At 41.0% G+C, this 72,089-nt stretch overlaps 3 protein-coding genes across 3 annotated transcripts; 2 read left to right on the top strand and 1 right to left on the bottom strand.

Annotated features, from left to right (window-relative positions):
- Positions 1-20,668: 20,668 nt before the first annotated feature.
- Positions 20,669-23,306, top strand: LOC149276017 (prolactin-like). The gene is made up of 5 exons (XM_089504028.1): positions 20,669-20,699; positions 21,426-21,607; positions 22,036-22,143; positions 22,697-22,858; positions 23,118-23,306. Exons 1-5 carry the CDS (start codon positions 20,669-20,671, stop codon positions 23,304-23,306), a joined length of 672 nt encoding a protein of 223 aa, XP_089360154.1.
- A 1,356-nt stretch (positions 23,307-24,662) lies between these two features.
- Positions 24,663-34,904, bottom strand: LOC149276016 (PIH1 domain-containing protein 1-like). The gene is made up of 10 exons (XM_089504015.1): positions 34,824-34,904; positions 33,794-33,860; positions 31,802-31,987; positions 30,831-30,892; positions 30,604-30,685; positions 28,540-28,636; positions 27,646-27,693; positions 26,301-26,391; positions 25,342-25,485; positions 24,663-24,731 (listed from the first exon to the last, which is right to left on the bottom strand). Exons 1-10 carry the CDS (start codon positions 34,902-34,904, stop codon positions 24,696-24,698), a joined length of 894 nt encoding a protein of 297 aa, XP_089360141.1. The 3' UTR covers positions 24,663-24,695.
- Positions 34,905-36,417: 1,513 nt separating this feature from the next.
- Positions 36,418-50,764, top strand: LOC149276015 (aldehyde dehydrogenase family 16 member A1-like). Its single transcript, XM_089504008.1, has 17 exons — positions 36,418-36,513; positions 37,613-37,715; positions 38,435-38,561; positions 38,909-39,087; positions 39,192-39,269; positions 39,495-39,679; positions 40,134-40,286; positions 40,874-41,071; positions 41,377-41,475; positions 42,891-43,027; positions 43,385-43,490; positions 44,416-44,585; positions 45,724-45,891; positions 47,332-47,536; positions 48,033-48,218; positions 49,802-49,927; positions 50,591-50,764. The coding sequence occupies exons 1-17, from the start codon at positions 36,418-36,420 to the stop codon at positions 50,762-50,764; spliced, it is 2,490 nt and encodes an 829-aa protein (XP_089360134.1).
- Positions 50,765-72,089: the final 21,325 nt, after the last annotated feature.

The following is a 72,089-nucleotide window of genomic DNA, read 5'->3' as shown; positions in this document are numbered from 1 at the left end:
CTAAATGCAGAACAAGTGCAAGTGCTTCAAAAACAACCTTCGCTACCAAGATAACAGATGGCCGTCTGTGTTTGCTTCATTCTCTGCAGGATTATCAAACCAATGCACCGAAATTGAATTGAGTAGTGTCAAAGGGGTAAAATAAACACAATATATTGGCGCCTCTGATACTCTCTGATCTCGGCGTCATCTTGCGTTTTGTAAAGAAAAATTGTTTGCGGCTAGAGATCGGGTATTGACATTCTACACATGTCTTGGAGGAAAGGCAGGAATTCTATATTTCTTGCCACGTGATGACGGCTGGAAGATTATGAACGGCTATTTAAAAAAAAATCTCTCATTCTCTCGCTTTAAAAACGGCATTATGCTCTCACATATCTACAGCTGAAAGCTCTGATCTGTCCCTTGTGCGTTGATCATCCGATAGGCATGGTCCCAGGAGCCCAGGAGATCAGATGACAACGGATGATCACAGAGCAAGATATATATATGTTCAATGTTTCTTTTAACCATGTTGGTTCTGAACCATGTTGCCTGCAAAGCAGCCGTAGCGTATTCAACGGCACGGAATCAAACCAAGCAATTAAAAGAAGAATTACATACAGTCGAGTGGACCATTAATTTAAAAAATTTAAGACTATCCGAGACGTTGGGTTTAACGGCACGCAACGCTTCCAACAGCCTCAATAAATGGGGCTGAGATAGCCTAAAGCTGGGACATAATCCCTGATGTTAGGACTGTCCTACAGATTCTGGGACTGTTGGCATAGCAAGGATATTTCAAAAACATGAAAGGTGGAATCCATAGGTTTCAATAACCGCTAAACGTTGAGCTTCCATATAGTCATCTCAAACATTTTTATCACTCTAGAAGGAGCTGCCGAATTGACCATCTTGAGATTAAGCTGAAAGACACAAGAAAGACATTAAGGTAACATAATTGCTATTTTTATTGTGTAATGTCCTGACGCGCCTTTGTTTCCCCAGATACGCTGGCGTCATACCCCCAGAGGAGTCTCCATATATCTGGTTTCACTATATTACACTTCATCATTTTACAGCGATCAGCAGATATACGTCTGAGTTCCATCTCTACCCGCCCTGACCCCACAATCAGCAAATGGATCATCGTTCTCCATAATATGCCATGTGTTTAAATTCTATTCTATATATTATTGTGACATTAAATCGGGCTGAGGAACCCGGTGACATCCAGGAAAGATTCCGCGCCTCTCGAAAAATGAGGCATCGGGGGAAGAGGATGGAAGGATTTAAGGTCAAAAGAGGGCTTGTCCCACCTAAGGAAGGAGACTTGGAAGGTACGGTATAGGCTATGTAAAGGAGTGTACACAGAATCAGTATTGTGTCCATGGGAACAGTAACTATTAATATTATTTAGTTTTATCGAGACAATACTTAGTGTGTAGTGGTTGTGTAGGAGCTACATAGGGTACGGGAGTCTTAAGGGTTGCTAAAGTCTTGTTCTGAATTCTTAATGAACCCAGATCTAGCAATACCCCGTCTGCATCGACAATGGCAGATTCAGCATGTGTTCTTGAATCAAGAACAGTAAAGGCACAGAGCTATGTATTGAAAAAGCACTATGTTATTCCCGTGGTCCTTGTTATTCTCCTGCCCAAGGCCAAGTGCGAACCAGAACCCGCATCCAATTTAACCAACATGAACAAAAGAAGTTTCATTGCTATCTCACTGAGCGAGAATTACCAAGGTTCAACCAATAATGGCTGGACAGAATGTCCCCAATTCCAAAAACAATAAGGATCCTATATACATGGGCTTATACCCATCCCTAGCAGTGAAGGCACCAGAATTTTATTGTGTCAATCAAGACATCAACACTCAGAATGCTTCCAAATTTGGGATCAGGTACTTAATGTCAACCCCTAATGGTGCACCATGTAGTCTCTTTACTGCCCCTGATCAAAGATACAGCTCATCTATTGTGTTTCACATATTGTGATGGCCATGCCTTTAAAAAATAAACATTGATCATAGAACCAATAAAATAATAATAAGCACCCAAGCTGAAACGTCTACCTTATATACATAACTCAAAAAAAGAGGAAAAAAATATTCACATTGCAAGCTCAATCAAAAATACCACGCAGGCATATTGTAAAGGAATTTATTACGACATTAAATTAAAAATACGTGTGAATCGACAAATGTAAATATAAATTACACCCACGAAAGGTACAGCAAACCCGACATCAACTGTAGCAGAATAATAATTCTGGTAATATATCACAAAGCACAGTAAATACGAGAAGCCTTGGGGCGCCGTCGACTAATGACGATCATATATAATCCCCAAGCGTGCCACGTTTTTTCCGTTCTCCCTTCTTTCAATATTCTCAGGTTCTTCTTATTATTCATCGCATGAGCAATGCCTTCCATGGCAAACAGAGATAAGTTTAAGCTTTTATTGTATGAGCCGAGTATGGTTTCTAAGTAATTATCGTGACCAACAAACTGAAAGGTTCCTAAAGTCAACAAGGGTATTGGACATTGGAAGATCATCACGGATTGAAACAGAATGTGGGGAAGCTCTTGTTTCGCAGTCCTTGGGTGGAGGGGATTCATAAATTCCATAGTTTCTGCTCTACTCAAGCTGTTTCTTGGTCAATCTCCACTGATTTCAAAGGGGGCTTTCTACCACAGGTTGAGTTGTCAGGAGAGTTTTGGTTTTGACTCCCTCACTTGCAGGCATTATCAAGGGACACCACTGGCAAGTTTCTCAAGCAAGAGGGGCTGATCTTCCCTTGTATAATGTATAATTCAATGGGTGAAGAGACCTTAAGACATCTTGCTGATATGACTATACATTATACAAGGCAGCCAAGTCCTTCCTGTAGTAGAAGCTCACTATGGTTGACCCTCAATAACGTATGGGGCAAGGAGCAGAAAGACAACTTTACTGCAAGCTCTCCATTTAATTATTAGACCCTATTGTGGGTGGACTTCATAGGTTCCACTGGGACCATTAAAGTTGAGTCCATGAATTGTGAAAGATGGAGAAATACTCCCAGAAACAATCTGACAGCGGATGAGAACCATTAAGCCCATATGGCGTGCCCATTTTCCTGATGCAGGGACTCAGACCTTAAATAGTCTTTAGTCCTATCTTAGATTCAGGATAGCTTCATGCTTATCCCCTAAATGTTTAAATTCCCTCACTGTACCCAACTTCTGCTAGGAAGCCGTTTCATTCACCTACCACCCTTTTATCTCTACCACTCCATGCATGCCAATGAGACTCACAAGAGTCTGATCAGCTGAGAGACCCCAATGAGTTTCCCTGGCTAGAGAGATAATGTAAGGACATTTCACTTGACTGAGAGGGTTTCAGATAAGTCGACCAGCCTCCCAGCAGAAGTGGTAGAGGCTAATACTGTAGCTGAATTTAAACATGCACTGGATAGCCACATGGCTTCTAAATCTAATATTAGAAGGACTGATTAAGGACAGAGTCTTTACATCAGAGAAAAGGGCAGACTAGATGAGCCGGGTTGTTTTTATCTGCAGTTAAATTCCATGTTTCCATATTTAAAAATTCACGTCTCAAGGGTATTTTTGGGCCAACCCATTCCATAGTGAATTTCGACCATATGTGATCATCTTACACTCGCTATAATTTTACAAACATTTCCAGCAGTGGATTTTTAAAATGTAAAATGCTACCGAAACCAACGCCGCTCCTCTGGCTCTCAGAGGGTTAAGAGATAAAACGATAGATTATATACACCCACTTTGCACATAAAACCGAATGTTGAAGCCATAATAGCCATTAACGATGGAAATGTGACGGTAAACATACACATAACAAGATCAGCGATGGCCACGTTAAATAACCAAGTCTCTAGGGTCACCAACTGTCTGCAGATTTAGAAACAGTTGGCAAACGGGAAACTTGTCCTTTCCGTTGTCCCTCTTGGGGGTGCTACAGCCCCCAGCAAAAGCGGAGAAATCCCATAACAGAGACGCAGAGAACCGAACCCCAGCGGAGGACCCTGCATCTGTTCAACGCATTTACAGAAAATAAGACTTCTGGCAAATACTATTAAAAACAAGAAAAAAGAAGGGGGTTAAAAAAACAACATGAATATACAAAATGACACAAAATCCAATAAAGCCTGCTATACATTTAACCTTCGAGTGCCTGGAGTCCACACAGCGCACTTCACTTCCTAAGAGCACACAACGGGTTAAAACACTCCCATTGACTGCGGTCTGCTACTAATTGCCGTTTTTTTTTGTTTTTTTTTGCAGTGTACTAAAAAGACTAGAAACCTCTTTCTTTTAGACGCTATGATCATATTGTCGTCACAGTATATTTCACGTCACTTCGATGGATATATAAATATATATATTTATTTATTAAGGGTTTTTGTTAAAAGAATTTTTTTTTAACCCCTTCGTGACAAAGGCTGATTTTACTTTTTGTACCCTTCGTGACAATGGCCGTTTTAACATTTCTGCGCTGCTCGTGTTTAGCTGTAATTTTCTTCTTTCCCGTTTACTGAACCCACACACATTAGATATTGTTTTTTTCAGGACAAGAAGGGCTTTCTTTAGATGACATTGTTTTGATTGTATCATATTATTTACTATTAAAAAAAGTATAAAATATAGTGAAAAATTTAGAAAAAAATGACTGTTTCTAACTTTTAGTTGAAAAATCTTTTACTCATCTATAAAAGGTAATAAAAAAACCTGCTAAATAGATTCTACTATTTGTCCTGAGTTTAGAAATACCCAATGTTTTTATGTTTTTTTGCTTTTTTCTGCACGTTATGGAGCAATAAGTACAGGTACCGTTTTGCTATTTCAAAGCCATTTTTTCCAAATCTGGTAATTCTTCCCCCCATGTGCCATTTCGGGTATCTTTGAAGCCGGCCAATGCAATTTACCCCATCAAGTCATATATTTTTGAAAACTAGACAGCCCAGGGTATTCCAAATGCTGGTATTTTAACCCTTTCCAAGCACTTATTCTACCATCAGCCTTTGTCAAACTTTATGGTAGTAATTTTTTTTGCATTTGTTTTTTCACACACATTTTACTTTAGGTATGAATAAACAGGTTCTGGTATATGTCACTATCAAAAAACACCCCAATATGTGTTTAGCAACATCTCCTGAGTACAGCGATACCTCACATGAATGATTTTGCCTGGCTGTTTGGGGGCAAAAGGGCCACATTTGGGGCATGCACATTTTTCAATGTTGCACTTTGGCGTATTGGGGGATCCACTGCCCATGCCCTATTTGGTACATCTTTGAGCCGGGCCATTTCAGTGTGCCCAATAAAGCTATATATTTTTGAAAACTAGACACCCCAGGGTATTTCAAATGCTAGTATTTTAACTCTTTCCATGCACCATATCTACCACCAGTCTTTGTCAATCTTTGTGATAGTCATTTTTTTCCATTTGTTTTGTCACACACATTTTACTTCAGGTATGAATTAAAAAGTTCTCGTATATGTCACTATCACAAAACACCCCAATATGTGTTCAGCAACATCTCCTGAGCGCAGTGATACCCCACATGAATGATTTTGCCTGGCTGTTCGGGGGCAAAAGAGCCACATTTGGGGCATGCACATTTTTCAATGTTGAACTTTGGCATTTGGGGATCCACTGCCCGTGCCCTATTTGGTACATCTTTGAGCCGGGACATTTCAGTGTGCCCAACAAAACCATATATTTTTGAAAACTAGACACCCCAGGGTATTTTAAATGCTGGTATTTTAACTCTTTGCATGCACACATTTTACCACCAGCATTTTTTCAAAGTTTGCAGTAGTATTTTTGTGTGTGTATTTTTCCCACACACACCTACTTTATGTATGAATTTACAGCTCCTGGTATATGCCGCTATCACACGACACCCCAATATGTGTTCAGCAACATCTCCTGAGTACAGTGATACCCCACATGCATGGGTTTGTCATTTTTGGGGGGAACTAAAAGGCCACATTTGGTACGTGTGCATTTTTCTAATTGGAAATTAGATGTGTGGCCATCCTTCCCCCCGTGTTAATTGGGACCTTGTTGAACCCGGCCAATTCAATTTACCCCATCAAATCATACATTTTTTAAAAGTAGACACCCCATGGGCATTTAATATGCCAGTATTTTAACTCTTTCCATGCGAGAATTGTTTTAAGCTAATATGCTAATTTTAGGACTTGCTCACAAAAATATATTTTTTATATATATATATTTTTTTTTTGCCTTTTTTTAAATTTTTTTAACATTTTTTTTCAACTTGAAGGTTCCCCTGATAGTGAAATCAGTGGGAAATTATTTTTAAATTTTACTGTTTTTTTACTATTTTTTTTCTAATTATTATTAATTTTATTTTATTTTTAATTTATTTTTTCTAATCACACTGTGATTAGAAAGCTGAGCTCCATTGACTTGCATGGTTGAATGCAGTACCTATATTCAACCTGCAAGTGGAGCCAGAGTTCTCTAGAGGGTCTGGAGACCGTCTAGCGAACTTTTTAGACTTTATTGTTTCTTTATTGAATTTTCTTGCAGATGGCGAAGATCACCAGCAGCTGCGGCTGTGACCGCTCTCCGGAGCGGTCACAGCCCATCCAAAGGTAAGTGTTTGGTGTCGCTGGATGCCTCCTGATCGAGGCATTCCAGCGACACCATTTAAGTTTAGGAGGCGATCGTTGATCGCCTCCTAAACGCTTTTAAAACGGGCGTCCGCCGCCATACAAAGTATGGCGGATGTTGACGCCCCGGGGAGGGGCCAGAGATGGCCCCTTTGTGCCGATAATGGCGTTGCTGAATGCCTCGAGGTCGAGGCATTACAGCAACGCCGTTTCGGTGCAGAAAGCGAAAATAGATCGCTTTCTGCACCCGTTTAATGACGTGCCGGTCCTGGCACGTCATTTGTCGTTATCAACATGAATTTCCGTGACGTGCCCGGACCGGCAATTGTCATCAAGGGGTTAAATAAAAGATATTTGTAAAAAAAAAAAAAAAAGATAAGAAATAAATAAATAAAAATCTAGCTCCCTTTTAATCTTATCCCGGCTCAGGGAAAAACTGATTTATTCCGGATTCACAGACGTACAGACCGAGCTCCCATGTGTGGACGTGCATTAAAACGTGGGATTTGCATTCGGATTTGTAGGAACGTTCAAGCGATCGTTCCCAGAATTTTATATTTCCACGTTCTCGCCGCAAAATGGAACAATGGCTGTTTAAAAGATCAAAGTACATCAAACAGCCCAGGTGCGTTCTAAGACCTAATATATAATAAAGCCATTACTATCGGATTGATGTATGTCACTGATTTGTTTCTTCTTCGCTGGGACCTAGTATGTCCCGGGTGGGAGGGCCAGCCTTTTGTTTGGAAGTAAATCAGATGATGCAATTAACCGTAAGGGTTTCCATGGTCCAAGCAGCAGAGGCTAATAAACATTTGAAAATTCAATATCACATTGCAGATTGACACATGAAAGGCCTACGTTTTAACAAGTCGGCCGATGGAAACTAAAACCCGCTTAAATTATTTTTCATGTTGCTGACAGCCGTCCCTCTGAGACAGCCAGAGAGAACCCGACTAGTTATAAGCTGTATAGCTGACAGATGAGGGGGAATTTGCTGTCGGTATGGCATAAAGCTGTCGGTTGGCGACATAAATTTATTATATGGTGTCGAAGGTGAGACGAACACGACAATTACTCATCAATGAAGGGTGACTGTATTGGGGTGATGTAAAACGGGGACAAGGTGGCACATTGTAGCCTGAGGAAAAGCCTGGTGAAATGGTGTCATAAATGGGATAATTACCATAGACAATACCCCACATTCAATACAAATAAAGCAAAGAAACGGCCCAGAAGACATAGGTGGAAACGGTGCCTCCTGTGGTCATATGCGGAATTGCAGAAAAAGGCATTCTCTCTTTTGCTGGGTTTACTGACCCAAATTATTCGTAAGAACGACTTTAATTTTATTTTTAATAATGGATATGAAAAGAAAAAACTAGCAGGCTTAACCATGTATATTGAGATTTTAGTCATAATATATAATCTGAGGTTTTCCTATCTTGTTATTATAAAAGGCCTGGGCTGCCTAGTGACCGAGGGCACTGAAAAAAACCCAGAGGGGTTTCAAATACAGCTAAATGAGCCAGTTAGGAAAATAAATGTTGTAAAAGACACACAGCTCCTGGGTATGATGTCATATGATGGGTATGATGTCATGTAGAAACCAAAAAAAACTGCGGGACATACACACTGATGCTGTAAGCAGCAAATTCAAGATGTATTGATTTTTTTGAAACATATAGATTGCATTATAAATGTGTGCACTCCAACTACGATTGTAGACTACCACAGGCTGCATACTGATTTCAAATTGTGGTGATCACCCTTCCAGCACTCAGTGGGTTACATTTCTTAATCGAATAGTGAATATAGATTTTTTCTCTTAAAAGCAATTCTAGAAAACCAAAGACTAGGTTCCAATCATCACTCCAATACCCCTGATAATCATCCTGGAAATCATTTTCAGACATACGGTAAGTGCCGGTGTCACAGGATATGTATTAACTTTGATCCTGCAACATACATGACAGATATCATGAGAACAGAGGTAATGACTTTGGGATTTAGTAACAGAGGGCTCCATTGGTCCAGGAATTCTTATTTCCAGTGCCAGAATAAATAACAAGAATTCCTTGGGGAATTAATTAAAATGTTAAAAGGTCAGAATGCGTCAAGGCTCGTTGAATGTTTTTGTATGTCAACTGTGCCTTATATAATTGGTCATTTCCTAAAAAATAAAATTACTAAAAAAAAATTGTAGATAGGGCAAGGATGAGAAAATGGAGTGAACGTAAGCAGAAAGGTACATAATTGGATGGTGCTGTCTATGGAGAAAGCTCATTGATTAAGTTGGGTTCTAGGTTCAGCTAGGGTTCCAGGTTACTAAAGAATTAATAGTTGAGGAGACCAAAAATAACCTCTTAGGTACTTAGATTATAGTGAAACAGATCAACACGCATGGAGGTGAAATGGAAAAAACAGCAGAAAAGCAAAAATACATTTTTAGTGTGTCAGTTGTAACTCACTCCATTGGTTCAAAAAGGAAAAATGTCCTCAAAGACCAAAATGATAGCCTTGAACCGAAGATGATTGCACTCAATAGTTCAGCCAACCTCCGCTACCTAACGTTTCCTTACCTTCTCACATAAGAAGAAAATGTCACATTTCGACCAGACCTTCTGAGAATTCCATGGCCAGAGCTTCAGCCTCTCCAAAATATTTATTCTATACCTTATGTATGTGCAATTATTTCATACATTTTGAATTGTCCAGCTAACACAGACACCATACAATCTCACATTAGCTTAGTAGCCCACTGGGTATCTGCTGTGGGACACCTAAAGGCAGTTCATACAATTATGAACCATCAGAGGACCATTCATGGTTTTCAGAGATTACAACAAAATACGTAGTTAGTTATGAATGAATGAGGAATGTATGTATGACTGAAAAAGAGACTAAGGAATGAACATAATTTTTTAATTGACTGTCCCTCCGCCAAAGTAGATTGCAGGGTGTGGAAAAAAGTGAAACTAGATAAGATAGAAATGGGCAGCAAGTAAGTCACCTGCCTATATTTCCCAACCTTTACCCACGGCAAATCGGTGCATCCGGGCCAGAGCTTGGATGGTAGTATGTCACTCAACTGGTAGCAAGACTGAAATCGGGACCGTGGGATTGCGATACCGAATCCTGCTGTCCCACCAAGCTCTACCTCTGTAGCAGGACAGTTGGGAGGCATGCCTGCCTTATGGTGAATCGCCGATCAAGAGAGTCTTGGGTTTTAGCTAACCTCTGTCATTACAGAGAAAGAAAATCTCCATCAGCATCAGACCAGTCCCACTCACAAGACCAGTATAGGATCGAATGTATTCTTCAAGCGGTAACCAACAACCCCAGACGTTCCAGCCTCTCCTGGGCCTCGTCTGTGAGGTGTGGTTGGAATCTCTCTAGGCACTGAGATGACAGACCCGTATTTTAGCTTTTAAACAGAGACGGTATTAGAGAATGTAGCCCACCCCCATTTGCTCACACATTCCCTTTCTCTGTAAATGAAAGCTCGGAGATACATTAATATTTTATTATTTTTAACATGTGAAAGGTCCATTAAGGTCTCTAGGCTCTGGTGCTTTGCACCTGCTACAGCGTAGTATTTATCCCACGTCGCTGAACATACTGCAGTGCCATAAAAAAACCGAGACTCACGCATTGACTTTATTGTGAAGGACCTTCCAACTGCAACAATAACAATATATTAAATTATTGATTTAACTTTTGCAACTACAGTAACAAGCTAACTGTGGCTAATATTCTAGAACTGCTTTTAATAGATATATTACAGGAACAATTGCAGATTGCTCCTCCTGTGAAAGCCAACTGTATGGTCCAAGTTCACCTATTATCAGAGCACAATGTGTCATCGCGTTGCTTTCCAATACTGATCTTGTCCTTGGAGCTCCATCTACTGTTGAATGAGAGAATATTCCCATGTCAATCGGATAATCTGGGAGCACTGGTATGAGTTATACAGTTATTCTTCCAATAATGTACCTATAGGCACCGAAGATGGATAGCATAAACAGCCATGGGTTCCTTCAGAAGAATGTTCTCACCAATGTTTTCACTTCTCATGCAACTCACATGTTCACATTACACTGGTTCTTTTTCTCCCTCTCTTTGATGCCCGTCAAGGCCAGTCCTACAATATTGGATGTAATCTACTTGGATTTTGCCAATGCGTTTGATACGGTGCCACACAATAGATTAGAAATTGGTTTAAATGAAAATTCTTGTTCTTGGGTAGAACATTGGCTTAATGATAGAGTACAGAGAGTTGTCATAAACGATAAATTTTCAAGCTGGACAAAAAGTGGTAAGTGGTTTCCCTCAGGGTTCTGTTCTGGGACCAAGTTTATTCAACATATTTATTAATGATCTTTAAATAGGCGTTAAAACTCATGGTTCCGTGTTTGCAGATGACACTAAACTCTAAAGTAATACAATGTGAGCTGGATATTACTGTACTGCAGAGGGATCTAGATAGACTGGGGGACTGGGCACACAAATGGCAGATGAAATTTAATGTAGATAAATGTAAAGTTATGCACTTCGGGGTAAGGAATGCACAAGCAACCTACACCCTAAACGGTAGTGAATTAGGGATAACGACAAATGAGAAGGATTTGGGAATTGTTATAGACAACAAACTAGGCAACAATGTGCAATGTCAGTCAGCAGTTGCTAAGGACAGTAAGGTATTGCCATGTACAAAAAGGGGCATCGATTCAAAAAAATATATAATTTTGCCTCTGTATAAATCAATGGTAAGGCCGCACCTTGAAGATGCTGTGCAATTTTAGGAATTTGTTCTAAAGAAGGATATTATAGCGCTAGAAAAAATGCAGAGGTGGGCTACAAAATTAATAAAAGGAATGGAACAATTTAGTTATGAAGAAAGGTTAACAAATTTAAATGTTTTTAAAATATGGGAAAATAGCTTATTGATCCAAGGAGAGATCTGACTGCTATTCTGGGGTCAAAGAAGGTATTTTTTCTTCCTAGTTTGTTGCAAAATTGGAAAGAGCTACAAACTGGATTTTTTTTGTCTTCTTATGGATCAACAGCAACTAACAGATATGGGAAAGCCTGAACTTGTCATTTTTCAGCCTATGTAACTATGTAGCAATTTAGGTAGTTTCCTAGGGCATTGAGCTGCTAGGGGATGTTGAGTCCAGGATTTCTTCTAAGTTAGCAAGTGAGTGTCTGCTTTAGGGCCGGAGACACAAAGTATGCTAAATCCCTAGGGCTGGCGCTGTCTCTGCTGCCAAAAACCTGTCCCCCTTCTACCCTTTGAGCAGCTACTTTATGTTATCAAACAGGTAAGCCGCGATCAGGATCAGGCTTGATATCATGCAGGCAGGAACCACAATAATCTGGCAATGGGAAGCTGCTTTTATAGGCTGAGAGTGAGACACCTGACCAGACACAGCTGAGGAGAGTTGGCAATTATAACAAGGCTTGTAGGTCCATGGTTACCAGAACTGAAAGCCAGAACTGAAAGCCAGAACTGTGAAAGACAGGCTGGTGAACCGGTAGAGAAGAGAGCCAGTAACACAGAACTCTGGGTTCAAGTCCCGGTGAAGTCAGTTCCCGATGCATACTTTTAAATGAACTTGGTAGGAACAATGACCTGTATGCATAGACCGTCATGGATTGCAGTCCCAGGAAATGCAGTCAGAGGCTCCAAGAATATTAGCATCCGTTCTTTTCGGGCAAATATTTGTATATGTTCTTCGTGTTCGTTTTTTTTCGCAGTTTTTTTGCAGTTTTTTTTTAGCAGGGGTTAATACGGGGGTTAACACGGTAACAATACGCAGCAGCTTTGGCACCATGATTTTAAAGGTCCGTAAGAGCGACTCTATTGGTCGCCGGCAGGCTGCAGCTGCTCTTCATTGGTTAATGCCAGTTAGGAGATATTAACAAAGATAAACACGAAGATTCTTTGTGTGGTGCTTCTTCATCTTCGTGTACATTTACCCGCTGCCATATTAGTTTCTTCGGTATTCGGTTTGAACAACGAAACGCAGGCCAAAATGAAACAGTCTTTTTATAAAGTAATATTAGAGAATTTGAAAATGAGTCCTCAGGAAATAGTGTCTTAAGATGAGATGCAAATCCATTCATTACACAAGTGACACAAATGCAGACCTGTGGCGAGGATTTAATAAAATGTTAAACAGGGCTTGACCTTCCTTTAACACTCTTAGTTAAGTCTCTCTCTTAACATATGTAGTTAAGTATAGCGGGGAGACCCGCCAATTACTTCCTGAATGGTATAAGAGTCAGCCCTGACATTAATGTTTAACCGCTTAAGGATTTTGTATCATTTTTTTTTATTATTTCCAGGGATCTAAAATGTGTTTCCGTACATAGAGTTTGCGCAGATACAGTTTCTTGGAGCCGCTCAAGCCTGGTATGAAGAATCACAGCAAGATTCAGTTCTCAAACACAGATGCTGGGGCATATTCTAGCCTAGGGCCACCGGTCCAGGAACCGGCAGTCCCTCTGAATCAAAACAGGGAGCCAGTCTTCCTAGTGTGCACAAAGGGCCAGTTAAAAAGAGAGTACACTGATCTCCCCTCACGGCTAATTAACAAAATGGAGGACCGCAACAGCCTCCATATGATGCATTAAATGTCGCTGGACACTTTTAAGACACAGAAGCACAACGTATCCGGGTATTCGGAAGAAGGACATGGTGTCCTTTCCAGGCCTTGGCCTATGGCAGCGCAGAAAATAAATACATGACTGTACAGACATCAGTGAAAGGCATTAGGACTATGGCATTTACTCTCGCCTGGCCTTAAGTTAGGATAATTCATTAAACCCGTGACTAGGGTTAAATTTATAATGGCTGACAAGTGAGTTTAGTTAATATAGGCAGAAATTAGCTGGCATAGGTGCGACTTTGGAGGCTCTGAAGGAAGATGGGTGGGAAAGAGCCAGTCAGCTTTGTGAACATGGAGAAAATCAGGGAGAGAGAACGTGGGCTTTTTTAACATAAAGGTCATCTTGGGGGGGGGATTAAAATGATGGTGGGGCATTGGCTAAAGACGATAATGGGGTTAAAGTTTTCCGATGTGGTAATAAAAGTGCCGCACGCAAAATATGCTTTCATCACTCCATCCAGCCAATACTTGTTTGCTAATTTAGGAAATAATCTCATAGCTAAACTCTGTAAAAATGAAATATGACCATATAGGGCTATATGAAAATATATGGCCTATATGGTCCTTGTAAGGCCTTTTCCTATACAATAAAGCGATTAGTCACCTTACTTTTCAGTTTCTGTCTTATGTTTTTTTCATAGCACGTCTTTCCAATTCAAGTTTTCAACTGAAATTCTGGTTGTTTTGTCTTCGGATAATAAATTGACTTGTTTACTAAGCTTGCGATCATTTTTAAGATGATTAAAAAAAAAGAAAAAGCAATTATACAATAAAATATAGAACTGTGTTGGTGCTCAGCCCGTAGATTTTCTTTTGACTGTAAACACCAGTTGCCTCCGGGGTTCCTCTATTAGAAAAGATTGCCGCAGAGATACGAGTCTCGATTTTTCCTTCTTTACTAACCAAAGCACATTTCACTGCAGCAGCCACCTCTTCTTCATGCACTATGCATGTTCTGGGTTAGTTGGCGTTATGCGTTTTATTTAACCTCTTTCTCCAACAAATTGATTGCACTTGATTTCGGTTCATTATAATATTTGCATTCAGTCCAGCATTTGTTTTATCTGGCAGGAAAAAAAAAAAGATCAGAATTTTACTGAGGCTCAAGAGATTATAGTCATGGGTATTATTCACAGAGAGGGCTGGAATTCTTCACAGCAATTCTGAGACCCTATAGACGGTCCGAAAAAAAACCGAAGAGAGTTAATTAGTCCTTGGTATTCAGTCATTAATAGTTAACTATCTGGCTCATGTCTATCATGTTATGGGCACTTGAGTAATTGGCCATTCTGTCTTTAGGGCCAAGTTGTCCATCAGTAATTATGCATATGGTTAGGGAGAACTCGAAAGCTAATCCATCTCTAGACTTTTTTCCTTAAATTTTTGTGGTAATATAATTTCTATTAGCATATAAGATCCCATTAAGACAGATTTAGACCCTTTCTTTATGAAGTCAATGACCTTGAAGGAGCACATGTGTTGAGATGGGGGTTTGCTATGATGGCATAAACCCACGTTGTAGAGGCAAAGATTCCTGAAGAACATTAAAGCCATTTAGTCGTTGAATTACATTTTCCGCCTTCCAACCAGAGTCAACCAGGCTTTGAGCCCCAAGGTCTGTGAGGGCTCAGGACTTGAGATGATCGACAAACCAATATTGAGAGGAAACATAGTAGGATATGACTAGAATACCTTACAGTGGACAGAACATAATCCAGGTCATGGTCTTCATGTTGGGGCAAGCATCTTAGCGTACTAGTCCAGCACACAGCCCATTAATAAAGACCACCATCTTGGTTAAAACACACAAGGCCAGTAACAGAGAAGTGAGAGGTGAGAATATCCAAATTTCAAAAATTTATGTTTATTTGGCCAAATCACATGAAACAAAATAAAACCATGGACAAGCCAAAAGTGTTTAGTAGGAGACCACGTGTCCAACATAAAGAGATGGCTATTTCTCTTCTTGCATATGTTCTTCAAAATTAAATGTCTCCAGCCCAAACACATATACCCAACATCGGCATTCATTTCTATTTAAAAATGTCAGCGGCAGAGAATTCAAAGTTTAATCTGGCAATACGTAGAAAGAATAATTACGCTCCCACACCATAACATTCAATTACATCCTTAAACCAGCATATTGCTGTCATTTCACCCCACAATATAATTTCATTGAATGCCCTGTAGCCCAACTCTTTAGGAAGTCAATTTTTTTTTACTCATCTGAAATAATGCCTCTATAATCTCTATGGTCCTCATTTCTAATCTTCATAGGACACATTAAACGTATTACTCACATATATAACGCATAGAATAAAATCAATTAGAGAAAGATAACGGCTAATATAAGGAGATTAAATTCAGAATAGATCGAAATGTAAGATTTGCTGCAGAGGTTTAACTGTTAGCGTGCGGCATATTGTATATTAATACCTGGTACCTGGATGGGAAGCAGAAGGTTCATTTATAACAGTTTAGCATTATGGTAGTTGTAGCAACTGGATATACTAAGGTTAATGTATTAATGTCTAATCTATAGAAAATGTATAATGTATTAATGTCTAAACCATTATAGTCACTATTTCTATATTTTTGATGGTATCATCATCTGTTCTCTTGGCTGGGGTATAGAGGAGAAGGCTACCATCTTGGGTCAACTGGTGACCGTTCGGTATAGTCCACTTCCAAATGGCCACTGGACTATATGCCTTTTACTGAGATGAGGGTGGCAGGACCTTGATGACCTCAGTTTTACGTGAAACACCCGCGTCCCATGAGTGGCTCAGCACAGAGACCATAGACATTCAAAAATTGATGGGTACAAGCAGATATCTTAATGTATGTGCAATTCCAAATTGATAAACAGTGGGTAAAACATATATTCTCCAAAACCAATGTAAAGAAATATTATTTGTTAATTAATAGGGGATTAATGCAAGTAAACTATATATTGTACAATGCTGTGGAATATGATGGCGTTTTATAAATCAATAAATAATAATAATATACATTATTTGGATGCCCCCTTGTAATAATGTCTTCATTCAAGTGTTAAATTCGATTGATATTTTAGTTTCTTTAAAACCCTTTTCTAGGTTATAGATTACACATCAGGTCTCACACTTTCTGCACCCCACATGGCTTTTAAATTACCCCCAATAACTTGGGTTTACCACATAGTATATTTAGTACATTGAATATTTAGTATATTTAGTATATATATCTAGTGTATTTTATATTTAGTATATTTACTATATATTTATCATATTTACTATATATTTAGTATATTGTATATTTTAGTATATTGTATATTTTAGTATATGTACTATATATTTAGCATATTGTGTATTTAGTAAATTTAGTCTAAATTTAGTATATTGTACATTTAGTATATTTAGTATATATTTAGTATAGTGTATATTTAGTATATTTACTATATATATTTAGTATATATTTAGTATATTTACTATATATTTAGTGTATTGTATATTTTAGTATATTTACTATATATTTAGTATATATTTAGTAGATTGTACATTTAGTATATATTTAGTATATTGTATATTTAGTATATTAAGTATATATTTAGTATATAGTATATTAAGTATATTTAGTATATTGATTCCAAAATTAATCAATAACTAAGGCAATTAGCTTTGGATGGTCAATCACATGAGTACTTCATATTTTTTTTTTTTTAAATTAAAATTCATGATCAACTCCTTTTCTTAATTAATCCCATTCTTGGCATGTAACAAGATCTCATGAGCAGATAAAGCCCTTAAGGCTGGATACAAATATTCATAGATTCACTATGCGGCTCTTACCCAACGCTGCATATCTCATTATCAGCCGGCAACAGGTTTTGTATTAATAATGAGTTGCCTGTTTAGATGACTGCTAAATCCCTACAATTAAATTTCCACTCTAACTCAGGTATCACAATTATCACTATATTTTACGTGTCTGTTAATCACGAGTATAAATCATTAAAGTCATATTTTTATTGCAAGGAAACTATCATTCATTAGAAACGGCACATTAAGTCACTTAATAGCCAAAACTAAGCCAGTAGACGAGGGTTAGTTTTCTTAATATTTTTTGCCCTGAACCGGCATAAGATAAATATTAAAATGTCTTCTGTTCAGAAAAAATAAATAATATTTTTCACTTTTTTTTTTGCCTAACTTAGAAATAAAACTCTTTATCGCTGATTTTAAGATCCCAGCAATGGACAAATTTGATCTAATTTCTTTTTTTAAAACTAATATAAAATAAGAAGTAGCATTTTATTTAACTTTTGTTTTTGTTCTTTTAGGAGAAACTCACTGAAGCTAACAGGGAGACCGGGAAATATATATGCTTACAGGAACCACTAGGAACCAGTAAAGGATCCACTCTACAGACTCCACAGTAATTTCAAATATGTTTTTAAATATTTAATAGAAAAATATTTGAAATCACATATAATAATATAATCTAATCTATAAAACGTTATTGCCCCTTCCCAATATCTCCTATTTTTGCTTAATTATCATCTCCATCACCGCGCTTGACTGTTGGTATGATGTTCTTATTGTGGGAAGCTGCGTTAGCTTTATGTCAGATGTAAAAAAATTATCAGTCTACAGAATATTATCTCAAAAATATTTTGGGTCATCAAGATGTCTTTTGGACATCCTGGGTCGATATGCTCTTGGAGGAAATTTGGATACTCCTGGGAAATCTCACCGCTGTTCCACGTTTTCTCTATTTGTAGATAATGGCTCTGACTGTGGTTCGCTGATGTCAGTCCCATTCTGATAGATATTAATGACTTTGTCATCTTTTCTTGCATTTCACTAGATTGCGGCATCATGGGCTGCGTTTTGAGACTTTTTTGCCTACTTCAGTTTGCAAGGTTTTATTTAATTGATGTTTACATCCAACAGGACTAGTAGTAATTAGACTTGTGCATTCTTATTCGGGAGAACATAAAAACGAACATGAATGGTGCATTTTGGTTGTTCAAACCGAATAAACTAATATGGCAGCAGATAAAAGTCAGACTCAGACAACAGCTCTGAGCAACTTGGCCTGGGAGGAACAGAGATTTTTAGTCTCCCTGGCAAAGGACAGGGCAAGGTAGACCTCGGAGCAACTTGGCCTGGGGAGACCAATGGCTTCAGCGCCAGGAGTTAAGGGTCTGTAAGAGCTTATTGGTAGCAGCTTCCCTTCACTGGTTGATGCCAGAGGAGCCCCCTGCCGGCAACCAATAGAGCCGCTCTTACAGACCTTTAAAATCCTGGCGCCAAAGCGGCTGCTAACTGTTAATCCCTGCTAGAAAACCGGCAGAAAACAAAAAGAAAAGTGAATATGAAGAATGTATACGAATTTTCCAGGACTGGCCCCGACTGGAAAACGAACACGAAGCTGGTGCCCAAATCAAGTAGAAGTCATGCCTGGGTGTGTTTAGTAAAATTGAACCCAATTATCAATTGAATTTGGTTCATTGTTTCATTTAACTAAGGGGGCATTTACTTGTTTACATAGGGTCTGGTAGGGTTGAATACCTTTTTTCCTTCTATACGTGAAAAACTGTATTTTACATTTACTGGTTATCTTAGTCTAATATTAAATTTAGTTTGATGATCTGAAGAGTTAAAGTCGGACAAATATGGAAAATAGAAATAATTGAGAAGGGGCAAATACATTTTTCACAGCACTGTAAACCCCAGGTTAAGTAAGGCATTTAGAAAAAAGTATATACCGTATTGGCTCGGATATAGGCCGCACCCGCATATAGGCCGCACCCTAAAAGTTAGGTGCTTTTTTTAATGAAAAAGGTTTCTGCCCCCCCGAGATATACTGCCACTCTGTCCCGAAGATGTACCCCCCCGAGATATGCTGCCACTCTATCCCCCCCGAGATATGCTGCCACTCTATCCCCCCCAGATATGCTGCCACTCTGTCCCCAAGATGTCCCCCCCTCCCACCAGACTTACCGGTGCAGACTCCACGGGGTCTTGCGGGGCCGGCGGGGGACATCTACACATAACACTTCAACTTCCGGTGCCGGCACTTCCGCCGTGGGAAGTACCGGCATGGAAGATTGTTCACGCAGACGTTCACCGGCAGCGGCGATGCGAGCAGAAACAACCTCCGCTGCCGGCACGTCTGCAAGATGTGCTTTAAAAATCTCCCTTGCCGGGACTCCCCCCGTGGGAATTCCCGGCAAGGGAGATTGTTAAAGCACATTGAGCAGACGTGCCGGCAGCGGAGGTCGTTCACGCTCATCGCCGCTGCCGGTGAACGTCTGCGCGATGCGCTTGGACAATCTCCCGTGCCGGCACCCCCCCCCGTGGAAAGTGCTGGCAGGGGAGGCTGTCTGAGCGTATCGGAGAGTAGGATGCAGGTCCCCTGCACCGCTGCGGGGGATCTGTATCCCAACCCCGCTGCCTGCCCGGCGCCCGGGACTGCATGTCGGGCGCTAGACCCCGAATATAGGCCGCACCCCCACTTTAAAGACTTAAAGTGGGGGGAAAAAGTGCGGCCTATATTCGAGCCAATAGGGTATTTTACGGCATTAGAAGGACGCAGGCCTTAAAGTGCCAGGGTCGCCTTGTTATCCCCAGCTCGGCCCTGCTATCCCTCATAGACAGAGACTCTAGGTATTAATGTCTAGGTGGGACATTTGGGCCTGTTCACTCTTGACCCATCGCCACCCCATCTGCTCATTCTTCTCCCAATTTTGCCCTGTTCCTGCCCCCTTTTCTATCTGTAAGGAGCAGGAGAGGGAAAGCTCTTGGGGGCCAGTCCTGGAAAATGTTCAGGTATATAGATACTAACGACTGGCAAGGTAAAGCTCTGAAACGCAAACTTCTGCTCCACTTTGTTTTGATGGAGAAAGGTGAGAAAGAGGTCTTCTTCTCCTAGGCCGACCTCACCACTTCATCAAATGGAAAACTAACTTGTCCACAATTTAACAACAGTCTACTGCAACCATTTCCGAGTTATACAGATTGAAACGATATTAATGAATGTAAAGTAAATGCAATACTTTACTAACTCAATGTTCATCCATTATATATTTTCCAAATTGGGATGAAGAGTGACATTTGAGTAAAGCTCTTATGCTTAGGAAAGAAATAATTAAACAACCGTATAGAAAAGGTGATACCTGTAAGTGCAGAAGGGACCCCAACCTATGAATATTGGGATTCGATGTTTCTGATTAACAGAGTGGGGGGGGGGTAAAAAACCTGATATAGTCTACATGGTGAAGGGTATAAAGCGGACGCCGTCCTGGAGAGAAAATATTGCAGCCAAATAAGATTTTAGATAACAAGGACGCTTAAACCATGGCCAACACAAGAGGAACGTCTTACGCTGGTATGTAAAATACTTGATACATATCTTAATATATAGTTATTGAATGCATGGAATATAAGCAGTAAGGATTGTTGTAAATTAAAAGGTACCAGGTCGTCACGTTCCAGGGTAGAGGAGCCTCTGCTCCCCGTCTGTCACAGATGTCCCATGCAGGCTGAGGGTACTCCAATACTCAAAAAGAAGGACTATGATGTCCTTAAATTGGATTCCAAGACTAGAATTACACTTGTTTTGTATTAAATATTTAGCGACAGATTTAGTTAAAATATTTAGGGGCATCTCAATTATAAAAAAAAATTCAATTGTAGAAAAATAATTAGACAAAAGCTAAGAAATGCAAAACTATCATCTGAAGTATATATATATATATATATATATATATATATATATACTGTGTAATATAAATGTAATATTTATTATATAATCTAATATATATATATATACTGTGTAATATATATGTAATATATATTATATAATCTAATATTCTATCTAATAATCTAATACTATGTAATATATATATGCTTCATCTATTATTGCAATACAGATATTTACATTTTGTGGTCACATTTTTTTCACATTATATATAACATTCATTTATTGCACAGTTATCCATCATGATAAATGCCCCTATGATTCAAAGGCTCAAATTGTAGAACACTTACAAGTTTGGTTTTATTTAATATATACAATATTTCATATGTTACTTGTGTTGTTTGTTCTATGCAGGTGTGATATTGTTAGCACTTCTAGTATCCGACACATTTGTCATGAGAAAGATGGTGTCCTCCTACCCTATCTGCTCTCCAGGAAGTTTCCAGTGCCAAGTTCTTCTCAGTGATCTCTTTGACAGGGCAGTCAAACTCTCCCATTATATCCAGTCTCTCTCCACTGACCTGTTTGAGGACTTTGTGAGTATTATTAACCTTTATTAATGATAAGAACGTCAATAATATTTGGGTCAGATAGACCTGTTGACAGCTTTTTGACCGGTTCTACCATTTTGTAAGCACATAAAACCCATTTACAAAGGAAATATATACAATTTAGGGTTTTCGTGTTTACTGGTCAAAGTAGGCAGATGGAAAGTGTCCGGTCTTCACGGTACCTCCAACGTATATAGACCATTAAGTGGGGTCTTCCATGAGAGGTATCCACATTTAGGTGAGGAGCTCAAGCGTGTTTTTGGTTGCAGACAGAAACATAGAATTTCACAGCACGTGAGAACCATCTGATACAAAAAAGTTATAAATGTCTCATTTCAAAAGTCACATTTAAGCTAAAATACTACATTTTTAAAAACCTATCTGAAACAAGCCAACCAAATGTGTGGTTACAGGATCAACAATATTCTCAAGGCCGTCGACTCATAGCAAAGGCCATGAACAACTGTCATACGTCTTCACTGAATACACCAGAGGACAAAGACCAAGCTTTGCAGCTCCAGGTATGTATAGCACGTCTTATTACACCATATTTATCTTGTATTAGGATGTAGGTGAGGAGCTGGGAACCAAAACATGTCATCTAACCTTACGTATGTGTTATGGAGGCCAACCACAATTCCATTTGGTCAACAGTATGACTTTAAACTTCTATTAGGTTTAGCCAGATTGCAAAAGGTAAAACTGTTTGTGTGATTTCTGGGTCTTCAGAAACATTTTGCTAGTGATATGGGAAATTTTGGATTCTATGGAACTCACACCAAAGCTCTCGCCATACATTTTATTACATGGAGTCAAGCTCTTAAATATCTAGAAGATATTTGTTCTGCTGGTTCAATGTGTGTTCATTCACTCACATAAAGTCGTCTTCATATCCACTTCTATCTATCTATCTAATGCATTGTCCATATTCAGGTATCTAATATGCTTTGCTGGTTAAAGCCAAAGTCCCTGGTGGCGCAGCCAAATCATTCTCATGTCTGGTAACGAGGTGGTAAGGTGATTATTTCCCTTCGACAATGTAGACATCCACTCTTTTTATTTTTAATGTATCAGCATGATGACCTGATGAGCATCGTGCAATCGTTACTCCGTTCCTGGAACGAGCCACTTCAGCATTTGGCCTTAGAGGCCCCAGAGAGCATTGGAAGAAAGGTGAAAGAAGCTGAAGAACAAACAAGGACCCTTCAAGGAGGAATAGACAGAATAGCCGGGAGAGTAAGTATTATTCTCAATGCAATCTAGAAATGTTAGACTTAGATCAGCATAAGTGAAATTATTAATTAAGATTTAAATTACCGGAGAGCCAGAGACCATGGCTCCACTAAACTACAAGATGGAAGCGGCAACAGCTTAAATGATTCTATTGACTGAGACCACTGGAGCGTGGAACTCATGCTCACTCATGAACGTTCACAACGCTGCTTCAAAACCCAAAGCATTCATATTGAAAATTTTGGTTATTTTATTCTTTCAGATGCAGACCAATCTGGAAGCGGACTTTTACCCTCAGTGGTCGGGGCCCGTGAAAGCCGCCGTACCAAACGGGGAGTCGCACCTGTTTTCAGTCTACCACCTGCTGCACTGCTTCCGACGAGACTCTAACAAAATCGACAATTACTTGAAGATCCTACAGTGCCGCGTGATTCACGCAAATAACTGTTAGACTGGCGCCATCGTTTCCCAGATTTAGATCTGGAAGTCAAAAGATTGAAACTAAATGTAGAACAGTTTATCTCCCACGCTATCCCATAGCTGTCCGAGGGACAACAAGTGACCTAAGCTGATGTATGTTGTTTTTCAGTTGTACCGATCATACCCTTTAACTGGGATTTATCCTCCAAGACATCAAACCCACCTCTCGGTATTTATACAGATTCCTAGCAATGACTATGAATAAACGATATGGTCTTGATGGTCTTGGTTAAATGCCAGGAGAGCCACAAGCACGTTCACAAAAGGTCCAAATCAGGATCCAAATTTGAAGGGACCGAGCTCAAAAAAGACCCCACACGAGCGGGAGTCCGATGTGAAGTCACTTGTCAGAAGCAATAAACTATATGCATTAAACCTCGTATTTTTTCTGCTCTTTTTTATCTTTATGCTCGTTATTGTATTTCACTATTCTTGATAACGGTTTCAAATAGGAATTAAATGGCATCCATGGTACATCCGTCATGCCAGCTGCGTACATAGAACCACACTCAGTGTCAACATATCATGGACTGTTACAATATGTCTACGGAAGCCACATACAGGGGGTGATTTTGGAAAAAAAATAGACCTCGGACCTTATGTTTTTGTTAAAAAAAAAAAAAAAATAAAAAAATGCTGAAACTCAATCATTCCTCCAGCAAATAACATCTCAGTTAAAAGGAGTGGTCACAGAACCATCTACCATCCTGGGGAACATAAAAAACAATATAACAAAGAAAAAGAGTTATCCAGTTCCATTGACAATGTGAACTTTCACTTAACCGACATTACCTGGGTTTATTCAGTATATTAAACTACAGAAAAGTATAGTTTAAACGATACCATTTATCATTTTAGTATATTAAACTATAAATTGAAGTTTTAGGGCTTACAGGAAAGTGAAATCAAATATAGCACAGGACACGTGTTTTTTTTTTTATCGCTAAAACGTAACATTTGCCCCAAAATTAAGGTTGAGAGAACATTATGCCTTCATAGAAACTTTGTTTTGTAAAATTGTAAATTAGTGTTTTTTTTATTTGGAATCCTTTGAAGACGCGGTTTTAATTACCTATAGAAGCGTTGTGTTTGAGAATTGAATTAAAAGAAAAGTGCGTCCAAAAAAGGTGATAAAAGACACTAATGGGTTTTGGGCGAAAGATAACCAAAAAACCGAAGCAAAATTAATTCAAGAAGCATGTTTATTATACAGGTTTATGCGCCTGACGCCTCCTTTGAACTGAATTTACGCCATTTCAAGGGCTAGCGGAACTTTTTAGAAAAGTGATCTGAGTTTTTGGATCCACTGGATCAATATGTAGGCATAGGGTCAGAAGCTAGATCTCCCCAAGTGATCTTCTTAGACTGGTTGAACTGGCATTGTGATTGTCAGCACCTGGAGTGAGAAAAAGATAGTAACTTAGTTAACAAGTTAGAAGAAACTTTTTGTTCCAATAGAAAGAAAAAAATCCATGCTAAAAAAGCTGCGATAGGAAAGCTTGGTGTGTAGATGATGTCATCAAACATTAATGATGCAATAGATTTTTCCAGGTTTCAATATATTTGGGGTGCTGGGATAGCAGTCAACATGGGTAGGCTAGAATGTCAATTTCTGGCAACTTCCGTATTCAGAGGGGCTGAGCACCGGCTCTGCGTGTGATTTATATGACCAAATGTTTTAAAGCAGAAACTAAAAAAATCATAGTTTTGAAAACTTTATTAAACTTGCCTTTTTAGTTATTACATTTTCAACTTGATTTGTTATTCAATAATACTTAAATATTCAATCAATAGTAATTGATCTAATTTTCTTAAACAATTAAAATAATAAATACAAAATAAAGTACTAACGGTTGCACCGCGATACCGTGAGATTATAAAAGTCCCAATTTGATTTGTACGTCAGGGCCATTTAAATATTTTGACGATCACAGACATCTAATTTTGAAAAAAATGAGCAAAGTGTGAGTTTCATTAAAATCCTCCGTTGTATGAGATTATTTTACCTTATTGGCTTTATTGAACTGGGCGCCACACTCCTCTTGGACAACGTTATAAGGGATAAAGATATCCAAATGGTACAAGTCAGGTCTGCCCCATAATACTATCCTATCTTCTCCGAGGTCGAGAACCAGAGATCTGGCAGAGGCCTGCAAGGACAAACAGCACGACGGATTATGGAAGCTCATGTCTCGGCTCAATGGATTCTACTGATGGAAGAAAACTCAGAGCTAACAGATAGTTTATTTCTCAAGTCAATGTTATGAGAAGAAAAACATACATAATAAATAATACACATAAATAATCTAAAAAATATAAAATAAATATTATTATTATTATATAGTAAAAATAATTTATAGACAAATAATATAAAAAATAAATATTATAGTATAATAAAAATGATTTATAGGTATAATTTAAAAAAATAAATATATTGTAATAGAAAATAATTCATAGACATAAATAATATATAAAAATAAAATATATTATAATAAAATAATTTAGACATAAATAATATAAAAAAAAATAAAAAAAAATAAATATATATATATATATATTTTGTAGTATAATAAAAATGATTTATAGAGATACATTTTATACAAACATCCTGATGAGAGGCCCATTAGCAAAGAAGGATGTATAGTACTTTGGAAATGTTGCTAGCAACCAAGACAGGTTATTCATATTTAATGATAAAGTCCGCTACTAGAAGATGTTAAAAGCCGCGTGAGTGAATGGCCCTTCGATCGCAGGGTGGAGAGCAATCAACATAGATCGTAATATAAAAATGGTATGGAGGAGAAGGGAGGGAAGCAAGCAGGGAAGAGAACAAGAAACGGGTCAAAAGACAAGAATGCATAGTTTTCACTAGCCAGCGTATTCTATAAGTCTATGATTAAAGATATAAAGACATAGAATCGACCATGGATCTCATCGAGGGACACGAGAATGGCACGGAATTTACCACTTTGGGCAAGGAGATCTCTGCCACGATAAAGCTTGGGTGACCTTCAGGTGGTTCTGCCACGAGCGTGTACTCAGGAACAACTGCTGAACTATGGAGGGAAGAGAAAAGAAAGGCAATTCACATATTACATTCCCAGGAGCATTTCACCTCGTTGCAAGGAGTCCGGCTACTCGGGTCCATCAGCCAGAAGCTTCCAAATCTATTAGGAAGGGAAATCATCACCACTATTATTAGCTTGTGTTCTGCCGATTCAGCAGAAACCATGATTTTTTTTTAATGAATGTTGGGGTTACCAACCCAAGATCTCTTCCTCGAGTTAATGGAACACAAACGGCATAATCAGTTACAATCGTGGTTTACCTTTAATTATAAGCATAATAAGTCAAGCAGGGCATCGCCAGGTGTCTGTTTTGTAGTTTCCTATGAGCTCACTCCCACAGGACGCAGGCGGCATATCAGTGGCAACGGGGTGTAATGGGGGGGGGTTTAGGCATGTCCTTTTAATAGATAATATATAATATTTTATATATCATCACTTGCGATAAATTATTGAGCATGAGGATACCTTCTGTTGCAAAAGTAGACTGTAGTCTGCAATGATGCTACCGGGGTTTGTGTCTAAGCTTTTTAAAATCAGCATGGGGAGAAGTACAAATAACAAAATGTTGGTTACCGTTGGAACACAGGAGTGATGGGAGTGATAAAGGGCCATTGGAATACAGGAGTGATGGGAGTGATAAAGGGCCATTGGAACACAGGAGTGATGGGAGTGATAAAGGGGCCATTGGAACACAGGAGTGATGGGAGTGATAAAGGGTAACTGGGACACAGGAGTGATGGGAGTGATAAAGAGCCATTGGAACACAGGAGTGATGGGGGTGATAAAGGGCCATTGGAGCACAGGAGTGATGGGAGTGATAAAGGGTCATTGGGACACAGGAGTGATGGGAGTGATAAAGAGCCATTGGAACACAGGAGTGATGGGGGTGATAAAGGGCCATTGGGACACAGGAGTGATGGGAGTGATAAAGGGCCTCTGTACGCCTATAGGGAGATTCCATTAAAAATCAGCTGTTTCCACCTACAATAGTCATTTACAACATTAACCCCGTCCGTGCTGGATTTCTCATCCATTTCATGTTATTTTAAGGGACTAAATTTGCTTTTCTTTCAAAAAGGACATTTTTAAGTGACCCCAAACTTTTGAACGGTAGTGTATGTTGACAATGCAGGTTTTTTTAGTAGGCTTATTCATATTAAATGCTAATAGTCTTAATAATAAAACAAAAGAGTAAACAAGGGCACTTAAATGCTTTCCACAGAGAGAGAATAGAAAACCTACCTCTGAATTTCGGAAATCAGCGTCTTAGGCTGAGAATTCTGTGCATTACTGCAAAACAGCAAAAAAAAAAAAAAAATGCTTACACCTTCCAAACCTCGGCAGGTCCGTCCGTAATCAGGTTATAAGTGTCAAGCACGGCAACGGAACGTAATAATCAGATTATTTCCAGACTATATTATATCGGAGGCTACTGAAGAAACCACTTGAATGGCAAGGACTTGGGCAAATCATATTAGGAAATCATTTAAGGACAAAAAAGGACACTAATTATCTTCAAGATCAACACAACTAAAAATATAATAAACATAATAAGAAATAACCACATATTTTACTTTTTGGGCATTTCAGAATTAGGAGTCACATCCCAGTACCCTCTATGTTAATGATTGAAACTGTAATATACTTAAATGAACTTAATAAAATACACAAGGGAAGTAGAAACGTTACAACAAGAGGTCATAACCTAAAACTAGAGGGTCAGAGGCATAGATGGTATGTCAGGAGGTTTTACTCTACAGAGAGGGTGGAGGATAAGTGGAACAGCCTCCAAGCAGAAGTGGTAGAGGCTAATACGGCAAGGGAGTTTAAACATGCATGGGACAGGCATACGGCTCCTGAATCTAAGACGAGAGCAACGACTGATTAAGGAAAAACCAGTAGACTAGATGGCTCCGGTGTTTAAGAGATTGGCAGAGAATATGTAGCGAGGACATGCAGGGACTGCTATGAGAGTCCACTGCACCCGGTTCACCGACGCCAACCCAATGGTATTAAATGACTTCACACCCGGCCAGCGCGGTCCGGCAACTACACCGAACTCACGTCAGCCGCTCTACAACCCAATGCGCTGGAAAGGACTGCATCCAACTTATATTACAGCACAGGCGTCAGTACCTTGGGTTCATTTCTTGGATAATGGGCTTGGATTGGGTTCTGATGTTTTGCTCGAAGACGGATCCCATGAACTTGCGATTCTTCAGCATCCTCCACTCTGTAGGAGCGAAGAAAAACATTTCTTCAAACGCCTTGCAGCACCTAACACCTTGTGCAACGTTATTCTCCATGCCTATTGATTTCAGGACAACCATAATACGTGATGTGTCTTACAACCCGCTTTTCTGATGTGTATTCTCTGCCTTTTGATAGATATATATATATATATATATATATATAAACACATAAAAATGAAAGAATTAGGCAAAATAAGACTACTAGAAGAGGCTATTTCACTTCCCTAACAGATAAATAGCAGCCCAAAGGGCTCTTCAACCCCTTTGTCAGTGTCTCATCAGTGACTGGGGTGACGGCTCCTAAATAAACATGGAATATCTTCATAGGCGTACAGAGGCCCTTTATCACTCCCATCACTCCTGTGTTCCAACGGCACGTTGTGTTCGCTGATCCATGTTTAAGTTTAAAAGGCTGATTAATGGTTAAAAAACCTTTTGCAATTATGTGACAGCCAGAAATGTCCTTCTTTTCCATACCGAGGAACGGCAGCTCAGTTATTATTAAACGCAGGCACCTATCGTTAACGTTTTGTTGTACGGTGGACATGTGACTGGCGCCATCTGGTGGGCATTCCGGTAATTTACCAACTTAAACAAATTCTCCCTTAAAAGCAGAAAATATGTGATTTCCACAGAAATGAATCACAATTTGAGATTACATTGTGGGGCGCACTAAATGACAAAAGGGGGCAAATTAACTTGTGTGCTAATCTGCCACCAACCCACCAGAGAGACCGGCTAATCTACTCAATTGTCTCCAATAAATAATAAATTAATGAAATACAAAACATCCTTACTGTCTAATATGCCATTTGCCCCCAAATATTCTCAAATTAGCTCTCAAAATTGTTAATGAAAGCTCATTGACAGATCATTTGGCACAAACTAATTCTTTAATCACATAAAATTTGGGCTTGTTCATACTTTTTGCCCGGGATACTTAATTGTCACGTGACACAAAAGCAGACGCCGATAGGCTGATGCCGTACAAATGGAAATAAAACTTCTTGAAAGTTTCTTGTTTTATGCGATAAGGGTAAGAATAGGATTGCAGATCTGCAAGGATTTAATGGTTTAGCATGCTGGTGAGATTAACATTTTGTTTGCCAAAGCACATTTAATCAAATGCGACTCATTAAGGGAAAATATGAAGACCCCCTTTGTCTACAGAGTAACAGAAAGGGAGCAGAGGACCACCCTGAGACACGTGGCAAATGTTTCAGGTTAATATATATATATTTTCACTCAGGACAGGCAGACAGCTTAGGAGCTCATGTGCCCGATAAGCCACAAACCAGGAGAGAATCAGAGAAGGAAGAAAACTTTCTTGAAGTAATCAATTTGAGATTTAAGCAAAGAAAAATACGCCAGAAACAAGTCAGCTGCTTCTCAATGAGTCACGGGCTTCAAAACGTTCCACGCAATCTGTTATTTGGCAATTTACATGCAAACGGAACAGTTTCCCAGCAAGAAAGTAACCGTAACTTAACCCTTTCGAGTGCCGGGGGGGATGAACCATGCTACAAAACCATAGAGGTCTTAGTAAGAGAATTAGTAAGATGATCCTGTTGTTTTTTTTACAATGACCATTTAGGGGGCCACGATGGACACCAGACCCCCAATCTTGTTCTCTTTCATGTGCAATAATGCTCCGTATGAAGCAGCGGCCTTTTAGGCTGGCGCGATAACAATTTTATGTACCGCCTAAAAGGCTGGGGCAGCGGCATGCCGAGAAGGGACCAAAGGGTGCCGACCCAAAAGTGTCTTGTGTGGCCCACACACTCAAACTCAGAGTGACACTTGGCCTGGCGATAATGATACTTTATCCATTCTCACCATTAGTCTGAAGCATGTAGATGAAAATAGGACGGCAGGGTAAAGTGGTATAATGTATTCTATATGCCCTGTAACGATATTAGCATCTCCTCTTAAACCCGACTGATTTTACCTCTAGAGAGCTCCAGCTCGTACTTGTTTTCCAGACCTTCCATTGCCACCGTGATGAAGAATTCCCTGAACAGCTCGTTACCCTGGTGAGTAGACGACAGATCAAGGGATGGGAAGAAACAGAGGACGTTTAGAAAATGCGCGCATGGATACGGCCTAAAAAGGTACAGTGCGTATGGTATGTAGGTCTCATTCTCCCCTGCCGAGGAGTATGAAGTTAGCTGGTACCTTGATCTTGTCGAAGAAGGAATTATTTATAACGATGTCGTAGGCTGTGCATCCGCCGCCACCTGCATCCAAAGGCAAAGAAGGATCCCTGAGGGTTGTTCTTGCAAACAAGTTTATACATAATACACAGTAATGTAGTTTAGCAGTGATAGATAAAATGTATCATCATTAACTAATGACTCCAAAAGCCAAAATAATTATTTCATGGGATAAAATTTGCCATTTTCATAATTTTGAAATTAACGCATTTGTGTCATGTGACACAAAAGCAGGCAACTCACAGGTTTGTTGCCATTTCAACTACTGTGTTGCTTTTATCTAATTAAACCTTCCTACAATATCATAAAATGACAGATCTGCTTTGGAAATCACCGTGGAAGCCCCCCGGGGAGGCCTGGTTAACGTAGCAGATAGCGGCGAGAATTGGACAAAGGAAGACGACAGAGGAACAACAGGCAAGAGAAGGAGCGGAATCGGTCGGTGGAGAAGGAAGGGAGACACTGAGAGGGCCCAAGAGAGAGAGAATGAGAGGGCTCAAGAGAGAGAGAATGAGAGGGATCAAGAGAGAGCGAATGAGAGGGCCCAAGAGAGAGAGAGAATGAGAGGGCCCAAGAGAGAGAGAGAGAATGAGAGGGCCCAAGAGAGAGAATGAGAGCGCGCAAGAAAGAGAATGAGAGCGCGCAAGAAAGAGAATGAGAGCGCGCAAGAAAGAGAATGAGAGCGCGCAAGAGAGAGAATGAGAGCGCGCAAGAGAGAGAATGAGAGCGTGAATGAGCCCGAGAGGATGTGAATGAGAGTGCGAGAGAGTGACAACAAATTTTGTTTCCAAATGGAAAAAGCCCTCTGATTTCATCTGAACCGAAAGGGATGGAAACAAAATTTGTTGTCTAAAAATAAACAGAGTAAATCCGCTTGCACAAGTCAAAAAGCCAGCTGCTCCGTTTTTAATCAGCGATCAAAGTTTTACGTACTGTTGTCCACTTCTACGTGCGGCTCTCCAATGCTCATGGGAACCCTATAACCAGACGGATCATCAGACTCCAAAATCGTCACCAGTTCCCTCTCGCTGAGATCCGGAGGTGCTGGGATGTGACTCGACTTGCAGATGTTGATGAAAATCTTTGTGTCTTTAGATGTCTTGGTCTTAATACAGAACCCTGGTATATGATGAAAAAATTAGGGACATTAGCATAGGTCACCTTGATCCAGGAGAATCAGGATTGCTTTTGGAATTTAGATCTTCTAAACCCATTCCCATAATTGTTATTTTTTTCTTGTTCTTCTGGAACGAAAATAAGATTCATTTGTAAAGGGTCAACTATTACTTCTTTCAACCTCATTAACAAAGCAACTATTCCAGCTTTTTTTTTTTCTAGTTAAATATTTTATAGCGGAATGATTTTTCTGTGTTCTTTCCCTGAGCTTTGAAGTGATATAATGGCAGTTTCTGTCCAGGACTCGCTTTGCTAAAGCCACAGACGCGAACCCTAAAACGGTGAGAATATACGGCTCTATTAAAGCACTCGCTGAAACGTCTACTGCACTTCCTTACAAAGAGGAGGAAAAAAAAAAAAAAAAGAACACGAGAGAGGTTATGGATACAAGGCTATCTGGAATCTGCGTCCACAAATTCAATGTGACAAGCTGAGCGCACAATGCACGCGCGTATCACAGCTCTGCTGGCGACTCAAGCGCAGAGCGTTAGCAGATAAAGCTCTCCTGCCGTCAAAAAGCTGACAGCTGCTCGTTGGGTAAGGAGACATGCTGGGTGCTGCCACGTGCGCTTGGATCACAAAGAACGATAGCTGAAAAGGTAACATAGAAAGGATTTCTTCTGTTAGAGACACATTATCCTCTAGACCAACACCATGCATCTTATTTATCAAAATATATATATATAAATACAGTATAAATAAATATTTAAAATATATATGTATATCCATATAAATATAATAAAATATAATATATATATATGTAATAAAATATATATGTATAGCTATATATATTTAATATATATACATAATAAAATATAAATATAAAAAATAAAAATAATAAAATAAAAAATATAAATAAAATTAAATAATATATAAATAGAGATCTCAATATGTACGGCTTTGAGGGGCGAAAAGGAATGTGATGGAAACATTTAAATCAATAAAGGAATGTTACAAGATACAGGAGGGATGTTTATTTCAGAGGAGAAATGTTAGAACAAGAGGATCAGGGGTTTAGACGGAAAATGTTGCTTTACTGGGGAGCGGTAGATAGGTGGAACAGCCTCCTAACAGAAGTGGTAGAGGCTAATGCAGTAAGGAAATTTCAACATGCATTGACACGACTGATTAAGGTCTGAGTCTTTACAGGAGGAAAATGGACGACTAGACGGGCCGTATGGTTCTTATCGAGAAATTCGAGTTTGCTGTAAATAAAATTCCATTTACAGACACAGCTAGTTATTTTCTGTTTTTACATTCAATGCACTATTCTGCAGGGGCTTCAATTCCATCTCCTATCTCATTTGGTGCCATCTGGCGCTGGCCTTTGTAAGGGGGATAAAATGAAGCCAGGAAATCTTTATGCCAATTTTGCAAACGTTGTCTTGGGGGGGGGGCCCCCTCGGCCATCGGTGCACCCGCCGCTGCTGGGTCCTATCCAATTCAGCTGGTTATCCCATTTGGGAGAGCTGGCCCTGTCCATACCACAGTGTGGCTGCCATTCAGTACGTTAAAGGAGATGGGAAGATCTCGTTCAGATTCGGGGTGTACCTTATGAAAGCCCAATAGATTGCGAGCCCGCAAGAGCAGGACGCTCTTCTCCTTCCCCTATTGCAGCAGCGCTACAGAGTATGCTGGCGCTATACACATAAAAGTACTCAATGCATAGAGGGACCAATTATGCCCCAGCAACGGCAATAAAAAAAAATAGCACTGACCCTGGAATGTTTTCAATGACAGAAAATTTACCTGGCTGCGGTCGTATCTGTTTAGACTCTGGAACACTTGGTATTCGGCGCTCTATTTCTTCTTTTGCCTAAAAGAAGAATCCAAAAAGATTGGTCACATTGGCACTTTAAATTAATCGGGAGACTACTGTTAAAAAGTTTGGAAAAATTTCTGGCTGTAACATAATTGCAAAGGGGCTTCCTAACGATCAATTAGCTTTCTAAACAAACTTGGATCAGCGAACACAGTGTGCCCAGGCGTGATGGGAGTGCTAATGGACCATTGAAACACAGGAGTGATGGGAGTGCTAAAGGGCCATTGGAACACAGGAGTGATGGGAGTGATTAAGGGCCATTGGAACACAGGAGTGATGGGAGTGATAAAGGGCCATTGGAACACAGGAGTGATGGGAGTGATAAAGGGCCATTGGAACACAGGAGTGATGGGAGTGATAAAGGGCCATTGGAACACAGGAGTGATGGGAGTGATAAAGAGCCATTGGAACACAGGAGTGATGGGAGTGATAAAGGGCCATTGGAACACAGGAGTGATGGGAGTGATAAAGGGCCATTGGAACACAGGAGTGATGGGAGTGATAAAGGGCCATTGGAACACAGGAGTGATGGGAGTGATAAAGGGCCATTGAAACACAGGAGTGATGGGAGTGATAAAGGGCCATTGGAACACAGGAGTGATGGGAGTGATAAAGGGCCATTGGAACCCAGGAGCGATGGGAGTGATAAAGGGCCAATGGAACACAGGAGCGATGGGAGTGATAAACGGCCTCTGTACGCCTCTGAAGATATTCCATTCAAAATCAGTTGTTTCCATCTACAATAGTCATTTACAACATTAACCCCGTCTGCGCTTGATTTCTGATCCATTTCATGTTATTTTACTAGTCAAAATTTCCTTTTCTTTGAAAAACAAGTATATTATACACACACACACACAGTGTATATATATATATATATATATATATATATATATATATATAAATATATATAAGACACACATACAGTATATTTACAGATAAGACCTTTCAATGTACCTTCAACAGCATCTGTTCATATAAAGCATCTTCCATTTCAGTATTATGCCCCGCAGATAGTAGGGATTTGTCAGACTCCATCTTGGTGCCCAGACCGATGAGTCCTGATCGCTGATGTCGTATGCCAGATCTGTGTATTGCGCCAAGGAGCTAGCTGGGGCGCTCTGTGGAATAAAAGCACACGCATGTATTATATCGGGTTTATTTCATCTCTGAACATAATCAAACATAATTCATATTAAAGCGACATCAAATTATCTTGGTTGCACCTCAAACAGATTTACAAAAATATGGCAGCCACATCCTATAGCACGCCTCGACAGCTGTCAGGGATGACGGATGTCGGATGCCTTGGTACCTGGCAATTTAAAGATTTTCATTTCCTTTGGGTTCACACGTTAGGTTGGTGGCACAACAGATATAAATGTCATATAAAAACATCATATAAAACATATAAAAAGTGCTGCGCCTGCTACAGCTGCAATATAGAAGACGGTATATATTATACAAAGAAAAAAAAATATATTTATAAAAAAATAAATATATATTTATAAGAAAAATCTGAAACAATTTTGATTTTTAAAAAAATATACATAGAAAAAAAAAAAATCTCACCAATTGACAGGTGAATGTTATGTATTATAGCAATGCGGAATCTGCATTTTACATATAATACAAGAAATAGGAATAATAATTGTCTTATATATTTTATACACCTATTGTATCGGTTTGTCTTAGTGTTGTTATACCCCTTGAAGATATCTATGGCAAGAAGTGCTGCGTAAATTGTTGGCGCAATATAAACGATTAATAATAATAATAATATTAATAATTATTATTAATTAAATAATAATATTAATTTATGTAAGGTTGGTGTTAATTCCCCTCACCTCTACACATCTAAAAATGCCTGTTTTGTGTTTTCTCACAATATTCGGTTTCATCTGTTTATTGGTCACTGTAAAATGTCGGTTGGATGGATAGAAACATATAAATCCATAAAGCATTGTTAGAAAAAGATGCCACAATTTAAAACTAGAGGATCGGAGGCTTAGATGAAATGTAAGGAAGTTTATTACTGGCAGAGTGGTAGATAGGTGGAACAGCCTCCGAGCAGAAGTGGTAGAGGCTAATACAGTAAGACCAGAACTCAATATTTAAGTATGGGCGGATAGGAGTAACTAAAAGTCCTAAATTATAGGCATAAAACAAAAACACACACACGAGTCCATTAAACAGCAACAGCATCACTCACCTAAGCAACAGTAACTGACTGCAGGTCCAGGCACTTGCAGCAACTTCCGGGTAGTACAGGCGTTTCCGGTTGACCTTCTTCTGGTGTGTTGTTTTTATTCCACTACTTCTAGTTTTCGTTACTTTTGCCACAGACTTGTAATTTATATCAGTTAATGTGAATTCTACATCTGGATATTGCGTTGACGAGAAAAAAAATTCCGCCACCGTCACGTCAGACTAGATTCAGTTTTGACCTTCTTCCGCCGGAAGCGAGGTGTCGCTGTTGTGATTGGAACGCCCCCTCCCTCCGGTGTCTGACAGCACTTTGGCAGCTTGTCACAAGTTTCAGTGCGAAGCGATGGCTGCCTCCACCGGGGTCGAGAAGCCCACAGTGAGAGACATCTTCACCGCGATGCGGTACGGACCGGCTCCCGAGGCTGCTAACATTGCTCAGGTGAGAGTAGGCCTGCATACCTCCCGAGTGTCCCTCTTCTGTGGGGACAGTCCCTCCTTGGGACCCTAATCCCTCTGTCACTCTTACCACACTGTCCTGCAGCCTTAAAGACACAAGAATGGGTATAGAGACAGAAGAAAATGTGCTTATAAGCTAAGGTGTGTAAATAAAATACTTAAAAAAAATCCTATCTCAATAGGTGAAAAACTAATTATTTATTCTTTTATATAGCGCCATCATATTCCGTGGCGATGTACGCAATCCTCCGATGATTTGTGAAACACTACAAAGAAAGTTGCGAAAAAAAATAGCGCGAAATCTTAAATATTTTCTATTTCCGATCATAAAATGTATTTTTACCGCTTGACTTCTAATATACATTGAAGTTTAAATCCCCCTTTGCTGTGTGACCCTCTACCACCTCTGCTGGGAGGCTGATTCAGGTATCTCCCACCATTTCATTAAAGTCTAACTTCCTTCCATCCCACCTAAGCCTGTGACCCTCCAGTTTTAGAAGATGACCTCTTGTTCTAACATCTCTCCTCCTTCGTCATAAACATTGGGATCATATCGCAGTATGGCCAGTCGTGGTCATTAATGTATAGATTTCTCCACTTTCCAGCATCCTGTCCCTTTAAACAGATGTTTTTGGGGGGGCATTTCGCGGTGCTTTTACGGCTGCCGTGATTGGTGGAGAGGCTGTGGCAAGGTCTCCGCCTCATTGGGAGCTGCCGGGGAGGAACGCTGAGATATTTGGCTCAGTCCAAAGGTTCCTTTGATGTTCGTGCCACCGGGTACATTTTAACCGACTCCATGCTGTATCCAGCAGCCGCACTTAACCCTTTGTCCTCCTTTTGGGATTCCACGTCTGCTATTGATTGTCAGGAAAGCGCCGCGGATGCCTCTTGCCTTCCGTGGCTTCGTTGGAAGACTTCTGTTCTTTCTCGGGGTCAGCAACCAACGGCGTCTGATGTCATGACTTGAGATACCTAGAAAGCCTAGAACCCCCTGTACCACGCGAGGCCGCTGTGTATTCCTCACATGTGCGTGTTCCAATCTTTGTATTATTTAAGAATGGTCGCTTCCCGCCCTGTTCTAGGCTTGGCTCGATTCTCACGACCGGAGCTTTGGGCATTTTGTTGACGGCAAGTGGCTAAAGCCCGATGGCAGACAGACCTACACCACCCGGAACCCTGCAACCGGTAAGTGCTCCTCGCTGGGTGATGTGCGGTATTAGAACGTCGGACCAAGGACGGAGCCCCAGCAGATGGATAAAAGCATATGATAGCCAGATGTTCTCCCAGATGTTTGGCTGGCAGCAGATACAGTTGCCTGAACACATCTTTTGCCACGCTCAATGACGGCCAGCTCCAGTGTTGGCTGCAAGCGTTCCATGGGGTCAAATGAGACCCACTCCCCAACGCGCACGCCTGGAAAGTGCACCAGGCGATTGCAGTAGCAGCGTATTGATTGGTTGCTTGAAGCAACTAGAACTGGACCATGGAGGCGGGGAGAGGGAAGAATTCTGCAGCGCTGAAGCTGCAGCTTCTACAGTTAAGTGCAGAAGGGCACTGGAGTGTCACTTTCACTGGGATATTTACCCAAGAGGTAGTGCGGCCGTGGAATGTATTATCCGCTTGTGTCAAGGTCAGATCAAGGTCACGTGCCCCTGCTCAACACATTCACCTGTAGGTGGGAGCTAAGCTGGAACCCCTCAACCTGCTGGACTTCTGTCCTTGATCCGTCGCTTAGTTGTTGTCACCACGCTCAGCAGCCTTAAACCAACCCTCAAGGAAAAACCCTTAGAGATATCGCTGCTTGAGCACAGGTTAGTTAACCAGAGTTTGTTGACCTTATTCTTGTCAATAGGCGCATCTGATGAAACATTTGGGTTAAATTATCTTTATTTTCGTTGCTGTAGGGGAGTCCTTGGCCAGCACGATCCAAGGAAACGAGGAAGACGTGGAGGCCGCCGTCGGGGCCGCGCGGAAAGCGTTTGACAGCTGGAGCAAGCTGCCTTGTCACATCCGCGCCCGTTACCTTTACAGGTCGGAGATTTCTTCCAGAAGCCAGAATCGAGTAACTAGGGGTGTATTCACTAAATGTAGAGGTCGCTGCGTCCAACGTGTCTGCTCGCAGGCAACGACGGGCCAACCCCAGAGAGCTTTTCCTGCAAGAGTAATGAGTAGCTTAACATTGAGCATCACAAGGCCGGGGCTGTGAAAATAGTGTACAGCGCCTCTATGGGACGAGAGCGGTACTGCGACCTGGATAAAATTGTGCAAAGGCAATAGTCTCCGATGATGACTTGTGAATGACAGATCAGCAGGACGTGGTCTGCCATTGGAACGTTCTCATTTTAATGATAAATAAACCTGCCTTTTTTGCTCCGTAGCATCGCCCGCACTGTACAGAAACACCAACGGTTGCTCAGCGTCGTGGAGAGCATGGATAACGGGAAGCCCATCCGCGAGTCGCGAGACTGCGATGTCCCTCTCGTGGTCCGTCACTTCTATCATCACGCCGGCTGGGCCCAGCTAAGAGATACCGAAATGAAAGGCTGGAAGCCTCTCGGTGAGTAGTAGGTGGCCGCCGTGGCCTGACCCGAACAATATTCCACAGCAGACGTTTAAAGAATCATTTTTAACATGTTGTTCTTCTGTTTTTGTTTGTTTTAGGTGTCGTTGCTGCTATCGTTCCCTGGAATTTCCCTCTGATGTTGCTTACCTGGAAAATATGTCCCGCACTTGCGATGGGTATTATTATTTTACTTCTCCTTTGACTTGAACACGTTGCGTTTTGTTATCGGTGTCTGGATCAGATTTGAAAGTGAAAACATAGAAAATGAATAATAATTTAAAAATGTATGATAACGTGGCTCCAGGGGCAGCCTGGCAAGGGTTGCATTTGGAGTACAACACTGTGTTTCTTCTGTTGAAGTAGATCCATGTAACCAACTAAGCCCTGTTCTTCCTTTTCAGGGAACACTGTGGTGCTGAAACCAGCCACGTACACACGGCTGACGGCCCTCCTACTGGCAGAGATATGTGCTGAAGCCGGCCTGCCGCCGGGGGTCTTCAATGTGGTCACCGGCAACGGAGCCTTCGGCGAAAAGCTGGCTCTCCATCCAGATGTCGATAAAGTAGCGTTTACCGGCTCTACCGAGGTAACGGATGTTCGGGTTTATTCTGAAATATCGTATTTCACGTCACCTCTCATATGGTGGTTTTCCGATTTCTGCCCGGCCGGTTCAGCCGTAAGCTGTATGTACGATACCCTCCATGTGGCTATAGGCTCAAAAACAGTCTGGGCGGACAACACACTCAATGTAAAAAGGTCATACTTGGACCGATAAAAATGTATAGTAACATAAAACCACGTTTTTATAGCAATGGGAGGGCTGTAACTTAAGTGCGTGCGATTTTATTTTTTATTATTATTATTATTGATTTTATTTATTTTTTATTATTATTATTATTATTGATTTTATTTTTTGTATTATTATTCATTTTAGTTTTTTAATTCTTTTTCCTGATTGATGTGAAGGTTTTTCTTTTTTCTTTCTTGTTACACTGCACCGGGTATAATCACATTTTTTTTTTATTTTTTTTTATATATAGGTTGGACGTACTCTACGGAGGGCAACTGCTGGGACCGGGAAGAAGTTATCTCTAGAGCTGGGGGGCAAGTCTCCGTTTATTGTGTTTGACACGGCTGACCTAGACGGTGCTGTTGAGGGTCTCGTGGACGCCATCTGGTTCAATCAGGGCCAGGTAACTAAACCGATAACATTAGAAACATACGTTATAGTTCCGTTAAATGCCCAACTCCCTCATAATTTGTGCCAAGGACACCTAATTGTCATGTGGTACAAAAGCAGGTAGTGCTGGATTGTTGCTATAGAAACTAAAAAAAAACTTCTTAATTTTTGTTTCATGTAATTGAAGCTTCAAAGATAAAAATAAAATGATAGCTCTGCCAAGGTTCGTTAGCTTAACGTACTGCAGAGTGCGGTTAATGTTTGGTGGAACAGCACCTTTAATGTATTACTGATTACGGACGCAGCCGACAGATCGCTCTCCAGCTTTTGCTGGATTACAGGATCAGTTGTCCCTATGCGGCGTTTCGGATGTGCAAACTAAGGATAATGGGAGTTTTAGTCCAGCGGCAACTGGAAAGGTGCCTGCTGTCCACTCCTGATCTGAAGAGTTATTGTATGGGCTCTGGATGCCGATACTCATACATTAACCGATTTGCCCAAAAGACTTTTTTATTATTTTATCTAAAAGTTATCATTCATTTGACCTCCCGAGCATAATGATCCTAACCGGGGGTAAATCCCAACGTGGCCGTGTTGTAGGTTTGCAGCGCCGGCTCCCGGCTTCTCGCGCAAGAGTCCGTCGCAAAAGATCTGATCCGGAGGCTAAAGCAGAGAATGTCACACCTGAGGCTGGGCGACAGCCTCGACAAAACCATCGATGTCGGAGCCTTGGTGGACGAAACGCAGAAGAAAACCATCACCGAGTTTGTGGAAGAGGCAAGGGCGGAAGGGGCAGAGGTAAGTAGCCTAGAAGGCCAAATGGGGCTGATCTGCCGTCACATTCTATGTATTGGCAATATATATATTATTGATTTTAGACTATATTGCAGAGGATTAATGATGTATTGAATTTTTTTTCAATAAAGCTTTATAGACATGCCTCTTTCTTTTGTCCCCTGGCGTTTGAGTATCAGTGTTAAAACACGTGTATACTATACATGTCCGTGCGCTTCTTCCCATTGCATACTATGTTTTGAAAGTTGACAATTGCCGAGTAAATTGCCGAGAAGTAAAGTGCTAATTATTTGTCTGCCCTCTAACAGATTTTTCAAGCATCTAGTCCTGTCCCTAAGAAAGGTTTGTTTTACCCTCCTACCCTGATCACTGGCGTTGACACCACATCGCGCTGCGTCCGAGAGGAGGTAAGGCTTTGCTCACGTGGATGCGTAATGGCACTGTGGTTCCACTTTTGGTATGGCGGATTAGAAATGCGTTTACAGAAATACTGTGCCATTTTCTTTTTAAACTGTCCTAGTTTTTGCATAATACAGAGCTCGACAAACCCCAGGTCGCCATGGTGACTAGAAACCACATAATGACGCCCAGAGTTTTGCAGGGCTGCCACCTACAGTATGGTGCTGGAGTCGGTGTGTGTGGGTAGATGTATGGTGCTGGAGTCGGTGTGTGTGGGTAGATGTATGGTGCTGGAGTCGGTGTGTGTGGGTAGATGTATGGTGCTGGAGTCGGTGTGTATGTGGGTAGATGTATGGTGCTGGAGTCGGTGTGTGTGGGTAGATGTATGGTGCTGGAGTCGGTGTGTGTGGGTAGATGTATGGTGCTGGAGTCGGTGTGTATGTGGGTAGATGTATGGTGCTGGAGTCGGTGTGTGTGGGTAGATGTATGGTGCTGGAGTCGGTGTGTGTGGGTAGATGTTTGGTGCTGGAGTCGGTGTGTGTGGGTAGATGTATGGTGCTGGAGTCGGTGTGTGTGGGTAGATGTATGGTGCTGGAGTCGGTGTGTATGTGGGTAGATGTATGGTGCTGGAGTCGGTGTGTATGTGGGTAGATGTATGGTGCTGGAGTCGGTGTGTATGTAGGTAGATGTATGGTGCTGGAGTCGGTGTGTATGTGGGTAGATGTATGGGGCTGGAGTCGGTGTGTATGTAGGTAGATGTATGGGGCTGGAGTCGGTGTGTATGTAGGTAGATGTATGGGGCTGGAGTCGGTGTGTCTGTGGGTAGTTGTATGGGGCTGGAGTCGGTGTGTCTGTGGGTAGTTGTATGGGGCTGGAGTCGGTGTGTATGTGGGTAGATGTATGGTGCTGGAGTCGGTGTGTATGTGGGTAGATGTATGGGGCTGGTGTCTGTGGGTAGATGTATGGTGCTGGAGTCGGTGTGTATGTGGGTAGATGTATGGGGCTGGTGTCTGTGGGTAGATGTATGGTGCTGGAGTCGGTGTGTCTGTGGGTAGATGTATGGGGCTGGAGTCGGTGTGTATGTAGGTAGATGTATGGGGCTGGAGTCGGTGTGTATGTAGGTAGATGTATGGGGCTGGAGTCGGTGTGTATGTAGGTAGATGTATGGGGCTGGAGTCGGTGTGTCTGTGGGTAGTTGTATGGGGCTGGAGTCGGTGTGTGTGTGTATAGTGACTTTAAGCTGTTTCATTATTTTGATATTAAGTTAATGACTTTCACCAGTAGATGTAGTGCTGCTACAGATTTGGATGCAGATACAGCGCATTCACCATTTTTGCTCTTCTTCGAACTGGATTAAAAGCATTTGTTGTCACCATGCCCTGCATATTGTATGCATGTTGGTTAAAATGTGCTGTCTGCTCAGATCTTTGGACCTGTTTTGGTTGCAATGAGCTTTCGGACCGCTAAAGAAGCAATCGCCTTGGCCAACAATACACCGTATGGATTGGCTGCTAGCGTCTGGACAGAAAACCTTCCTCTAGCGCTGGAAGTAGCTTTAAGGTAAGTGCCGAGGATCATTCTATGTTGCTTGTGCCGATAATTACTAGTTTTGTGAGTTAATACATCTCAGAGACCCGTCACTGCAGCATTGTGTAAGGGAAAACAAGTCATAGTCCTGTTGGACCTCTATCGAGTTCTGCATCACAGGATTTTCTATACATTAAATTATTAAAGCTGTTGTTCCATTTGTGTAACCGCTTTGGAGATCCGGCCATCTGATATTGTTAGGTTACGGGTTGTTGCTGGGTTCATTGTGCTAAAAGATGTCATTAAGCATTAAAACAGACAAGCAATAATCATTGTAATTGACCGTCTATGTTGAATGCATTTTAAATGCGATATTCTTTTTGTATTTAGCATAAAGGCGGGCACAGTATGGGTTAACGGGCACAATATGTTCGACGCAGCAGCCGGATTTGGTGGCTATAAAGAGAGTGGATTTGGTCGCGACGGAGGCAAAGAGGTGAGGGCTTTGCGGTATTATGCATTTATCGAGCGGCCAAATAATATGTGAGAACTACTTTTTTGCAATTTCTTCAAAGATAGAGATAAGCGCAAGCGATGGCCGAGTGACTGCACCTCTTGTACCCACCTTGCTCTAGAATTACGGTTTTTTATGTAAAAACAAAACGTCTGCTACGCGTAATGCTGCATTAGCCCACTAGGTGGCAGTGTTTGTATTTGCCATCTGTGTACTGATAACATGTATAGTATTATTATTATTTATTATTGTTTATATGCCATCAATGTACACAAAGCTTCTTACAGTTCATACATTCAAAGGGTCTGACGAAACTAGATCTGACCGACTAAGAGGAGATTTTTTTTTCCTTTTAATTGCTTCTAATTCATGAATACAAATTATGAACAAGGTGCTCCAAAGTGTAGGGCCTCAGTAGGTATCGGGTCATCGATCATCACCTTCCCCGCCACGGGGAGACGTGCAGCCCCTTCCAAAGTCATAGGAGAGCTGGATCTGGAGAGGGACCCATGGAAGTTACCAAGGGGGATGGAAAAATCTATTCAAAACCACACGTGCCGAGTGAAGTGTGTGCGGTGCCAGTCCTGGCAACAGATACAGATACATTCAGTGAGGAGGGCTCTGTCGCAAGCTTACAATTTCGCATTTTTATCCCGTAGAGCGCCATAAGATTCTGTAGAACTGTTACAATAGAGGAGCGTGGCAATTAGCATTAAATTAATTATGATCTATGAAGCAGTCTTCACTAATTGGCAGCTTTTTATTCAAAGATCTGCAAGTTAGTGCAATATACAGTATATTTTTACCCCGTGCAAACTGCCTCCACACCATGGTTTAAAAGCCCTTTCAATCAATACTTCCCATTAATCAATTAAACACGTAACCCCCCGAAACGCTCTTTCTCCAGGGCCTGTACGAATACGTAAGACCATCCTGGGAAAACCGACCCCGTCCAAATCCAGGCGACGTGAGCTACAAAACATTTTCCGCCACGTACGGCGCCGACCTCCCACCGGTCCCTGGACAGAAGGACGTCGCTCCTGCCGTCATCCAAGTCAAAGACACTGAGATTCCCAGGTAAATCCATACCTCTGCTCTGTGTCAATGTCTGGACGTCGCTAGCATTACTTTTATATCATCTGCTTTAATCACGCAGCCCCGTGTTACCGACGTCCGTGTGAAATAAAATGCCGATGTTATGTATTATTTGCCATATTTATTAATGCGGGATCTCCCCATGGCGTGTGTGGCCCCAGACAAGGATTGGGGACCCGGTGCTCATCGTGGCCCTTCGAAGGCAATAAGATGACGTTCCACTTCCTTCACCAACCGCAGCAAAGCATGACGACTTTGAACTTCCGAGAAAGAATAGAAAGAAAATCTGTATTAAGGTTACCTTGAAATCTACTGTTCAATCGCTCCGTTTCCAAGGGATTAGGTGTCGCGGATCACCAATACTCTATAGACAGTATCTTAGCAATCCTCTATAATAATTTTAACCTTTTCATACCCTACCTGTCCCTTTAATTCATTTTTCCTATGCTTATGGCGTGCGGAGAAGCGACTCCTACTGTGTAGAACCCGCGCATTTTCTGTGGTTGGAATCTGTGACTTTCTCCACTAGCGTAGATACCACAGAGATATTTTATCTGTCACACATAGGCATATAAATATTTATATTTAACCCACACTGTGTTAAAGGGGCCCTACCTGCACTTCTGGGCTTCCCCACTAACATCTGAATACAAAGCAAGTCCAGAGAAAGTGCTCATTTACAGTATTTTTGGGATATTACTTTTTACCATATTCCCTGTCTGTTATACACAGCATGGTAGATGGGGGGGACAGGTGGCCGTGGTGTGGCATGGGTTAATTTTTTTTAATTTAATTTAAATTAAATTATTATTCACTGTTAAACATTTCTTAACATTAATTTCATATTGCCCAAGTGTTTTCATTTTGTGCATTATTTAACTGCACGTTATTACGGATATAACCCAAATGTTACCCTTTGCTTTCAAATTGTAATAGTAGTCTAGATTGTAGGATCCTGTGCGCCTGGCCCTCCTTACCTGTTGTTTCTGGAAGTCTAATTTTTATGTCATAAACTACTTGTCATGTCCTGTTTACCCATTGTACAGCGCTATGGAATATGATGGCGCTATATAAAACAATACGAATTTTATGCATTGTCTTCTGTGTTTTTTTTTTCCAGTGTAGACAGGACTTACAAGCTATATTACGCTGGCGCACAAAAACGTCCGGATGGCATGTACTCGCGCCCCATCTATGGGCCGAACGGAGCTGTCGTATCATATGTTGCAGATGGTAACAGAAAAGATATACGCAATGCAGTGGAAGCCGCCCACAAAGCAGCCCCTGGGTGAGTATGATGAAGAACATATTCTGCACAAGGGCTTCTTTTAAGGTGCCTAAAGAAACGACCTAAATACCGTACCTGATACAAGAATTTAAACACACATGGACCATTGTGCCCTTCAAAAGCCTTCAAGCCTTTTCTTAGAACTTGACTTTTATCTTCACAAAAATTCTCGCATGAAAGAGTTAAATTACTGGCATGTTAAATGCCCATGGGGTGTCTAGTTTTCAAAAATATATGGTTTGGTGGGGTAAACTGCATTGGCCGGCTTTAAAGATGTCCCAAATAGCACATGGGGTCAGAATTACCAGATATAGAAAAAAATGCTTCCTTGTAATTATAACCCCATAACGTACAGAAAAAAAGCAAAAAAACAAAAACATTGGGTATTTCTAAACTCAGGACAATTAGTAGAATCTATTTAGCAGGTTTTTTCATTAGCTTTTATAGATGAGTAAAAGATTTTTCAATTAAAATCCATTTTTCCCCATATTTGATACTTTGTATCATATCATTTACTATAAAAAAAACACCAAAATAATGATATTTTAAGGAAAGCCCTTGTCCTAAAACCAGCTATTGTCACGAAGGGGTTAATGATCACAGACAACCTTAAACAGAAAGTGAAACCGTGGAGCTTAATCATTGTTTGAAAACCATCTCATGGGACAAAGTCGGAAACTCCTCCAGGTTTCCAGGGATCCTGCAGATACAAAACTCACAAATAAAAGCCATATGTTTACACAAAAAAGGTGACGTAAGGAGACACTCCGGTGCCGCAGGTACTTTGATATGCATTCATTAACCTTTAAAAAAGTAGTTCATTTTAGGAGAAACTCGAGCTGCAACAGAACCCCTCCTCTGTTGTGCGATGTTTTGTGCCAATCAGTGTGTGGGGGGCGGGGGGTTGTGCATATACTCTTTATTCTGAGCCAGCGCTGGAGCCGACTGGCGTTAAGTATATCAAGTGGCAGGAGATATGTTCGAAAAAAGAAACTGTAAGGTGGCCAATTTGAAAAAAAAAAGACAGATTTAAAATATAAAATAATAAAATACCAAGCAATACAAAAATAGCGCACAATCACCCGTTAACACAATACAACCGAAAATCCGATGAGCCCTGTGCAAATCCGTGAAGACAAGCAAAACTATTTACTAACAAAAACCATGTCTCAAAAGTGACCACAAGGAGAAGAACAAATAGTCAAACAAAGACATAAATGCTATCAGCAGAGAGTGAATGGTTAAACTCTCATCCAGCTGCCCCCAGCGCTCATCCAACTGCCCCCAGCGCCATGGTCTGGGTGTATAAATTGAAAAGGCTTATTAGGCGTGACTTATTTTATAATATAATCCAAGTGCAAGTAAATCCTGTTTGTATGTGTATGGAAGCTTGAAGAATAAAGAAGAATCCGAAATAATTGTTAATATTCCCTGCTGCAGATGGGGCAAGAGAGCGGCTCATAACCGAGCGCAGATCGTCTACTACATGGCAGAAAACCTCGAGCTGCGCCGTAGCGAGGTGGCTCACCGGTTAAGCGTCCTCACCGGTCAGTCTGAGGAGGACGCCTACAAGGAGGTGGACCTGAGCATTCAAAGGCTTTTCTACTGGGGAGCTTATTGCGATAAATATGGAGGCACGGTCCAGGTAGGGTTCTTCTCATGGAGAGAACTGTGAAGCTCTACGCCCTTTCTGCGTATCGTAACCTGCAACCGGTTGATAAGGGATGGATTAAGACGAGGAGTGTGGTGGGACAACAGAGCCGGAGGGTCTCCGATAATTATATTTAGGTATATCCTAAAGGTATAATTGAATGCTGCTGTATGCAAGATGTATGATGGGTGTCCTGCGCCTCAGCCAACTTGTCCTGGTCATAGTTAGGTCATGCCTATCGAGAAGGTCCAGTTCCCCTGATCACTTTGTGGATCTTTATGCATATTGAACCTATAGAACATATAGAACCATATGCATGAAGTTCTAAACTGGGAGAAACCATCATAGCAGCTAACTGGAAGCCACAGTCCATCAGCATGTAGCGCGTTGACTTGAGAATAGCTCTATATAAACCAAAATTTGCCCACAGACCACATCTTCCTGCCGTGTCCTTGATACCGTCTATATAATGTTTCTTCATCTTCCAAAGGAAACCTTGCTCTATGGAGCCACCGTGTTGATTCGGGAGCCCATGGGCGTAGTCGGGATCGCGTGTCCGGATGAAAGCCCCCTCCTCGGCTTTGTCAGCCTCTTTGCTCCCGCCATCGTCCGCGGCAATGTCGTGGTTGTGATACCAAGCGAGAAGTACCCTCTACCAGCTCTTGACTTCTACCAGGTAACGTCATCGCCTTTGTAAAGCTTGGTGAATTCACCATTACCTGTTACCTTATAGTCTGTGATATGCTTTAATGACCAACACAGGTCCTTCTATACATCTCAGAAGATCGGAGGGAAGGTAAATCCATTGCTGAATGCTTCCGCTTTTGCTGTCGAGCAGAACATGCAGAATCGAGCAATTAAAGCCCGTCCATACTTTTGCTTTTCACGAAAATGGGAACTAGAAGGAGTTCCTTCGTGATTCATTCCCTAAGCAACCCAAAAGTAGGCGCGCATGTACATATGTGGAAAGAAAAAATAAACAAAAATAGTGCAAATAATGTGGGATTCAAAGTGCTATGTATGCGTGTAGTGTATACACTCACAAAAATATAGATGATCAAGGCTCTTCAGAATAAAATTCTTTCTTTATTTCTTCTTATAACTAAAAGATTGATAAAAAAAGGAGAACGGCCAATAGTGCAATATATTTCTGTAGTTCTTATAGGGAGGACTACCCACGAGGACTATCTATTGATTTTGGACTTTATTATTCTGAACTTCGGACTTACAGTTGAAGTGCCTGAAAATATCGATCATCTTGTAAGTGCATTTTTATTTCCCTATAAGAACTACAGAAATATATTGCACTATTGGCCGTTCTCCTTTTTTTATCAATCTTTTAGTTATAAGAAGAAATAAAGAAAGAATTTTATTCTGAAGAGCCTTGATCATCTATATTTTTGTGAGTGTATACACTACACGCATACATAGCACTTTGAATCCCACATTATTTGCACTATTTTTGTTTATTTTTTATTTTTTCTTTCCACATATGTACATGCGCGCCTACTTTTGGGTTGCTTGTGGTTGAACACTAAGAGGAGTGTTATTGCGGGCTGCGGCAGTACAGTGAGGAAGTACTTTTTTAATATTTTATTTCCACGTTCACTATCTGGTGTTTATTTCTTTTCCTTTTGATTCATTCCCTTCAAGCTCCCCTTCCTTAATCTATAGACAATGAAAAACGGAAAGCATAACTACTACGTCTAATACGTGTGATCATCAAATGTCGCTTAATGGGTTAAACTGTTGAAACAATGTAACTGTGCCGGCTTAGCCAAGTGCATGTAAAAAAAGGAAGCGATGGATTGCTCAACATCAGAACGGAAGATCGACGTCGGTCTCTTTTGTACCTTATCTTTGGAAATGCATTTTATGGACCCGGAAAACTTTCGATTTTACTGGAGTTCTTTGTGAATTCCAAAAATCTAGCTGTGGGTCGTTTAGAAGAACTAGAGGTCCGTTATTTATAGTTTTTAGTGATCAGATCCCCCTTCCGCAGCGATGCCGGATCAATGAGTCCCCTTTTTTAAAAATACGTTCGTTGGTCTTGGATCATGAAATGGGAAACATAATGCAGCTGGGAAGCTTTTCACTGCTGGCCGTCTACCCCCAAGCTGGGGATCGTCTTTATCGGCGGTCTCGTACGGGTATTTTGAATGCACCACTGCCCCGAGACATCCATAGTAGATTCGCAGTTGTAGTAGTAGATGGATATAGCCGCTATATCTCATTTATGTGTCTGCTTTGCGTTTAAAGGTATTTGACACGTCGGATCTGCCTGGGGGAGTCGTGAATATACTCACGGGGGGACGCGACCACCTAACCAAGTGTCTGGTGGAGCACCAAGACGTGCAGTCGGTGTGGTACTTTGGTTCTGAACAGGTAGCTATGCCATAGCGTCTGAATTAGTTGGCATACAAAGTATAATGGGGCAATTGGTGAAGTTTGTTGGGGGAGGGGGGTGCTTGCTTCACTGAACGTGAATGCATGAAATTGAAGGTACGGCTGTTGATTTCAGCGATGGCTTCATGCATTCTTCTATAGTGGGGCTGCCAGGGACATTTAACTGTCCCTTTTAAGACGCAATCTGTTCTCGAAATCATGTGTTCGTCGCATGTGGTTTATTTCCCCGAAGCACATTTCCCATCAATGTGAATGGGATATTTTGAGAAGGAAAGTGAAAATAGGCAGCTCAAGGGGGACTTGTCTGGCAGACAATGTGGGAATTCTAAAAATGTCTCCAATGCAGAAATTGCGTTACATTTTCAGTTTTATTTGGCAAACATTAAGTGGAACGAATAGTAAGCGGTTCTAAAACCTAAAGCCGACATTAACCGATGATAAAAAGACTGTTCTGTGTTACGATACGTGAAGGAATGACGTATTCATTCTCCTCTGCTGAGACGGGGATGTATGCCGCCGTGCGTCTGCCCTGCTCTTCCTCCTTAGCTGCTGATTTAATAGATTTTAGTAGAAATACCGTTTTCTACTCTCTCTCCACTCCGCTACTACAGGTTTCTTAATATTCTGCCTTAAATCTAACAGGGCTGTAAATTTGTCGAGTGGTCTTCGGCCGAGAACTGTAAGCGCACGTGGGTCGGTTACGGGCTTCCCAGGGACTGGGAAGACGCTGCGCAGGGAGAAGGGGAAGAATTCCTGTACCAGGCCACACAGTGTAAAAACATCTGGATACCCATGGGAGAGATATTCGCCAACTGATGATATCCACACTTCATTATTTCCGAGTAGACATCTGGACTACCTCAAAACACCGACTTTATACTGTGAGAAATAGTTCAAGACGTTCAATAAAGTCCAGTATTTCATAGTTTTTGTTTCGGAACCTTCACTTTTAACTATTATTAGCGGTAAAAATTAATGGATCATCTGAAACTATATATATATATATATATATATATATATATATATATATATGTGTTGTCTTTAAAGTCATTCAATTCATATGTAAACGACCTCTGAAGCAGGAACTGTAGTAATGAACGTATAACAGCGATGCCCCCAAAGTCAACCGGGTTATTGGTTTTGAAATTAACGTATCTGTGTGAATTGTCAATATTATTGGTTTTATATAGCGCTATTGCTTTCCACAGCGCTGTACAATGAGTAAACGAAATATAACCAGTAGTGAGTGGCGTAATAATTTGGAAACAGAAGGGCGAGAAGGTCCCTGGTAAAGAGGTTACAGTCCAGAGAAGATGGGGGGTATACTGCAAGAGGGGAAAGTACAAACATTTCAGACAGATTATATACATACTCACTGGCCACTTCATTAGGTACACCTTGCTAGTACCGGGTTGGACCCCCTTTTGCCTTTATTCTTCGTGATGTACTTTCTACAAGGTGCTGGAAACATTTTGGTCCATATGGACATGATGGCATCACGCAGGGTCTGTGGAGGCCGTTGGGGTTCAGTGAACTCATTGTCATGTTCAAGAAACCAGTTTGCGATGATGTGAGATTTGTGGCACGGTGCATTATCCTTCTGGAAGTAGCCATCAGAAGATGGGTACACTGTGATCATAAAGGGATGGATATGGTCAGCAACAATACTCAGGTAGGCTGTCGCATTCAAACGATGCTCAAGGGGCCCAAAGTGTGCCAAGAAAATGTCCCCCACACCATGACATCGCCAGTCTGAACCGTTGATACAAGGCAGGATGGATCCATGCTTTCATGTTGTTTACACCAAAGTCTGACCCGGCCATCTGAATGTCGCAGCTGGAATCGAGACTCACCAGACCAGGCAACGTTCTTCCAGTTCTTGGCTGACAGGAGCGGCACCCGGTGGGGTCTTCTGCTGCTGTAGGCCATCTGCTTCTAGGTTTGATGTGTTGTGCGTTCAGAGAAGGTATTCTGCATACCTTGGTTGTAACGAGCGGTTATTTGAGTTACTGTTGTCTTTCTCTCATCTCGAACCAGTCTGCCCGTTCTCCTCTGACATCAACAACATTTCCGTCACACAGCTGCCGCTCGCTTTCTCTTTTTCGGACCGTTCGCTGTAAACCCTAGAGACGGTTTGGGTGAAAATCCCAGCAGATCAGCAGTTTCTGAAAGACCAGCCCGTCTGGCACCAACAACCACCATGCCGCGTTCAAAGTCACTTAAATCCCCTTTCTTCCCCATTCTGATGCTCGGTTTGAACTTCAGCAAGTTGTCTTGACCACGTCCACATGCCTAAATGCATTGGGTTGCTGCCCTGTGATTGGCTGATTAGCTATTTGTGTTAACAAGCAATTGAACAGGTGTACCTAATAAAGCGGCCAGCGAGTGTAATATATATTTATATATATATTGAAATTCATAAAATAATATGTGATGCTCATGCGTTATTATTACTATATAATATTTACAGGTTCAGGCAATATAAGGAATGCGAGAGATGGGAGAAAAGTTTATCAAAAGGACAGAAGTTAAACATACAAAAAGATTTTGGCAAAGCTTCTCGTATAAATCCCTGTTTTATTCAATTTGTTTCATTAAACTGCCTATAGTTTGCGGTTTTCGCCTGTCAATCTGTGAAATGATCCGGGATATTTAGATTAAACATTAACCTTATGGAAGCTGATATCTGGTGGACAGGGTAGCATCATCTTATCAATAGCAACATTTGCAATTTTAAGGCAAAAATGTTGCTGTTTTAATTAAAAACTGATATAGTTACGTAGTCAATAAGATTCCACAAACCCAAATTAGTTGATCCAGAAAAGAAAATCACTGAGACGTTAATGTCCTCTCAAAAGGGAAGAAAAATCTTTTTGGACTCCAAAGAAGTCGGACTCACCCTGGATAAACATTCCCCTATCTACTCGTGATAGCCCTGCAAGAACTTCATATCTAGGAAAACATCCAAACTTTTCTTAATTGGTCGAATTGCCCAAAACGATTTCAGGTGGCGTCTATTCCACAATTTTAACGGCCCTAACAATAAATAGACCTCTGTGTTAAAGACGAAAGCTCCTTTCTTCCAAACTCAAGGGGTGCCCACGTTATCTGGAAGGTATGATTTCAAAAGAGATGTCCTAAAAGATCTTTGCATTGGCCTTAAACATACCACGTTTATCATATCCCCACGAAGACATCTTTTCTCCAGAGAAAACAATCCGAGTTTGGGATTTTCATAGCTAAAATTTTCCATCCCTTTAATAATTTTTTGTAGCCCTTCTCTGAACCGATCTCCAGCATGTTTTTTTCTTTTTGTATTGCTCTGCATATTCTAGATGGTATAGAGTGTGGATGGAAGAGAATGGAGTGCCTTTGGATCTCATGCCTTCATGCATAGGTTTAACAATAGCTATTATTAGTCTCTGAATAGAGATTACCTCCAAAGAAATAAAGAAATTACCAAGACTCAGATCCAAACCTATAACCCAAAACTACATATTTTCAATAGACATGAGGCTTTAGTACCTAACGTTGGTCAAAGCACATGAGCTCAACTGCTGCGTCAAAGTAATCCATGGGAGGTGAGTCCTGACTTACATGAAGTGCCACCAAGCCAAGCCAAAACGGTTGGGCTTCCATACCAAGCATCTGCGATAAGACAGAGGGTAGGTTTTATATATCTCATCCGTTGAACCCTTAATATGGAGCTCAAACTGAAAAGAGGGGGAAGTATTTCTTATCCAACCTAAGAGGACACCGTTTTCCTAAAAATTAAAAACAAAATGTTTGGTGGATTTTCATGTCTTGCTGGTCTTGTAGGAATGCTCTATTTGTGAAGTTGATACACAGCTCTGGATACACTATTAAAGAACACAATAGTAACGTTGGGTTTACCAGAAAGCCTGGTTATTTTATTTCGTGGCAGTGGGTTTCAGCTTTATTCATGATAAAATCACGCTCGGTGTCTGTGAGATGAACACGTCGACGCGACAGCTGCATGTTTGATCCACTAAGTATCAATGCCTATATTTAGCTTTGTTTAGTAGTTTGGCTGAGAGTGGGTTATGTGTTTGGGTGTATGTTAGTGTGGTTAGAGTGGTTGGTATAAGTGTGCGTCATTGGGGCGCAATGCGGTCTGTGTGGTTAAGGGAGGTACGTTTGTTTGCATTCATCAAAGAACAAAAGCTTTCCCTGCTGTAGTTGGGGCTGCAGGGTAAAGAGGTTATGAATTTGGAGTAGCCAAGGGGACAATTGCTCCCTTGCTCCTAGGTCAGTCTGCCCCTGGAGACCGAGATCTCCAACTAAACAGAGCATGCTGTTGAGGTTGTAGCCACTGCTTTTGGTATCCATGCTCATGAATCCTTTGCATACAGCATTACCTCCTAACAGTCCCGACTTTGGGCTTGTCCTGGGTAGCTGCCCTACTGTCCTGTTTATGGGGGTAGTGGTGGGGCACGAGCCAGTTGAGTTTAGGAGAGCCTCTGATCTCCCCTGACCTCCCAAGGAGGTGAAAAGTCAATGTAGGTCTATGCTGTATCAGCAACCACCATATACGTGGCCATGGCTCCTGCTCCACTAACTTCCAGAGCCGGTTCCAACCCTTGTCATACCCCCAACACTGGTATCCCAAATGGGACGCTTGAAATGTTGGGGGCCATGCTATACCCTTATTGGAGTGGCCAACAAAACGGTCTAGACTTTTGTATTAATTCAAGTTAGAAGAAGATACTAAAAACTTGCAAAAGAGCATTTTAAGTCTGTTAACATTTAGGTGAATCTTTACAAAAAGCAACTTTGGTTTTTATCGCATGATATAAGTTCTACAATATAAAAAGAACTTAACGACAGATTCAGTTAAATAATTAAATTTGTGGCTTCTTCAAGAAGTTTCCTGTGTGGGAGACATTTACTAAGAATTGTTAAAGGTGGCGGCACAAAACCAATGCAGAGGAGCAGGTTAATATTAGTAACGGGGGGGGGAGGTTTGGTCCATAAGATCCCCTGTAAGAATTACTGAAGGTGGAAACTTTAGCCAATACAAGAAATACTAAGCGTGGTAGGTGGTGTGATTGAGTCATTGTGAGTATTGCAGGAAACTTGTTTTTGGAAGCTGGGCCCCCAGAGACCACTGTCGAAACTTGTAGTATTGTCACGTTTTCCAAATAAAGCCTGCGTTTGTTTCGATGTCGTATATTATCTTACTCTACTACACCGAAGAAACAGGCCCTGGCCAAGACCGGCCATCTGCCATTCAGGGCGCCAACAGCGTCACGCACTGTCCTGATCTGCCACACCAGCGCGTATCCAGCCTCCGGCAGCACTCACGCCGTCAGCCGGCTGCTGGCCTTAAAGCGCCGGCGTCACCTCGTCATTACCAGTCTGGCCCTGGTTGCCTTTCTGACTTATCATATACAAAAGAACGACACAGGGAGGGAGAGGTATGACAAAAGCCCAAGGGTTGGGGGGATCAGGCGACTGATGACTGGGGATTAATGCTCCTAGGTGTCAATGATGGACTAGTCTCTGAGCAAGCTGAGGATCAGCCTGGGACCATCTCAGACCTGTTAGGGGTCCTCTTAACAGCATTGTAAGCCCTGAGTAAAGTAATGCCCCCACCCACCCCAAAAAATCAAGGATTAATCAACAAAAACATTTGAACATTATAAGCCTTGAACAACACAAACATTTCAATGGATAAATGTTAATTAATTGGTAAACTGTACAGAATAAAATAATGTAATAATTATTCATATTATAATTATTTATTACTAATTAACACAATATTTCTTGATTGAGAATTGTGTTATAATTAGCTTGAAGTCAATGGTCTTCAGGATGTCAAACAGGCAAATAAACTTGTAGCTCTCCTAAAAGAATATTTGCTGAATAGTCTGCAAAACAGGGCAAATTATTCTTAAGAGGTAACCTTGTCCGAAACATTTGAAACGCTTTGTTACCAGTTTTCAATTTTTGTAGCCTTCGTGACACTTTCCTGCTGTGTTTGTGTTTAGTTGTGATCATATAGTGCCTTCCAGTTTTGGGAAATATGAACAAAGAATGCTGTGATAAAAATGTCTATTGTTTAACCCTTTGATTATTATTTTTTTCAAACAACTGCAAACAAACACAGGTTTATCCCCCCCCCCCCCAAAAAAAAGTTAAATATCTGTATGGCACAATTATTGGCATCCGGATGAATTCATATGAGAAAAATACATGTATATTCCTATTGATGGTCTGGGATCCCTTGCAATGTTTTCTCCACTCTCATCATCTTGGTAAAGGTAAATAATTGTGGCACACATACTGTATATTTCATAGATTGGATAAACCTGTGTTGTGTTGTGCAATTGTTTGATATCCATGAGAACAAAGTATCTTTGTGTATTTTCTTGAAGAAAAGATCAAAGGATTAAACAATTAATATTTTCATTTCACATTTTCACAGCATCATTTGCTTATATTCGCTGGCGTAAATACAGGGGTCTTCCTGTCTCCTCATACTGGTTCAAAATTGTTTAGAAAGCGCCCTTCCGACCTGAACCACACGTATGTATATGTGTTTTATTTATGTGTGTATATATATGAGTATGTATGTATGTGAGCATGAATGTTTCATTGAGTGTGTTTGAGCATGGATGTGTAAGTGGGGTGAGATGGAGTGTGTGTTAGTATGAGTAGGTGCATGTAATTTGTGTGTTTACGTATGTTTTATGTTGGAAGGAGGGGGGCAATGATGGCACAGACTAGCTGTTGAAGTTTGGGGGGGGTTCCATCAGGGCCCGGTGGTTTCTAGTTACGCCCCTGCTCATATTTACAAAGGGTGACAATATTAGTGTCTTGAGTTTTTTCCAAGTTACAAGGAAATAAGTATAAGTAGCATATTGTTATTTCAAAACCTTTTTTTCAATTTTGGTCATTTTGCGCCAACATTCTATTTGGGACATCTTTGAACCCGACCAATTCAACTTTTTGAGAACCAGACAATGCACAGACAGCAACTGTTCTGCTGGGCAAGATCACTGCCTATGTTAAAACCCCTTCCTTGCCAATGAATATGCCAAGGAACCTCACTGGATGCTCCTGACTGGATGTTGAGGATGCAGCAACACCCCGTGAGCGACGAAAGTGATCATTGATCGCTTTTAAAGCTCTTGTCAGGAGAACGGCAGGACTTGTCTTTCAAACATGATATTAACCTGTCCCTGGAAAGAGCGTTTAGGAGGTAATCACTGCCTTCACTCAACCGGTGTTGCTAAAATGTCTCAATATTGAAAGAAAGAGAATATGTATATATATGTATGTGTAAGTATATGAAGAGCTACTCCTCTTTTTTTTTTCCTTTTTTTGGGGGGGGGTGGAAAAACTTTAAATATTGAAGCTCATATAATATACTGGAATTTCATGTGGAAAATACTGTAATTTAGTTCCCTTTCCAATTATTAATTCCTCAAATATGTACTATATATATATTACAAATACAACAAAGAAAAGTAATTGTTGTTTTGAACAGTGTCATCTAAATAAAATGAAAATCACATTTCATAATATCCTAATTGATTTAACTATACATGGTACTTTCCTAGGTACTTCCCATCAGATTAACAACATTTGATTCACTCCAGGTATGTTTATGCAACGTATCATTATTTTTTATTGGATGAATAGTTAATCATTATGGGCTGAATGACCATTGGTGGATTTATGGGTTAAACATATTGGCACATTTACTGAAGAGTGATGGGTTATTTAACAAACATAAGGTTTGTACACATTTTGTCTTGTACTCGCCCCGTGGTGGGTAAACTGACCAGTGTGGGGGGGGGGGTACGGGGTGAGCCGATGACATTCCTTACCCCAGTTGACTGCTTAAGCCAAGGTGGTCTCACCTTCCAGCCAATACTTTATCTCATAACGTGTTATGCTTATACCACGTATTTGTGTTCAGACCACACAACTCCTTTGGATACTTTCCTGAAGTCTCCTGAAGGTTCACCAAGTTGGGAGGGGGGAGGATGATTATGTGACTCCCATCCCCCCACATATTAAAGTCAATAAGCATTGAAAAGTGTGTGCAAACGGTCATAGTTTATTTTGTTTGTGGCCCAAATCCTTCTATCTCACTTCCTCCATCTTTTCCTGGAGCTCATAATTCTTCTACATAAAGGTCAGACCAATGGATACAGCTGGAAATGTGCTCATAAATTGTGTCAATACAAATCATTATTCATCTTCTAAACTCTTGATTTGCCACGCAAACCTGCCAGGAAGTTTATTAACCAAGATGGACCTTGCAATTCTTTTAATTTATGACCTATGTTTTTGTCTTCCGAGAGTTGTAATGAAGCCTGACTTTATGGAGTTCCATCAATCTAATTGTGAAAGCCACCAGAGAAAACCTGAAGTTAGGCTCTCTCCGGATATTCCATTCGTGTCTCTAGGTTCCTAGTATCAAGGGAAAAGATGCAAAGCTCAAGAAAGGTTTTGGTGGACTTACCCTCCAGATGGACAGAAGATCACATAATGTCATACCTACCAAAAGCCCCAGTTTCATGGTTCTGATTTTTAAGAACTGTCCCACTTTCCCGGCGGGCCCTACCGCCCCACTTTTTTGAGCAGTGGGCATCTTGGACTGGTTACGCTGTTGCGGCACAGACCTCCATTGCCATTTTGCGACGCTCAGTTTAGCCCCCCGAGATTGTCTCTTCAAGGTAAGGTTGACCAAACCGCAGCCGTGGCCACTATCGTGCTAACGCTCACAGCAGCTGGAGAAGATCTCTGTATATGTGCTCTGCTATGTTTCTTATTATACATGACTGAACATATACACACTGCGTACATTGTTTGCGATATATAAATAAAAGATAATAATAATAACATAATTTTTTTTTATGGAGACTATAATATAATGAAAACTATTATTCTAACATAATATAATATACGGAAAATACATGTTTATAATAGCAGCTCTAGTTGTGTTATTGTAAGAGACCAAGCTTGTACAACGGGTTCATATTCTATATTGCAATATTAATGTTGGCATTGGAGATGACCTGACCAGCTTTGTCAAAAAGGACTTCTGGTTGTTTTTGGCAGCCACTCGGCCTTCTCTAATCAGCATTCCATGTGAAAGGTTAATGCAATTTCCTATTGTGTTTCCACAAGTTAGCACAAAAAGTTAGAATTTAACTGTATACAGCATAATAATTACTGTACTATACTAAAAAAAGAAGAAGAAGCGTGCCCTAGGCTAATGCAAAAGCATATTTGCCAAAATTCACAAGGCTAACCGAGTATGACCTAATCCAGACGACACCATGATGTCACACTTCCACCATCAAGCAGAAGGTGCGTTCCAAGGTGGTATTCTAAGCCTGAGCAGTGAGGGGCTTATATGAAGGCTCCTCTTGGTCTTTCTTTGTTGACCTTCCTGTAAGAATGTGCAGATAAATGCTGGAATACTGTCGGGGTGGATAGTATTTCTCTTGACGACACTGGCAACATTTTGCTACAAAGTTATAAGAACATAAAGAATAATTATTACTATTATCTTTTATTTATATAGTGCCAACAGTTTATGACAAGACAAGAATTGACAGACAAAGACAAACCGACACAGTAGGGACACAATATGTATATAGGTTGAACTTGATGGACGTTGGTCTTTTTTCAACCTTATGAACTATGTTACTATGTTACATTAGATGGAGAGAGCCCGGCACGCAACATTACAATCTTGAGGATCGGTGTCCGTTAGAATTTGTACTAATCAACATGGAATTTAGTGGTTATTAAACCTACAATATACATTCCGAACATGCTCTGCAAACATAGACCTTCCCACTTTGATATGGATTTGATAACAGAAGAAGTCCTCTTAATTGTCCTCTTAATACACCTCAGGATTCCAATCGAGAGTTGCTCCTTGTGAACATTCTCTTGAACTCCCATCGATATTTGTCACTATGTAACTAGGGGAAGGAGGATTAGCAGCCATCTTTATTCCAATAAACGGTTAAGTGTTCTGATGCAGGGATTTGAAGGGCACAAGAAGGTCGTTAAGGTGTAACCTTTCAGTAAATCTGGCCTCGGGCCATAATGGAGTTTCTTCTCTGCTGAGCACATGGCGCTATCCAGTTGGAACCAGTTAAGGTTGTTGGTCACTTCCATTCCCTCCCCGGTGCAATGACCTATCAACCTATCATCCTGGTCTCTGTGAGGGTCAGCGAAACATTGGCTATGGGTGGAATGTCCAGCCGAAGGAGGTGGGCTTCCTATGTTTATATATCCTTCTAATGCTCCAACGCTCTCCCTCTGAGTCTACGTGGCGTTGATCAAGAAGGAGCGGTAATTGTATCACATGTCTGCGTGTTTGTCTGGCTGTTTCTTTGTTATTTCCATTAAATACATAAATAGATCATCTGATAGCGACGTATACTGACATCCCAGTTTATAGAAGTTATTATTTGTTTAGTATCTCTTAATCATTTTTCAACTTTACTGTGCTTACTTTTTGAAACTATTTCCAGCTTTTACAGTTCTGGCTCCGTTATCTAAACCCCAATCTACTAGACAAACACCTCGACTGCGTATCATACTGCCTGTGGGGCACAATAGAATGGCTCAGTCTTAATCACCCAGCCGTGCCGTGACTAATGAAAGTCTATGGAGAAATGGGCTCCATTAGCATTGCCATAAAGCATCAGCTCAGTGTGGTGTTTGAGCCGAGAAAGTCACCCAAAATATCACTTGACTGACAGCAACGGCGGCATCCAGGTCTGCAGAAAAAAAAGTTTATTGTAACAAAATGAAATAAAAAAAGTTTTTGTGTCAATGCTAACCTGTATTACTGTATACAGCTTGGGGGTTATTACTGTATAAAGCACTGGGGGTTGTTACTGTATACCGCGCTGGGGGGTTGTTGCATACAACGCTGGGGTTTTTTACTGTATACAGCGCTGGGGGGTATATTACTGTATACAGCACTGGGGGTTATTACTGTAAACAGCACTGGGGGTTGTTACTGTATACAGCGCTGGGGGTTATATTACTGTATACAGTGCTGGGGGTTATATTACTGTATACAGCACTGGGGGGTTATATTACTGTATACAGCACTGGGGGGTTATATAACTGTATACAGCGTTGGGGGTTATATTACTGTATACAGCGCTGGGGGGTTATTATTGCATACAATGCTGGGGGTTATTACTGTATACAGCGCTGGGGGTTATTATTGCATACAGTGCTGGGGGGTTATTATTGCATACAGCGCTGGGGGTTATTACTGTATACAGCACTGGGAGTTATTACTGTATACAGTGCTGGGGGTTATATTACTGTATACAGCACTGGGGTTTTTTACTGTATACAGCACTGGGGGGATTATATTGCATACAGTGCTGGGGAGTTATTATTGCATACAGCGCTGGGGGTTATTACTGTATACAGCACTGGGGGTTGTTACTGTATACAGCACTGGGAGTTATTACTGTATACAGCACTGGGAGTTATTACTGTATACAGTGTTGGGGGTTATATTACCGTATACAGCGCTGGGGGGTTATATTACTGTATACATCACTGGGGTTTTTTACTGTATACAGCACTGGGGGGATTATATTGCATACAGTGCTAAGGTTTACATTCAAGGGGAAAATGTTTTTTTCATGGGACATCCTCTTTAAACTAAGATTGTTTTTCACCAGATCGTTATGTAGGGGATAATATATGTGTGCCCCCCCCCCCCGAATGTAGCTGTACTGTACATGCCCGTCTCTGCACTGAGAGATCTTAGTGTTTAAGTTAATATCACCTAAAATCCTTAAGTGGAATTTATGAAGCCCTAGAAGAGCTTATCATATGTAACAGTGTGGCACTGCGTGACGTGGCAACGTGAACATGACATCACAAACTGAAAAAAAAATAGAGAATTATTTTTACAGATTTAAAAAACTAAAAAACAAAAAAAACTTCTGGAACAGGAAGAAAAGAAGAAGAGAGGGGGGAATACTTGGGGATGGCTGGTTAAGGATATGTGTACTTTGTGCTATTTAACATTTAGGAAACGCTGTCCAACCACATAAAAACATAGACTGTGACGGCAGATCGGCCCCATTCGGCCCCCGTTTAGTCTGCTTGTTTTTCGTGCTGTAAAGACTCAAACCTTAATCAGTCGTTGGTCTCGTCTCAGATTCAGGAGCCGTATGCCTATCCCATGCATGTTTAATGCCCTCACTGTATTACCCTCTACCACCTGCTGGGAGGCTGTTCCACTTATCTACTGCCCTTTCAGTAAATGTCCTAACAATATCTTTTGCATCACATTATTTCAAGATCAGTAAATTGCCATTGCGGGCAATCAAGTGATATTTTGTTTCCATTCCAAACTCAACCACCACACTGAGGTGATTATGTATGGCGATGCTAATGAAGTCCCTTTACATGGAGCAATATTAGTCAGAGGGTCCTTCTGAGTGATTGAGACAGAGGCGCTCTATTGTTTACAACAAGGCATGATAAGATCTCCGTCTGTTCCCCTAAATGCATACCAACAGCCACTATAAAGGCTACTGTTAGTCATAGACCTACGTGGTGTTAATTGACCAATTATAAGGGAATTCCGATCTCCGCAACGGAATTACAGAGCAGAGGCGCACCGGGAAACCCAAGGGCTGTAACTGTCCAGGACTAGCTGGAACCAGACATGGAGGCTCTTCTGCTCCATGGTGGTCTTCCATCCTCATCCTAGGTATGGGTCAAGACAGATCTTAGAACACGACCCGGGTATGTATCTCTGTGCCTGCCTTCCATACGACCACGGCCCGCTGTAGCTTTTTTTTTCCCTTTATTGTCTGAACGTACTTTCACTTTCATTCTAGAGCCTTTTAACACCCGAAGACAAGGAGCAGAGCCACTGCGGCACTGATATCTGCCTTTACAGCTGTTCCGAGGGAGGTAGAACGCAGGAGAACCGTCCACCTAGTACAGGTCAGTCACCTCCTTGTCAATCGCGCTGATCACCTATGACAGATCCAAAATGGAAAGGGGTGCCACAGAGACCAGACAGGGGTTAATTATCTTCTTGGCTGCAGTAACTATGGGACGCTGTTTGTAGTGATTTTGTGGCTTCAGTTTGCGCACGCTGAGCTGATCCTCTCCATGCTTTCCTGGGATACCTATGCAGTCCCTATGGGCTTCTGCGTGTTGGATGGATATGGATAACGTACATTATGCATGGTGTCGGCTGAACACGTTCTAGATAACAGTATTTGAGATTTTTTGCCCTCCCCATAACCTTAAAATTTGACAGCCCTCGCCTGGGAAAAACACAGGGGAAATCCAATTCAGCTCCGACAGGCAGGCTGTTCTTTAAATACCAATGGTGAGCACATAAAAGAGCTGCAGTAGGGGCATGGCATGAAACCAACACATCCTCAAGCTAGCGCTGCACTGATCTCTCTGAGCCGGTAAGTCTGATCAGCCGTTAAACCGTAAAACAGGTTTACTTTACTGAGACTACATGAGAGGCAAACATCTCCTTGGTTGAGTATATAATGTATAGTATATAATGTATAATGCTGTGCATTGTGGTGATTCGCTCATGGCATATACATTCAATATAATTAGATTGCAATTTCCAATCTGTTCTCTTTTTTTGGGGCATATTTTACACAATTCCACTGTGGTTTTTTTTTGTGTTTGTTTTGTTTTTTTTATGTGTTTTTGGTCATGCAAGATTAGCAACCGGGTTCCTATTAGGAAAATCGACCGGGTAAGGGTTGCGGTTAAAGGGCATACGTGTTTTCCAGAGTTAAAGATTTAGGTGCACGCGGTAAAACGCGTTGGCCGCTAGCAGGAGATAACTGGTTGAGAGATCATAGACAAGTCCCTGTATTTTTGAATATAAAATATGTTTAAGTGTGGAACACATCTTCAAAGACTAAGACGTCCAAAAGATAGACCTGGAACTAATTGTCTGCACGTAAATTAAGATAAAATTGTTCTGTTGAGGTCTAGAAAGTATTAGTATTTTGAAATTATCATATAGAAATGTATCTCGGTTAGTAGAATCCAACCCTTGGTCCACATTGTCCTTGATTGGGTTAAAGAAGAGCATTCTAAAGAAGAATTTTAGTCCTCTAAAAGGAACGACAAAAGAGCACTTTGACGGGTAGAGCTGTGGATAGGCTGAGAACCTAGACATTAACGTGTTAATTTTCTGACAACGCCAAGCCCTAATTTGAATAGGAGCGGCTTGTCATATCCTGCGGAGGTTCTTCCAGATTCTTGGCTCTCTTGGGTCCAGAAGAAGGAAAATGTGTACTAACACAGATACAGACCTCCTTGCTCCTTGAGAGACAGCGAGGGATGGTGGAAAACCCAACTTAAATGAGACAAAACAGTGGAAAACCCCAAAATATTGGCAACATGGGGCGCTCTGCCAAGGTATGGTCCTGCTTCATATCGTGCTTGCTATATGTTAATAGAATAGACAAATACTCTGTTCATCAGATAGTACAATAGTCGTAATTCTACTGCTTGGGCAGTGGTGGACAACTCCAGACCACCCACCGGCCAGGGATTCTGTGTAGCCTCACCTAATAACAAGTAATTTAGGGTTTATGTAATCGGGATCACTCTGCTAAAGCTGGAATATCCAAAACTTGTGGCCCTCGAGGACTGGACTTGTCCACCGCTTCTTTAGATCTTGTGTTATAATTAAACAGCTCACTGGCGACGGAATGCTGAAGATCCCTATAAAAGATCTTTTTTAGCGTGATCGCTCTCTGAAATTAGAATTTCCGATAGTTATATCATATTGTATGAGATCATAAATAATTTACTTTTATACGGTGTATAAAAAGTTTATAAGTTTGGTTTTCAGGCAGCATTCTGTCCATTTCTACAAGATATTCAAAAAGTTACGACGCGTCGTAAAAACAAAACCGGACAGACTTAGATGTCGACAATACGAACTTTCGAACTGTAAACATATTCTAACAATGGAATGTTAAAAAAAAAATAAAAAAAAAGTTCAAATTAAAAAATTAAGAAATCGGGAAAAAAAAGAAAAATAACAATATAAAAAGTTTGATTTCTTGATCATTTTTATCATAGTTTTCCAACCCAATTGTTTTTATGATCTAGTTTAGCATCAATGGCTGACCTCAGACAGATTGATACCCCGCGCCGCTACATCTTTGATAATTAAGTAGTTAAAAAACCGTTCAAATAAAAAAATTAAGAAATCGAAAAAAAAGAAAAATAACAATATAAAAAGTTTGATTTCTTGATATTTTTCATCATAGTTTTTCAACCCAATTGTTCTTATGATCTAGTTTAGCGTCGATGGCTGACCTCAGACAGATTGATACCCCGCGCCGCTACATCTTTGATAATTGAGCAGTTAAATCGGGAGGGTTAGCACCTACGTTTTTCTAGTAGCGTAACTTATAATTAGTGTTTTCTCGGTCTGAGGCATGCCGATACACGAAAATGTTCTTCTGTTAATATCGACTCCCACGGTACTGCCGATATCTTAATCAGCGACACAGAAGCTGCAGCTGCTGCACTCATTCATGGTCTGACTAATCTGGCCACTGATTGGCTTCTTGAAGTAGCCAATCGGTGGCTGGAAAGCACTCCTGTTGAAATCAAAAGGAGCGCCATCAATGCATTTGTAGGGGGGGTCTGAAAGAGACATCCCCTGCATGGCATCTAACTGGAGGGGGGGGCAAATGCATATGGGGGGGTTTAAAATGAAAATGTAAAGGGTCCACGCAGCCATCATATGCATTAAAGTCTTTATGACGGCTAGCGTGTGCCATTGTGAAATATACACCTTTTAGGCTGGAATTTCCCCAAAATGTATGGTAATTAAAATCTGATTAACGACGACTTTATAATAATGACCACATAAATATTTGGCTACGTTGCACAGCTCTTGCTGCCATGTCTTTTTAGTTTTTTTAAATGATGACATAAATTGTAATTTGAACGCTTCATTACTCATTAATGGTCCAGGGGAAGTCCCTCTGCACTTGAGATCGTTGTCTGCTACTTTACATTTTCAAGGACATGATAAGTACACAATAATTAACGCTATAAACAAGATAATAAATGTGGACATGGCAGGTGCACCTTTCATGTGGGAATTTTAGGTCCAGGCCATATCACCTTTGGGATTTTTAGCATTACTAAACATATCGAAACCCCCTAGAGGTGGTAGCTTTAGTCTCGCAATGAGCGCAGTTGATTCGAATAGAAGGCATTGTTTTCCCACGGGGAAGCTGAGATCTGTGTCTCAGAGACTGACGGAGCCGGCATTGTGCATGAAAGCTCCTGTCCTGAAGTTCTCTCCCTTCTTCTCACAAGGGCCACCAGAACAAAGAGTAGCTCGCAAGCTCAAGGGACACCTTGGCCATCATACACACCATAATGCATGCACACTTTAAAATTTTAATAGGGGTGTCATGCCAATTTGTGTAGTGCATACATGAAATTGCTACCCGGTAGGGATGGTAGGGCCAAGCACTTTGGGAGACTTTGTGCCATCTGTGGTATTGAGTGACATATCTATGGACTTCATCATTTACAAAAAATTACTAGATGCAAGAATTATCTCTGTGGCGAGCACAGGAGAGAAAATAAAATCAAAATTCTCCGTTTGGACTGGTGTTGTTCTTTAATACAAGGGGGGAGGTCACTTATAGTTCCGATATGTACGCCTTCTCTCAGCCGACACAACTCCTGGGCCGGCTTGGAAACTTACAATGAACTGAGAAGGTATAAATCCAAGGTCGGGAAATTGTCTAGTGAGCTTACTAGTGGCCAAGATCTAATTTAGAGTGAGTGGCCGGAGCCCTACGGACAGAAACTCCGTTACTTCACCCTCCAAGTGAGTAGTCAGGCTTTCTGTTCATTTCTCCTTTTTATTTTCATCTGTTTGATTTAAATCATCTGTTTATTATCTGTTTTTTTTGTTTGTTTGTTTTTTGTATGTAGTGTGAGTATTTTTTTTTAAATTCATAATAAAAATTAATTTATTAAGTTCTGCCTTTTTCTGGTAAAGACTCCTTTTACCCGATTACACTGATTTATTGGTAGTTGGATTTATTGGTAATTGGATTTATTGGTAGATATTGCTGCAAAGCATATTTTGTGTTTTTGTTTTTTTTTAGTCTACTTGGCTTGAGGGACCGAGGCACCCTATTTTTTAAATCATTTTGATGGCAGCAGTGGGATATTAGATATATCATTATAATTAACTGCGGGAGGCATTAAGGGGGGGGGTTATCGCTATTTCGGGTCTAGGGCAGACAGATTTAACAGAATTTTAACCCTTTGACCACCAGTCAGGAGCATGCTTGGAGTAGGGTGATGGGGGGGGGGTTCTGACGCTATGTATTTAGAGGTTAATACAGTAAAGGGATTTAAACATGCATGGGGCAGACATAAGGTCGTCTTGAATATAAGACAGGGATGAGGTTTTTAGGGCAGACTAGATGGGCTGAATGGTTCTTATCTGATTGTCCCTTTGATGGTCAGCCCAGCCAGTGGCGACTCTAGAAACAATATATAGGGGGGGGCACACAAGATACCACAGTCAAACTGGGGGGGCATTCATAATTTCCAAAAGTAATGTGCTATGGAATTATACTTTTGTTATTGGGCTAAAATAATACTTGATCATTCAACATGGGAAGCCTGAAGCCACAATTGAGTGCGACTAATCCTTGAAATAAATATTATAACACAATAAATAACTTTTCCACTAAATGATTTCAGGGCCTTGAACGTTTTGTCCCCTGAAGTCACTACAACTTCAGGAGGGCATTTTATCTCTGGATAAATATAAATTAAATAATTCCTACTGTAAGTTAAGTGCCAGGAAACAGATGACCAAACACACACACCAACACAGGCTCTGTCACACCGACACTCAGACACACACACCAGGACAGGCTCTGCCACACCGACAACCAAACACACACACCAGGACAGGCTCTGCCACACGGACACCCACACACATCAGGACAGGCTCTGCCACACCCACATCCAAACACACACACACCAGGACAGGCTCTGACACACTGACACCCAGACACACACCCTAGGACAGGCTCTGCCACACCAACATCCAAACACACACCAGGACAGGCTCTGCCACACCAACACCTATACACACACACCCGAGGACAGGCTCTGCTACACTGATAACCAAAAACACACAAACAGCAGGACACAATCTACGTCACAGACGTCTACATCAGGATGGATTTTTCACACTGCATTGTCGTTTATACCCCCCTTAGTGTTTTTGCCCCTTGTGTATTGATGCCCCTGCTGCCCATATATATTATTAGCCCCAGTTGCCGATAGCAGGTATAGATCAACACATTAACACACAAACCAAGCTTTGCATGTATAGATCAACTGAAATTCACTTGTGATCTCAGCACTGAAGGTATATATCAAATAAACAGAATCAGACATGCAAATCCTGTATTTGCAGGTATACAATAGTATATGAAACGTAGCACTGCAGTTATAGATCAAATAAATACATGGAAACAGCATTGCAGGTATTAATCAACTGAATAAGACATACAAACCCTGTATTTGCAGGTATACATAAATAATTTATGGAAATATATAGATATGGATCTACTGAATAACGCAAAAACCCAGCTTTGCAGGTATAGATCAATTGGAATTCACATAAAAACACATCATTAAAAGGTATATTTAAAACCCCCTAAATTACAGGCATAGATCACAGGTTGCACACCCCAAAGCCAGCCCTGGCGTCCACACTGCCCACACAGCAATCACACTTCTATCATACCCAGGCAACCAGTAAATGCTGGTACCTAGGCATGATGGGACTGTGCTTGCTGTGATTGCTGTTAGCAATCACACTCCTATCATGCCAAGTCAGCCAGTACATGCTGGTACAGGGTGGCTGTAAGTGATGTGTAGACCCCATACTGCTGGCAGCATCAATACACAAGGGGGGCAGCTAGCTAGGTTTCAGCGTGTACTGGCTGACTTGGCATGATAGGAGTGTGATTGCTAACAGTAATCACAGTCCCATCATGCCTAGGTTCCAGCATTTACTGGTTGGATGTGTAAGTGCTGGAACCTAGGCATGATGGGACTGTGATTGCTGTTAGCAATCACACTCCTATCATGCCAATTCAGCCAGTACATGCTCGAGGTGCGGCCCGCGTAAGATCGGTTGCCCTGGCTGCCGATCTTACGTGGGCCGCACCTCGAGGTCTCGTGGGCCGCATTTGGCCCGCATGTTGGACGCCCCTGCCTTATTACTTTCTACCCCCTCTCCCTCCCTTATCACTTTCTAACCCCTCTCCCTACTCACTATCTACCCTCCCCCTTTGCAGTTCTCTCACCTTTAAGTCCAGTGACGGGAGCACGAGGCTTCAGTCTTCCTTCTCTATGACGTCATATTTCGGCGCTCAGCATGAAATGCTGGCACCGCGACGGAGGTAGAGGGCTCGTGGAGGAGAATGGGGGGCGCCGAGCGGTTTCTAGGCACCCCTCTCTCTCCTCCGCATTAAAAAAAAAAAGAAAAAAAAAAAAGACGGGATTTAAAGTCGCATTGCGACTTTATTCCAAATTCGGCAGGGGGGCAACAGGGGGGGGGCAAGGATTAACAGACAGCTGAGCTTGCAACGCGATTATGGGGTGCAGAGCACGGAAAGGGGATGCGTGCTCCACCAGACACATCTCAGAAGACATTCCTGAAGTTCTTGCTTCTTCCTTAGAAACTCACCACTCGCTGCCAAACATGTGGAATTTATCAGCCCCAATCGCAGATAAACAGAGAGGTTTGGTCAGCGAAAACAATTCGGCCCGTCCTGTCTGCTTGGCTTTCTTCCTGTAAAGACTCAGATCTTAATCAGTCGTTGGTCTCCTCTTAGATTCAGGAGCCATATGTCTATCCCATGCATGTTTAAATCCCCTCGCTGTATTACCCTCTACCACTTCTGCTGGGAGGCTGTTCCACTTATCTACCACCCTCTCTGCTAAGTAAAACATCTTTACATTCTATCTAAGCCTCTGACTTTCTAGTTTTAGACCTTTTTAGATCTTAATTATTTTTTTTTTTAAAGAATTCCAAAAATGCCATATCATACACGTTGGGCAGGGTCGGATTCGCATTCCGGGTAGCTCGAGAAATAAAAAAAAGAGTGATTTATGATGGCTCAGCAGGCAGAAACACGGGGGGGGGGGCACAAAAGTGTGCCAATGTATAAATAATAATAAATGATTTTTATAGGAGTTTTAATTCCAAAAAAACTCTGATATTCTGAAAAAACTGATATTATTCTGCAGGCTGCAAGGATATGAACAGATTTGGGGGAAAAAAAGTGATTAGAGGATAAATATTTTAGTGAATTCCCTAGAATTATGTCCCGTTCAGGTAGACTGACCGGCGGTACTTTTTAACACAATTAATCAGTTCATAGCTGATTCATTAAGTGCGGAGCTGGGGTTTTAACTTTTAAGCCTCAGGCAATGCATTTTTCTTCCTCCTGAGACCATAACGCTCTTCCTCGAACCACTTTGTGAATGTGGATAACCCCCTTCCTCCTCCATGGGAGAAGATCTGTGTTATAATTGCTTAAAAAAAATGCTGTTTTAGACCAAAATGATCCCCTTCTCTTTGCTTTGGCTCATTAAGATGATTTCAATGGGAAGAGCAGTAGGGGCATCTGGTGGCAAGAGGACCATGGGAACCAAGCTTTGAGTGTGGGCAAACATCTAGAAACGGATGGGGGCATGAAACAGTAGAGGAGAGAAGTTTAGACGAATGATGGAGGACAAACTGGAATAAATAAAAAATTTTTGGGGGGGGAATATAAATTGTGGAAATTTAGTTGATATTGGGGCAGATGGGGTATGAAAGTGGTCAGGCTGGCTTTGGTGGGGTAAATTTATAATCCCAGGACATTTTGCCCCCCTACAAGTTTCAGTTGTCCAAGCCAGGACACTTGTGTTGAGCGTGTGGGGCAAGTGTCCCCCGGACACCTGACGTGGGAGCTACAGGGTAGATCAGAGGATCTCCCCAAACGGTCCATTATCTTCACTGCTCACAAAAGGAGGCAGCTACCCTGGGAAGCAGAAATTGTGACTGTCCAACAAAAGCCGAGACTTTAAGGAAGTATCAGTATATTTCTTTTGGGATTGTAAAATCCATATTATCTGCAGAGGCAAAGGATGTTCAGGAACAAACGTGCTTTGGGGACCGACGTGCCCCAGTCAAACGAAATCAACTTTGACTTTACAGGAAGAGGGAAGCAGCTGAGACATGGCTTTACACGATAATCGAAGCATTCTGTTTGTGTCATACATATGTAGGCATTTATGACTGCTTAATGTATACATAAGCTTATTGTTTCTCCTTTAGATGGTCATAACATTCTAAATCACCACTGGGAATCTGTCAGGGTCCGATAAACATTCTGTGCAGGGCTAGAATGGAGATGTTCTTGATAAGACCTCTTCAGACTTGGACCTCATAGTTATGCTATTGGGCTCTTCCAGTTGATATTTACGAGTGTTTTTCAATACTAGAATTTAACATTCTAGTTAAAAAAAAAACCCTGAACCTTTAATTTTGGTGGATCTCTTGGTTTGTGTAAATTAGTCAACGCTCTTGAAATAATAGAGGGAAGAAAATTGGTTAATTAAAAGACAGTAACAAAAACAAAAGACTGATACGAGACGCTGGTTTATTAAAAAAATAGATATTAAGTAAGTTTGCAATAATAGTAGCAAACATTAATAACAAGAATTCCCAAATTACGTTGTGTTACAATAAACTCTTACATAATGAATGTGGTGACCCTTGTCTACGATTGGGGACCCGTCAAATACCACCGTCCGTAACCATACACCAAAATTCATGGTACTACAAAACCAACTCCTACTAGCTAGATCAGGGTTGCCCCCACACTAAAATGGCCACCAACCTAAAAATCAACGGATAATTATCCCAGAGAGAATATTATTGATAATTTCTTAGAATAAAAGTGGGGTGCCTTATCCAGGGTGACCAATATATTCCTATGTGACCCGGCCTTTTGGAGCAGGTCAAAAACATCCTTGGAAG

Source organism: Sceloporus occidentalis, unplaced genomic scaffold (assembly GCF_023333645.1).
Source record: "Sceloporus occidentalis isolate IW3139 unplaced genomic scaffold, rSceOcc1.0.p SCAF_252, whole genome shotgun sequence".
In the NCBI taxonomy this organism is placed as follows: domain Eukaryota; kingdom Metazoa; phylum Chordata; class Lepidosauria; order Squamata; family Phrynosomatidae; genus Sceloporus; species Sceloporus occidentalis.
Note: the sequence above shows the minus strand (reverse complement) of the source record. Positions and strands in the feature narration are given on the sequence as shown.

Coding starts and splice junctions, on each gene's coding strand:
- LOC149276017 (XM_089504028.1), top strand. CDS start 20,669: ATGGCCAACACAAGAGGAACGTCTTACGCTG. Junction 20,700..21,425: donor AAGAGGAACGTCTTACGCTG/GTATGTAAAATA, acceptor TGTTCTATGCAG/GTGTGATATTGTTAGCACTT. Junction 21,608..22,035: donor CTGACCTGTTTGAGGACTTT/GTGAGTATTATT, acceptor GTGTGGTTACAG/GATCAACAATATTCTCAAGG.
- LOC149276016 (XM_089504015.1), bottom strand. CDS start 34,904: ATGGAGTCTGACAAATCCCTACTATCTGCGGGGCATAATACTGAAATG. Junction 33,861..34,823: donor ATGAACAGATGCTGTTGAAG/GTACATTGAAAG, acceptor TTCTTCTTTTAG/GCAAAAGAAGAAATAGAGCG. Junction 26,392..27,645: donor CTGATTTCCGAAATTCAGAG/GTAGGTTTTCTA, acceptor TTCCCTCCATAG/TTCAGCAGTTGTTCCTGAGT.
- LOC149276015 (XM_089504008.1), top strand. CDS start 36,418: ATGGCTGCCTCCACCGGGGTCGAGAAGCCCACAGTGAGAGACATCTTC. Junction 39,088..39,191: donor GAAAGGCTGGAAGCCTCTCG/GTGAGTAGTAGG, acceptor TGTTTGTTTTAG/GTGTCGTTGCTGCTATCGTT. Junction 39,270..39,494: donor ATGTCCCGCACTTGCGATGG/GTATTATTATTT, acceptor CTTCCTTTTCAG/GGAACACTGTGGTGCTGAAA.